Source organism: Ammospiza nelsoni, chromosome 3, assembly GCF_027579445.1.
Source record: "Ammospiza nelsoni isolate bAmmNel1 chromosome 3, bAmmNel1.pri, whole genome shotgun sequence".
Taxonomy (NCBI): domain Eukaryota; kingdom Metazoa; phylum Chordata; class Aves; order Passeriformes; family Passerellidae; genus Ammospiza; species Ammospiza nelsoni.
This window is the reverse complement of record NC_080635.1, coordinates 110295568-110356515: the sequence shown is the minus strand read 5'-3', so window position 1 is coordinate 110356515 and position 60948 is coordinate 110295568. Positions and strand designations below refer to the sequence as shown.

At 42.6% G+C, this 60948-nt stretch overlaps 2 protein-coding genes across 2 annotated transcripts; both read left to right on the top strand.

Moving 5' to 3' along the window:
- Window positions 1-815: 815 nt before the first annotated feature.
- On the top strand, window positions 816-7130 carry LOC132071449 (zinc finger protein 845-like). Its single transcript, XM_059469029.1, has 3 exons — window positions 816-947; window positions 1173-1775; window positions 2413-7130. Exons 1-3 carry the CDS (start codon window positions 881-883, stop codon window positions 5052-5054), a joined length of 3312 nt encoding a protein of 1103 aa, XP_059325012.1. The 5' UTR covers window positions 816-880; the 3' UTR covers window positions 5055-7130.
- A 1496-nt stretch (window positions 7131-8626) lies between these two features.
- Window positions 8627-40569, top strand: CDC5L (cell division cycle 5 like). The gene is made up of 16 exons (XM_059467965.1): window positions 8627-8900; window positions 11779-11882; window positions 12700-12861; window positions 13676-13803; window positions 14617-14716; window positions 14800-15018; window positions 16161-16305; window positions 16429-16617; window positions 17952-18100; window positions 19769-19931; window positions 20964-21128; window positions 22733-22813; window positions 23133-23378; window positions 26143-26340; window positions 37621-37833; window positions 39922-40569. Exons 1-16 carry the CDS (start codon window positions 8856-8858, stop codon window positions 40024-40026), a joined length of 2412 nt encoding a protein of 803 aa, XP_059323948.1. The 5' UTR covers window positions 8627-8855; the 3' UTR covers window positions 40027-40569.
- The last annotated feature ends 20379 nt before the right edge of the window (window positions 40570-60948 follow it).

Sequence of the window (60948 nt, the reverse complement as noted above, 5' to 3'; positions counted from 1 at the left end):
GAAGTGGCTGTAAAATTAAACACAAGTTCCACCTAGACGTGAGGAAGAGCTTCTTTACGTTAATGGTGACAGAGCACTGGAGTGGGCTGCCCTGGGATTTTGTGAATTGTCCTTCTCTGGAGATATTCCAAACCCACCTATGTTCAGCTGCTCCAGGTGACCCTGCCTTGCCAGGGGGTTTGGACTGGATGATCTCCAAAGGTCCCTTACAGCCGCAAGTCACAGAATTACAGAAAGTTTTTTGTTGGAAGGGACCTCACAGACCACCTCATTCCAGCCAGTCTGTCATGGGCTGGGACACCCTGCATGTACATAAATTTATAGATGTATATAAAGACCTACATCTCTATAATGTAAATATATCTGCACACAGGTTCATATATTCTCCACTTTCAGCCCGAACAGCCAAGGAGAACAGGATGAAAGTAAAGGTGCTCTTTTATGTTCCCATGAATTTTGTGATCCCTGTCTGCAATCATGTTGTGATTCTTTCTGTACCCAGCAAGGGAGTACCTTATTGTTGGCACAATTCCGATCTTAAGAGTATGATCGGTATTAGCTGAGATCTAATTTTACAGGAAAAGAAGTAACAACCCATCAAAACCGCTTAAACCGGGAATAGGTTTCGCGGAGCATTCGAATAATTCTGCCCAGGGCTGGGGGCTCCCTGGCCCAGGTGGGTGAATAAACGGAGTTTTTAAACCACTTATGAGCACGTTGAAAACTGAATTCTAACGCGTATTTCAAAGTCCCGGGTCCCAGCCCACACATTGCTGAGGCCGCGCCCCCGCCTCCCCCCGCAGCCGGGAAGCGCCGCCCCCGCCCCCTGCGCAGGCGCGCCCGGCCGCTGGTTCGAGGCCCGCGACGCTGCGGCCCGGAGATGCCGACGGAGCCGGGAGTGGCGGAGGCGGGCGCGGAGGGGATCCCGCCGCCGGCCGCGGACAGCGGTAGGTGCTGCTGGCTTGGGCACGGACCCAGCGCGGCTCCCGCGGCAGCAGCGGTGCCCGAGGGACCGCGGAAAGTGGGGACGGCGGGAACGGGGGCACCTGGCGGGCCCGCCGGGGCATGCGCATTGGGCATGCGTGCGGATTATGGTGGACGCGGTGCCGTTGGGTGTTTCGGGGTTTTGTTTTTTTGGGAATTGCGATATTTTTGTCTGTTTCTCCTCGCAGAGCCCGAGGTGTTTGAGATTGTGCTGCCAATCACTATCTTGGTGCTGAGCGATGAGGATTTTCTCGAGGATGATGATAAGGACCACGAAGCGTCCATTCCCGAGGTGGAGCAGGAGTTTAAATTAAACAACAACATTTGTCTAAAAAACGAAGTGGAGCCTTCAAATGACAGCAGCAGTGTAGGCAATTGGGATGCAAACAAGACTGTTTCAAATGAAGATAATTGTATTGAGTACTCTGAAGAGAAATGGCTTGCTGAGAGTGTGTGTAACACATCGAAATTATCTTTAAGTGATGTCCATGATGCAGACTCGGATAAATGTGGTCCAGATTGCATCTTACCTACATCTCCTTGCAAAACAGAGCTTCCAGAGATAGTGAAATACAGTGATGGAGAAGATTGTGCTGATAATGATGGCTTTCAGAAGATTCCTCCTCTCCTCTCCTCTGCTGACAATGACAGAGCTGACACTGTGGAGACATTGCAAGTGGTACCCAAAGATGAAGAAGAGCCTGTCAGTATTACAAATGCTCTTTTGGATGGCTGTCCAGAGACACAAGCAGAACTTCACAAGGAATTTGAGATAATTGTTAAAATGGAAGGTAATATATTAATAAGATTGTTGCAAGAATTTAAGAAATATGGTAAACCTCAAATTTTTGAAATAAAAAATTATATAGAAAAGCTAAGAAACCAATTTCTTTTAGAGTAAGCATTTTGAATTAGATTCATAAATGCAACAGAAGGAGAATGTTGCCTGGAGTATGCTCAGTTCTGTCACACACTCCTGTGAAAAGCAGTGAAACGACAAAATTTTGTCATTCTCCTCCAATGAGAACAAGGGTGTCCTTTCATCAGGGAAATGTTCCCAAAATAAAAATGCCAAAAAAGCCTGGTATTTGTGAGAATGGAGCATTAGAAAAGCTTGGTGTTAGTACTTTGATAGGAATTCTGCCATGAAGATGTTCTGGATGTGGTGTTGTCTTTTTAAATTCAGAGTCTTGAGTAAAAATATAAAGTAGGAGAGAAGGTGGCTTCTAACAAGGAGCAACATTTCAGTGTTGGGGGCAGAGGGGAGCTTGAAGAGAGGCATTAGGGAAAAAATGGAGAGAGGGAAACAATAAGGAAACAGAAGGTATGAAGAACAAGAAACTCATTAGGCAATTTGGGATTATTACTATGAATTAATAATGAATATTTGTGATTGTATGAAATGTGACTTTTTGTATCTCCTTGTAGATTCTGATTCCTCAAAGAATGGAGATGATGAAATTGATTACAGGGAAATAAGCAAATTTGAAGATGAAGCTGTGAGTTCTCGTTTGGAACATGGCTTGAAAGAAGAAGAGAAATTTACCTATAATTGTCCTGATCCATTTCTTAATGAATGTTCCACTTTTAAGGAAAATCTAGAAGATGTAGGGAAACCTGACATGAATGCTTCTGCTTCTGCTGAACCAAATACTACTGAAGAGCATATTTACAAGATGTTAACACCATTCCCTAAGAAAAGACACCAGCAACAAAAAGGTGTTTCTTCTCAGGCAAGCCCAGAAGAGTTGCAGAGCCAGCAAGAAGGATTAAAGTGGCTGAATGATGGTGTGACCATCACACCTCTTCCTAAAACATCTGGTGTTGCAAAGGAGAATGAAAGATCGAGTTTCAAGTGCAGGTTTTGTAGTTCTGTGTTTAAATGCAGTGCACGCCTGAAGAAACATATTTATTCAGCACATAAAGATAAAAAAATACATAAATGCTGCTTTTGTAAAAAAACTTTTTTCTTTTCTTTCAATCTTAAGAATCACCTTAAATTTCATAAGAAGATTGCTAGGTTGCAAAAGGCAAGAAAAAATAGAATAAGTGCAAGAAAAGGGAGGCAGAAAGTATCTGAAGGAAAATCTGTGACCAAGAAAAAAGAAAGTAAATACAAGAAATTTTTCATTAAAATTGAAAGGGACTTTACACCTCTGGATGTGCCAGTTAGCTTTTCCTGCAGAATTTGTTTCTTTGTTTCATCCAGTCCTAGGAGTTTCATTCATCACATGAAGGGACACAAGGAGAGACCCCCTTACCAGTGCCCTCAGTGTGATTACTCCTGCAGCAGCTTGTCCTACCTGTTAAATCACATGTACTGGCATGCTGGCTATAAGCTCTACCAGTGCAGGTTCTGCACCTTCTTCTCATTGTATTTTGCAAGCATGGTGAGGCACAGCCACGTCCACACAGGGGATAAAGCATATTGCTGTGAGCTCTGCCAGGTAGCATTCACCAGCACCTCAGGCTTGGAGAGACACAGGAGGACACATGCAGAGACAGAAACGTGCCAAGCACAGCAACCCAACTGCCTGAGTGGGAGAAAGAGAACTGAAAAGCTTCCAAAGAATTACACATGTGATGAATGTAACCTGGTGTTCTACACCAAAGGACATCTCAGCTTTCACAAGAAATTTCATGAACAGTTAAAGGCCAATGGTTACACAAGTCAGAGCAATAAATACTGTACAAGCACAGTAGGCAAAGCTGATGGTGATTCTCAGGGCCATGTTTCTCACTCTCTTTTTGGTAGAGAAAATGATTGTCTGGCTGGGGGAATCCTGGCTTCAGAAGTGGAGTTTGAGCAAGAAGGTGATGTGTGGGACAATAAGAAAATATGTCCTGGAAAGAAATTCCTTGGAAACAGCCAAGGAAGCAGCAGGTTGGCTGTTGCTGGAAACAGATCAGAAGTTCCTCAGACCTCTTACCAAATGGACACTGTCACTTACAAAGAGGAGTCTTTCTTCAAATCAGAGACCTCTCATTCACAAGTGCAAGATAATGCTTCATTTCATAACTTTGTGGAAAAGTTGGAGGATACATATCCTTCTAATTTCAATACATTCCAAACATACAGATGCCAGCACTGCAGTTATGCTACTGCTGTTCCTAAGAACTTCAGGCTGCACCTAAAGATACATACGGATGAGAGACCATTCACGTGTAAGGAGTGCAATGAGACATTTAAAACATCAAACCATTTGCAGAAACACAGCCTTCTTCATGTGAAAAATGGAGAGGAGTTGGGAAGTTGCCTCTTTGTAGAGAGGTGTTTAGAGAAACTTGAATTGCATCGTAAAATCCAGAGAGGCACATACCCAGAAAGGGATTTTGATTCCTGCAAAGGCTCAAACAGCTTCTTGCTTGGGTCAGAAGTTTGGGGAGTTCAGCAAGGTGTTCAGAGGGGCACAGCAAATGATGTGCAAGCACAAAGTCAGCCATTACTATATCAGTGTTCAGACTGCAGCTATGCTACTGCCACTTTAAGCAACCTGGAGCTCCACATCAGAACTCACACAGGTGAGAGGCCCTACAGCTGCCCCATCTGTCAGAAGAAGTTCCGCACTTCCAGTCACCTCAAGAGACACAGACTCACACATCTGAACGTGGGGCATTTCAAGTGCATGAGCTGTGACTACTCCACCAACAAATGGCTGTCCTTGAAGCAGCACCTGGCTTCTCACACCGGGGAGGGAACCTCCTCTCCTGGCTGCTTCTACGAGCAGGAGGAGCTGCCTGTCAAGACGTACAGGTGTGAGGAGTGTGGCTATTGCACAACCCACAGCGGGAACCTGAAGCTGCACCTGAGGATCCACACGGGGGAGAAGCCATTCCAGTGCGGGCAGTGCTCGCTGGCCTTCCGCACCTCCAGCCACCTCAAGCGCCACTGGCTGACCCACCTCAAGCTGCGCTGCAGGAGGTGCAGGTACTCCACCATGGATAAAGCAGCTTTCCAAAAGCACATAAAAACACACAAAAAGAAGCACAGGTGTGCAAAGTGTAATGTGGTGCTGCCCACCAAAAAACTGCTGGAGAAGCATAAGCAGCAGCACGACGCTGGAATGTGAGGTTGAGAATTGGAAGTTGGTGCTTGGTTTGGGGCAGGTTTGCATGTCCTGAGTTTTTTCATGGCTTTATGTTCCTTTGCTGTGCTCACAGCAATGGTTGGTAATGATGCATGCAGCATTTAGGTTGGGAGAGTGACACTTGGGGTACTGGTTTGCTGCAGGTGTTTCTGGGAACATCACTTCTAGCACAGGCTGTGCTGAAGATCTTGGTGACACTTTTTCATCCCTGAGTAACTGCTTCAGTAGAGGTCAGTTATTTTGGCCAGTGTTCATCTGTGTTTAAACAGTTATTCTGCACCACTTATTTTCTTGTAAAAATTTAATAAGAAAAAAAAAATCTCTTTTCTAATTGAAATAATGTGTAACAGGAGGGAAGGAAGGGCATGTTATATTCTGTAGTAATAACTTTTCATATAAAAATTACCAGTGAATCTGGAGGCTAAATGCTACCTCCCATCTGCTGAAAGTTGCCTCCTTTACTCCCAGGTGCTTTTTGCAATAATTGTAAGAGGAAAAAAAATGGTATCTCACCAAATTACAGAAACAAAATATACATGTCAGCACTGGGTACTTGTGACATTGAAATGTTTAACATGTGTCTGTATATATAAGATGTTCATTAATCTGTTACCTTGTCTGTAGTTTTGATAATTTTTTGAGTAGTCTGACAGAAATGGTAATGTCCAGAAACATCTATTTTATTATACTGGGAATCTTTAAATCTTCAATTTTATGTGAATGTCTAATGTTAATGTAGTACAAAATGCCTTACCTTTACTCAGGTTGGTAGTTACTGTGTTGTTTGTTAAAATAGATGAAACACTTTTCAAATAACTTCTGTTAATAATAATTGTGAATGCTGTTTAGTTACATTGAAGACCTCCACAGTGTCTGAAATTAAAATTAGTTTAAGAACTTTACTTTTAGTCTAAAATATTGTGTGTAAGAACCATTGTACTATGCAGCAGTTGGTGCAGGGTATGGTGAACCCAGATGGATGCTGCTTCCAATTTATATTCAAATCTAGACAAATCTTTGTTTGTTTTGGAGTTATGCAGAGCTAGGAATTCTTTGAGTGTGGTCAGTGGTTTTAATAACTGTGTTATCCCCTTGTGTGAGGAAAGGCAACAGCAAAGGCCTGGTGCAAACTGTCCCAATGCTGCAGCTCCGTCCATGGAGCAGCAGAACAAACCTGTGGTTTAATTTAGAGAATGTAAATGTGGAACTCTACTTTTTTCTTCTGCTTCTGGATGTGTGTCCTTCTGTAGAAATACAGATGATGTCTTGTAACATAAGAGACTTTCTGCTAACATTGGACACAGGTTGGGAAGGGCTGCCCAGAGAGGTAGTGAGTTCTCCTCTTTTCAGATATTTAAAAACCACCTGGATGTAATCCTGGACAACCAGCTCTGGGTGGCCCTGCCTGAGCAGGAGCTTGTCTGCCAGACCCCTCTGCAGCCATTCTGTGATTTGGGGGACAATTTTCCAAGAATGAGTTGAAACTCATGGACACATGAATGTATTTAAGGCCAGATCAGCAGAGATATTCAAGTGATCCAGTTCTTTGCAGCTTCAGTGAAGTCAGACCAGTGTCTGTGCCTGAACCATGGTGGTTACAGATGAGTGATTCAGACCTTGGAGCCACCTAATCCAGTTGTGAGGAAGAAGAATGTTATCCTGTATGAAGAAAGAAAAGCATTTCTGGTAAATATTGATGGTTACTCAAGCTTGGAGGCGTTTTTACCTGTGTTACATTACAATTCTGGTCATTGATTTGAAAAGAAATGGTACAAAGAGAAAACAAAAATACTGAAGGGTTTGTAAGCCTCTATATTAGGTGAGACTAGAAAGGCTAAATCTGATAGAGCACTTGTTTAAAAGCATGGTGTACAACAATGATGAAAACAGCCTGGTTTAGGGGGATAAATTATCTGCAATAAATTTTTGAAAGAGTTTGTAAATGTAAGTTTCTTCAAATTTTAAGTAAGAACAAGAAGGTACTTTCAGTTAGAGCTTGATTTTATAAAAATAATTATTCCTAGCGACTGCCTCTAATAAAAATAAGCAGTTCAATGACTCCTGATGTTGCTTTCTGTTCCTTATGCACTGCACTGGGTTTTTGGGGTTTCCAAGGTATTCTCAGTCTAAGTCAGTGAAATTTAAAGATTGAGGCATATTCAGTTTCAAATAAGACATGGGCTGTTGTTGGAATTTTTTTTTTTTGGTAGCTAGAACTGTAATATTTTTTATTCCTGCAGTTTAAACAAAAATCAAAGCCTTTCCTAAATCATAATATGAAGTTTCCTAATTAAACCTAAGAAGTTTCATAATTTTCTCCATGAACATATCCTGAATTTGGACAAAACATGGAAATGTAACAAGACAAATTGAGCAAAAAGCTGTCATCTCACCTGCTGTGCATCTGCTAAATAAATGATTACAAATTAAACTGGAGGTGATATAAATGAACAATGGGGAGTCAGACCTGTGTGATGTGGTGATGCCTTCTCCTGTTTGGGCCACACTGTGGTCTCAAAAATGCTTGTTAGGGCTTGGCCTTGACAAGCTGAGCTGAGCTCCTCTTGAGCTTATCTAAAACACTGTCTGCTCCCAGGAACTTGTGCTGGCTAAGGAGCCCCTTGGGTTTTAAGAACCTTTGTGAACTTGTTTTTCTTACCTGAATAACCACCCATGTGGAACAACTTTTTTGTTTTTGAACTTTCAGAGAAAGTTACCAACCTGACTTGCAGCCAGGGTGGAAAATTGCTATGGGCAAAGCCCAGTCTGTTGTGACTCTCTAAGCAGGGGTATTTTAGGCCCTCCGAGCTCTCCAGACTGCAGCAGGCTGAGACCAGCACTTCCCACTGAGTGGGGCCTCTCTGAGCTCCCAGGCTGGAGATGCCTGGGGCACCACAGCTGAGGGACAGTGACAGGTCCTGAGCTGAGATCCCCACACTCTGAGGCTCAACCCTTCACCTGTTCAGAGTGACATGAGTACCTGTCTATGAGAAGTTCCCAAATTCAATTATGTAGCTCCTTTGGTGTGTGTGTGTTAAAATGCAAATGCACTATCAATGTTGCTGTCTTGTAGAATCACAGAATAGTTTTGCATTGGCACCTTAAAGATTATCTCGTTCCACCCCTTGCCATGGGCAGGGACACCTTCCACCATCCCAGGCTGCTCCAAGCCCTGTCCAGCCTGGCTTTGAACACCACCAGGGACCCAGGGGCAGCCGCAGCTTCTCTGGGCACCCTGTGCCAGGGCCTCGCCACCTTCACAGCCAAGAATTTATTCCACACATAAACACATGAGGCTTCTTCCTGAAATTAAAAAAATACCTTGGGAACACTGGGGAGATGTGATTTCTTTCCGCTGTCCCTTTTGCGTCCCTTGAGGGAATTTGAGGAGTTTAATGAACGCCCAGTTCCTCCTTTCGTTACCGCCCGGGCCCCTCCGCCGTGCGCTCCTCCGGCCGGCAGGGGGCGCTAGCGCCGAGCGCCGCCTCAGGACACGCGGTGGGGCTGCGCATGCGCAAAGCGGCCGGACCCGCTTCCCCGCAGGAGCAGCGGCCTCACTTCCCTTGGAAAAGCCGCCGGACCCGCTTTCCTGGGAAAGCCGCCGGGCCCGCTTCCCGCTTTTCTAGCAGAGCAGCCGGCCCCGCTTCCCTCGCCCTCGGCACCCGCCGCCCCTGAGGGCGACCGTGCGCCGTCTCGGCCGGCCCCGCTGACACCCGTGGCGCTCCCGCCCCCTTTCCATTCTCTCGCTCCAGGGGCTCGTCCCCGCTTCCCTTCGCCGCCAAGATGCCGCGGATTATGATTAAAGGCGGCGTGTGGCGGAACACCGAGGTAAGACTCGGCGGGGTTCGAGGCCCCGTCCCCCCTCAGGGCCGGGCAGGTGTGGGGGAGCTGGGGGAACCCTCACTGGTGCGCAGGCGCGGGAGGAGGCGGGTGCCGTGTGCGCCTGCGCAGGGGCTCTGGGGTTGGGGTATCGCGGGGCAGGGTCGGGGCTGCCGGAGCCGCTGTGCCGGGACATCGGAGGGGTTGGGGACTGCAGGAGAGAGGGCAGGGAAGGGTCTGGAGCACAGGTGTGATGAGGAACAGCTGAGGGAGATGGAGGGGCTCAGCCTGGGGGGATTTTCTGGCTCTCCACAATTCCCTGACAGGAGGGTGCAGCCAGGTGTGGGTCTGGCTGTGCTCCCGGAACACGAGGACATGGCCTCAAGGTGCACCAGGAGAGGTTTAGGTTGGACGTTTGGAACAATTTTTTCTCAGGAAAGATGATTAAACATTGGAATGGGCTGCCCAGGGAGGTGATGGAGTCACTGTCCCTGAAGGTGTTTAAGGAAAGCCTGGATATGGCACTGAGTGCCATGGCCTCATTGGCATGGTGGTGATCAGATGTAGATTAAACTCAGTGATCTGAGAGGTTTTTTCCAACCTTACTGATTCTCTAATTCCTTGCCTCTGTGTTGGGTGCATTCCCCAGTAATCTGTGCCTTCCTCCTTCCAGTAGGCAAAGGTCACAAGGTCACATTGGTGTTTTTCGCTTGGGCTGCAGATTGGGAAGCGCAGCCGTGTGTGTGTTGTGTCCTTCTGCCCCAGTGGAAGCATGGGCTGTGCTGTGCTTGGAGATGTCCCTTTCACAGGCTAGAGTGTAACTTGTGCTGCACAGATTTATCATGCTCTAGGGGAATGAGGCAGCAGGAATCTCTTGCCCTTAAAGATATTTCCAAATGTGGAAATGACAAAGGCAGAGTCATACAATTTTTAGGATTGGAAAAGAGTTAAGATCACCAAGTGTCCAGCCATCAACCCAGCACCACCACCACCATGTTCGCCATTTAACCCATCCTTAAGTGCCACATCCATGTGGTTTTTTTATCACTTCCAGGAATGATGACTCTAGTACCACCCTAAGCAGCCTGTTCCAATGCTTTACCACCCTTTCCATGGAAAAAAAAAATCCTAATAACTAATCTAAACCCCTGCTGCAACTTCAGTCTGTTTCTTGTCAATGTGTGTGGACTCTTCATCTGCAGCCCCAAGAATCCTGTACACAGAAATTGCTGTTCCAAAAAAGAACAATCCTCCTCCAGTTTTGCTATCACAAGCTTTCAGAACCACAAGTGGTCATGAAAAAAATAAATAATGTGAGAAATCAAGGATATCAGTTTAATCAGATGTATGTTTAAAGCAAAAGGATGTGCACTGTGAAATACAGAACTCTGTCACTGCATACTGTGAAGACCAGGCATGTACATGGTTCCAGGAAACAGTGAGGAAAAGTAATAGAAGATAAAATGTGCCGTGTGTGTGCTTTTAAGTACTTGTGCTGTATCAGTGCCAGGAGGCAGCTAAATTTGGGGTCAGCAGAGGACAGGAAAACTCTCATTGTCTTCACCCCATTCTTAGGGTCTTCCATACTTGATAAATTTTGGTGGCAGTTGAAGAGAAAGAGCAGTGCATTAAATGGAATCACAGAATATCCTGGGTGGGAATGGACCCACGAGGTCCATCAAGTCCAGCCGCTGCTCAGAACCCCCAAAAATCCCACCCTGTGCCTTGTCCAAATTGTCCAAATGCTGCTTGAGCTCTGGCAGGCTTAGGGCTTGGCCACTGCCCTGGGGAGCCTGTTCCAGTGGCCAAAGAGATCCCTGGTTCACTGGGTTTTGTGTCCCAGAGATAAAAGAGGTGTTGGATTTTTATTTTGTTTTTAACATTTTGATTACACATACAGCATTAAAGACAGAGAAAGGGGAATCAGGTGATACCAGGTCATTCATAAAATGATCCATTACACACAGAAAAAGCCTGTTCATGTCACTGGTGCAGCTCCTGTATGCCATAGAGCACCAAGTAAGTTAGAAAAAACACAGGAGAGGATTTATTATTTATTTCAGAACAGTAATCACATGAATTGTTGCCTGTAGCAGCTCAAGCCAGATCAGTAAGCTCACAGTTAAAGCTGTTGTTCCTTGGGAGGTGTCACTGGAGACAGTGTCAGACTCACTGAACTCTCACTGGGTACAGGAGAGGGATGTGTGTGGTTGACAGGGCTGTAAGAATACCTTTAATGCATTTAAAATTCCACTTTTTCTGAATAAACCAGAAATATTGAACCCATCTGTCGAGAATGGGAGAGGGGGATTGATGGATGGATTGACAGACAATTGACAGCACTTCTGGCTTTTGATCAAACTCAGTGCACACTTCATTGTATGTGAACAACCTGGCTCCCAAGCTGAATCTATCACATTTTTATTCCAGTTGTATTAAAATGTGAAAAATAGATAACTTTATAGTATTATTTAAAGCAGGGCAGCCAAGGATATCTGCCAGTTCTACTTTTTTCCAGTTGTGATGTCATTACCAGATAAACACCTCCTTGCCTCTCTTGCTGTCCTTCAGGGAAGACATACAGAGCCTTTGAACACTAGTGCATTAGAGAGCATTGAAAATAATAGTTTTGGAAGTTCTGTTGGCTATCTGAAGTTTGGAACAATAATCATGTGTCTATTTCATTTAATCTTTATGGATTTCATTGACCTTTGAAATACAGATCCTCATTTTTCTTGAGAATAAAATGGAACAGAAGTAGCAGTGTTATGCTGTGTTATGCTGTTTCCTCTGGGACAGCCCATGAAATTTACCATGTTCTCCTTTGCTTGAGCTCAGACCTTCTGTTTTGCAGTCCATAAGGGTATTTATTTATGGTTTTTTCAAGGATGAAATTCTGAAAGCAGCTGTTATGAAATATGGCAAGAACCAGTGGTCTCGAATTGCCTCATTATTGCACAGGAAATCAGCAAAGCAGTGCAAAGCCAGATGGTAAGTGAGAGGTGCTGTGCCTGGGAATATGACCTTCATAATTAGTGGAAATGTAGGAAAAAATGTTACCACAGGCTAACTTATGTCCACAGACCAACAACAGTTTTAACACTGTTTGATTTTATCATGGAAACTTCAAATTCTTATTGCTTGAAAGTAGTTGAAAAAAAATAGCCAGATCTTCTGTTTGCCAGTGACTGCTGTGTTAGCAAATGCAGGATCAGTTTAAAATATCAACATTAGTTTTTCCCTTTATTTAAACAATTTTTAATCAGTGGATATTGCCAAGGAAGTAAAATTGTAGGATACTAATTTCTCTTACATATAATTTTGTAATTTCATGTAATGAGAGTTTGGCTTGAGAGTAAACATTAAGAAATTGCACTGTGAAATTTAGTGTTTTTTGAAAAATAGGAGCTTTAAACTGATGCAAATACTGATGCAACATAAATGTATTTGAGAATCAGACTTTTTCACATACTGAACTACACATATTTAATAAGAATACTTCTTGTAGAGATAACAGTACTGGCACAGTTGAGGATTAATAAGATAATTATTGAAGTCTCCAGACCAAACAATTCTACCATTTCTCTATCTTTGATAGTTGCAATTTTTACTTTTTTCAAGATTAATTCTGTGACTCTTTATTGTGCCAGAATAGAGATGGGAAAAGGAAGAAGAGGCAGTATCTGTGTGAAAAGGGCTGTATAAATAATACATTTTAAAGCTCAAATACATATGTCATGAAAACCCTCTTGAAGACAAATCAAGGGATAACTTGGATCTGTCATCTTTCATTTTTCCCTTACCACAGGTACGAATGGCTGGACCCCAGCATCAAAAAGACAGAGTGGTCTCGGGAGGAGGAGGAGAAGCTGCTGCACTTGGCCAAGCTGATGCCAACCCAGTGGAGAACCATTGCCCCCATCATTGGCAGAACTGCTGCACAGTGCTTGGAACACTATGAATTTCTGCTGTGAGTTTCTGCTTGCCTAGAGGAAAATCTAGCCAAGAATACCCAGAAAATCTGAGGAGCTGTAGCAGTGTGTCATTCCCTTCTTCCATGGTAAATTAGGGTGGTTTCAAGCTGACTGAGTCCTTTTGTAAGCAAATCTTTAAAGATTGTGTTCAGTCACTTGTGTCTAGCTTGAAAGAAGCTCCTGGAACCTGGAGAGCAGCTTGGATAGGGATAGGTGTATCTCTCCCTCTCCTGGTCATTCTGGCTAAGGGGTCATCAAGATTTATGCTTTTATTAGGGTCTTTGGGCATTTTTTGACTGGCTGATCAGCAGGAGTGGGTTTGTGAGAAAGAAAGAAACATAAAACATCTGTTGAAGTGGCTGAATGTGCAGATACCAAGGGATTTCTTTTGGCCACAAAAAGAGAAAGAACATGCTGTTTTCCCTTGCGAGCATTCTTAATTCTGGTGCAATTGGTTGAGTAGAAAAAACATAACATAAAACTTGATTTTTTAATTTTGTCACACTGCTGGAATTCTTGTTTTTATTATTAAAGATTACCTGAGGGGATTTCTTTACTAGCTGTATTAGTGTTGTATTTTATATAATATTTTATTGTTGTAATGTAATACTGTGTTGGTTTCTTTCTCTTGTCTTGCTTAAGATTATGGAACTGTACCACGTTTGTGAATTGTAGAACAGATTAACTGTATTGTACAGAGCACAAGGGTATTGCTTTATCATCAGTCTTTGGAGACATTTAAGTGGTGGTTGTTATGAGTCTGGGGGAAAAGAAAGAGCTGGAAAACAAACACCTACAATGTGATTTTAGGGACAAAGCTGCTCAGAGGGACAATGAGGAAGAAACTGCTGATGATCCTCGGAAACTGAAACCTGGAGAAATTGATCCAAATCCAGAAACCAAACCTGCCAGGCCAGATCCCATTGACATGGATGAAGGTGAGTTAGGACTGTGTTTACTATTTTTGACAGAAATCTGATCTGTTTGATTTTTCTGTTTACACAGCCACTTTACCTTAGTTTCTTCCTTTTTTTCCACCACTGCTTGGTCATTAATTTACTTGCACATTTTGTCTTATTTCTGTATCTGGCCAGTCAGTTATACTTTTAAAGTTTTTCTTGGTGCCTTTTTTGCCTCCTTATCTGTTACCACGACTGGCTGTTCTTTACTTGACAACTGCTCTGCTCATTTGCATTCTGTATCTTCATCATTTTCCATCAGCTCACGCCTCTCACATGAATCCATGCTGAAGCACAGGACTGCCTGACTTGCTTTTTTTTTTTCCCTTGCACAAAGCAATGTTACAAACTGAAAAATGCACATTGTTAAAATTCCCTTAATGGACTGTCGGTGTTTTTGAACCGTCACAGGTTCACAAAATCAACACTCTCAGCTCTGGAAGTAAATGCAATTAACAAGTTCTCAAGAAAATACTCTCAGATAAAGATGTAAATGAAGTTTTACTTTCATTAATGTGGTCAGTTGGCCTCTTTATGTAAATATTTTTATTTGGTGTTGATACTTACTGATACTATTTTCAACACGAGGCTTTTTTTCTAAACGTCTTCATTTCACCTGGCCAGTGATTCAGTAAATACATTGGTACAACTTGGAGATTAGTGATGACACAGAATGCATATGATTGATTGATTCAGCTTTTAAAGATGGTTTTCTGATTTTAATGTCACTTTTTTCCTGACTCTCATCTTTTAAGTGCAGATTCACTGCTGTATTTATCTGTGCTATTGTAGATGAGCTTGAAATGCTGTCTGAGGCTCGAGCACGTCTGGCAAATACACAGGGAAAGAAGGCCAAGAGGAAAGCCAGGGAGAAGCAGCTGGAAGAAGCTCGGTAAATTTACATTTGGTTTCATATCCTGGGACTGCTTTTCTTTAATTTACACTTTAAATCGTGTGCTGTTACTGTTTCTTCAGACGTCTTGCTGCTCTCCAGAAAAGACGAGAACTTCGTGCTGCTGGAATTGAGATCCAGAAGAAAAGAAAAAAGAAGAGAGGTGTGGATTACAATGCAGAAATTCCATTTGAAAAGAAGCCTGCCCCCGGTTTTTATGATACATCAGAAGAAAATTATCAGTCCCTGGATGCAGATTTCAGGAGACTGCGTCAGCAAGACCTGGATGGAGAATTAAGATCGTAAGTGTGTGTTGGAATAAGGAGGGAACAGTGGATCTGAAAAAAAAAGCAACCCATATGTCTGTGTGTTAAATCCTGGAAACATAATGTGGATGGGAAATGTATTTTCCATGGGACAGATAAAAGTGCAGGTGGCCTCTGCCTTTTCAGTTTTCTGTGGTTTATCTTTCCAGAAGGTCTAGTTCACCTATTGTCTATGGTCACCTCTTTTCTTTCCTCTAGTTCACCTTTTATCAGAATAATGTTTCTCACACATGTTCTTGTTCTTTAAGTTCAAATGTTATTTTTTTTGAGATTGTATTTTTTGGCAGTTTATTTGCTTGTGTATTTAGTGTCCTTTAAATAATAACCTTATAATGATTGCTTATAGGAGTAGATTTGTAGTATTACTTCTGGTGGAGTTGTTCTTAAGTTGATGTCTTTAATGCCTAATTTCTCCCCATCCCCCCCAGAAATCCCCAAAAGTGTAGTTGAGAAGTTAAATGCCACTCTTGGGTACATACTTAATTGTACAGTTGCATTTCCCATTACTGCCAAAACTGCTTTTTACTGAGAGAGTTCAGTGCCATGTACAATTTGGTTTATTAACTCATGTGGCATTACTAACAGGTCTTTCTGCACGGCTCTGTGTTCAGAGGGTCAGGCAGGAGCTTCAGACTAAAGGTTATGATTTCACTGAGTGCCTCCATTGCTGTTTGAAGGAAATGCCATTTTTATTAAAGACTGAACAGAAATTGGTTCCCACTTTCCACAAAAGAAAATACTCATTTTCCCTTTCTCCTTTTCTCTGCTGGAGAAAAAGGGACTCTTCACATTCCCTTATTTTTACTATCTAAATTCTTGGCCTGACATTTTTTTATTGATCCAGTGACCCTGTTTATTGTAGTTTTTCAGCCTAAAAGCTGAATCTGTTGGCTAATTCCATGATTTAAAAGCATTACACTGCCCTGTAGTAGGTTCTGCCCTGTAGTAGATGCAAGATCACATCTAATCACCCACAAGGTGCTCCACTCTTCCTGCAGTGTTTTATTTCAGCATATCCAGTGTTTGAGAAGGGCACAGCCTTTTTGCTCTTGGCTTCTTTGCTTTGCTTTGTAGCTGCTCTGTGTGTTCTGAAATGATTCTGTTTTCCATAATGACAGTGAGAGGGAGGGAAGAGAGCGCAAAAAGGACAAGCAGCACATGAAACGGAAAAAAGAGTCAGACTTGCCTTCAGCTATTCTGCAGACCAGTGGAGTGTCAGAATTTACCAAGAAAAGGAGTAAACTGGTGCTTCCAGCTCCTCAGGTGAGGTGTTTACTGATGATAAACAACTTGTAAGGCCAATACCAAACAGAGCTTTTTGTTTTATTGCATGGATCTCATAGTTACATTGCATCTTACTGTGCCTTGGGATTTTCTCTTTCAAAGATATCTGATACAGAACTTGAAGAAGTTGTAAAAGTTGGCCAAGCAAGTGAGATTGCACGGCAGACTGCTGAGGAATCTGGAATCACAAACTCAGCTTCCAGCACTCTTCTGTCTGAATATAATGTAACCAACAACAGCATAGCTCTGAGGACTCCCAAAACTCCAGCAGCCCAGGACAGGATCCTGCAGGTACAGTACAAGTGTACAGGATGGGTTTTAAGTTTTGGAGCAGGAGTCAACTGAGTAGAATGTGTAAGTGCCAGAGAAACATTCCTTACATTATGTGCAGTGTTGGGATTTGAAGCAGTCCCAATCTTCAGGACACACTGGAGGGCATAAAGCAGACCTGCTTATATTTAATCAATTGTCACTGTGCTTCAAAGCATTCTGATTATTTTTCTTTCAGTCATATATTGTGTGAAGCTTTTTACCATTCTCTTGGAGTTTTGCATAATTTTCCCTTCCTTGTGTGTCTCTCAGTGCTGAAGATGTTCATCTCCTTAAAACAGTGTATTTTATGTTGTCCAACTTTTGTTTCAAATAACAAGTAGTAATTAAGTGCAACAATGCAAGCATGTTTTCATAGCACTTTATTGGCTTAAAACTTAGGTTAGCCAAAACCTGCCTTTGCAACCTCTGATTGCCTGGATTTTTCAAAAACTGGTTATGTTGAGTAACATTTTGTTGAGTATTTGGAAATGGATAAATCAAATCAGTGCAGCTAGTGTGCAACAAGACCCCAAATATCCCACTCCAAAACAAAAAAACCCTCTGAGTTGACAATGAGCTATATTTCTGCAGTTCCATGGTAGGAGAAAAGAGAAAGTTCCTGGCTCTGCAGATCATAACCTAAGTCTGTACAGTGGTTGCAGGAATGCTCAGGCTCACCTTCAAATGGAGTTTATTATAAATGCCACACCATTATGCATATACACAGGTAGATTAGTGGTCTTCTGGGAATATATTTGCTATTTGCAGTAGTATATTTAGTTCATTTTTAGGAAGACTTAATTCTTCACTGTAATAAGGAAAAATGAAATAAAGAAGGGAGCTATTCATAACAGCCTCAGTTGAGTCATGGACCAAAAATCTGAATAGTGACCATCTCTTTTGGAACACTGCCTTTGAAGTGCAGTTTGGATAAAGTTGATTGAATTCAGGTTTCAGAGTTCAAGTGTGCTCTTCCTTTTTAAAATAAGGATTCTTAGAATTATTTGAGAGTTCAGTCAAGATCTTGGAGATTTGTGGAGTCTGGCAAACTGAAGGAAGCTGAAACAATAAAACACCCAGTTTTGCAACTCCAGTTTAAAACATATTTTACTGGAAATGAAGTTCAAATGTCTCTCAGTGGAACAGTAGGGTTTATAAATACCAGTGTATGGGTGTTAAAGCTAAGAAGTTTTAAACATTTTCCACAAACTGATATTCAAATAACTCTTCAGTTATTCTTGCTGCTACTGAATCTGTTTAAACATGACTGTGAATGTCTTGGTGAAGCCCTGCTTGTGTTGTCTGTTACACAGGAGGCCCAGAATCTGATGGCTCTCACAAATGTGGATACTCCTCTGAAAGGAGGTCTTAATACTCCCTTGCATGAAAGTGACTTTTCGGGGGTAACACCACAGAAACAGGTTGTTCAGACTCCAAATACTGTGCTTTCCACACCTTTCAGGTAAACAGACTCCTTTTGTGATGGGTGCCTGGGTGGGCATGGGTCTGTTTGGAGGTGGGTGAACAGAGCAGATTTTGATGTGTAAAATACTGTCATGATCAGAGCTTCAAAAGAAACTCACTTTTATTTCAAGCCCTTGTTGTACAAGTTTCTCCTTCTCTGTCTTTAGAAAGCCTCAGCCATGTCCTCTTCATCTGTATTCACACAGCTCACTGGAGTTTTGATCCAAAATGTGGCCTTCTGTGGTCTGGAGCAGTAGAAATTATTCTGGGGTAATGCAGGAGTATAAATAGTAAGCTGGAGTGTCATTCTGTATGTGGATCCTGGCCTTTCCAAAGTATTACCTTGGAATCAAAGATGGGGGAGGTCCCTCAGCCAAACCCACACTGAATTTTTGAAAAGCTGGAGTAAATATTTTGTAAGCCATATATATCCAAAATAAAATATTTCTTATATTGCCAATCTAAATAGTACAGAATTGCTGGTTTAACTCTTACAGTGAGCAAATACATATCCCACAAATGTCAAATACCATGCAGCTAAAACAGGTTACAATTGGTACATTTTGTGTGTCAGATTTTTCCACTTAGGTTCTAATTTTACTTGTATCATGTTTAGTAGGAAAAGTGGAGAATGAAATAAAAAGGACCTTTATGGCAGCTTTTCCAAAGCAGCTTTATTTTGTTTAGAAGCTGTGTGCAAAAACCCTGATCTTTTAATTAAAAAGAGCAGTTCCAGCAGTGAGTGCTTTTTTTGAAGATCTGTTAGTGTCAGTGTGGTGCAAAATGAATGTAGAATTTGACCTGGAGTGATCTGGCTGTTGATTTGCGTTATTTTATATTTCAGAAGGTAGAGATGCTCTAATTTTGTTGTTTGGAATTTTTTGTGGTGTTTTTTTAGCTTCTGAAGTTCAGATTTGCAGATGTAAATATGTTACCTGTGGATCAACTTGGCTTGCTTGTAGAAATGCTCTGTTAGTGGTAAAATTCCTTGAGCAGAAGGAAAAATTAATCAATTAATCAATTAATCAAAAAATTCATCAAATTAGTCAGTCCATGAAGTAGCCCCTCATTCATGTAGTAGGTCATTGGGATAGAGAACAATATTCCTTCCTAGTCTAGAGGAGAAGCAATTGGGGCCAACAAAATCTAAGACTTAATCTATGTTGTCTAACCACAGATGCTTAGTAGTGATTCTTATAATGTAATTACTTCTTCAATAGTCAGTGAAAGCAAAGAGGCATTTTAGGATGATCCATTCAGTTGCAGCGTGGGACGGCTGTTGGGCCAGATGATTTCAGAGCAATTGACTTGCCCAGGTGTTGGGGAAATCAGAGCTTGCAATTCAGCCCTGGTTACTGCATCCCAGAGTAATGCCTGGTGACTGGATAAGCTCTTCTCTCAAAAGCAGCAGGGGGAGTTTGTGTTGGTGGAGTTCCTGAAGCTTCTCTTGAAATGATGATGTGCCTAGATTTCAGTTTGACAGGACCTTGGTTGCACCTTGACTTAAATGATTTATTTTTAGTATTCTTGTAATTGCACTTTACAATTTTACTGCCTCCCAAGAAAAGCTCTAGATTGAATATATAGACTGTGTGTATGTGACTTTTCAGACTTCTGTAAGTTGAGTTCTTTAGTAAAAAACTAATGACTAATTGCACTTCACTAGAACACCCTCTCAGGGGTCAGAGAGTTTAACTCCTCGGGGAGGGCTGACTCCCAAACCTGCCCTTGGCACAACTCCTGGGAGAACTCCCCTGCGGGATAAACTGAACATCAACCCAGAGGAGGGAATGGCAGATTACAGTGACCCATCCTATGCAAAACAAATGGTGAGTAGTACTTAAGAAGTGGAAATCTGTGCTCTATCTATTTTCAGGTTTTTAGTTCTCATCTGCTGAAAATATTTTTATTTTCTAATAAAATGTATATTGCTTTCGCCTGTCTAGGGGTCCGTCCTCATCACATAATAAAATACAATCTTTATTTAAAAGAACAGAAGTCTTGCCTCTTAGAATGGCTTTCAGTGTGCTCAGTAAACACACTAAAACTGTTTTTTGGAGAAGTCATAGTTAAGTTTCCATCCTATTTCTATCTTTGAAGCTGAGCAGGAAATGCATCTTGAGCAACGATTCATTTTTCTTGCAATCCTACAGAATCCTCAAATTCCTCATCATCTTGACTTCCTGATTTACCTACAAGACCTTTGCATCAGTCTGCTCTGTTGACAACACTGAGCTAAAGGAGTTTAATTTTTGCTGTTTGGAGCACTGGGGTTTGAGATGTTGAGAAACCTGAGTCCCATCCAGGCTTTTTCATTACCTTTGGCAGCAGATGTTTCCATCCTTGGAGATTTAGCCAGATGGGCCCTGCCAATTAGACATGGCATAAAAGGGCATACACCTAATAGGTAGCACCTTGGGAACTCCTTTTTTGTGGCTGATTCTTCAGCCTCAGCTATAGCTTTGAATATCTCCCACCTGAGCTATTGGCAGTTTTCTTTTTGGCCTAGCTAAGATACCACTCCAAGTGTTTGCCATGTTGTCACAAAAATAACTCTTCAAATTCAAAATTCCAGAGCTCCTCTTAGCTTGAAGGAGGTTTATTTGATGTAGTTATACTTTAGTTCTCTCTTAGCCTTTTTATAGTAAAAGGACTTTTTACTGCTAGAAGGGAAACTGAGGCTTCAAATCCCTGGTGGACTCTCCAGATCCAGATCTGGTGCTGGCTGGCTTTGCAGCAGACTGAGGTGGAATAATCAGTGTGTTAATGCAGATGAGTGGAGTGTGATTGTGTTGCTCTCAGGGCATTGCACTGCACTCAGGGTATAAATCCAGAATCACATCTCCCTGCTCTTCCCACAGGAGAGGGAGTCTCGGGAGCACCTGCGCATGGGGCTCATGGCCCTCCCTGCTCCAAAGAATGACTTTGAGATTGTTCTGCCTGAAAATGCAGAGAAGGAACTTGAAGAACATGAAGTAGATGAAACCTTTGTAGAAGATGCTGCTGATATAGAAGCCCGCAAGCAGGTCAGTGTGTGAGATGTGGATGGTGCTTTTTGTATAAAATAAAATGTGTTCACTGTATGGTTCCCATCGTTTCACACCTGTTCAATGGAAGAGGTACAGCTTCTACAGGATAGCAAAGTAAAATTTACCTGTTTTCTTTGCTCCTAACAGAGTATGCACACACAGAGGCCAAATCGGTTTTCTCTCTAAATAATTTTGTTAATTTCTTAGTGTTATGTATCACATCATTTTCTAGGATGAAGTCCCTAAGAGTGCCTGTGTCCTACCTGCTATGTTTATCCCCCAGAATATAAAAATTTAATTAAAAGCCTTTTTCTACAGTGACACTTGCTTGATTTTAAGCACATAAGAGCTGTGCTTTTTTTTCAGTTTCAAGTTATTCTCTCAAAGTTAAAAGTTGCTGTTTGTGAAAGCTTAGACAGATGTATACAAGCTCAGGCAGGCAGGTAGCACACAGATAAAAATCTGCCATGCAGGGAATTGGCACCCTTGGCCACTACCAGAGTATTACCCAGACAGCCAATTTGTGAATGAGTCCTTGTTGTGTTTTGGTTTAGAATCAAGGAACACTGGATAAAGTACAAGCCTAAATTCTGCCAGTTAATTGGCTGTACTGGCCAGTAACCAGAGACACTTTAAATCTTTCTAAAAACAGTTCCTTTTCTATTTATTGCTAAGCCTAAATTCTGTTTTGCAAATCTCTTTCTATTATATACCTTATATAAATATACATTTTTCATAAAAATAAATGGGATTTTTGAGTCCAGAGAACTTTTTGAAAATGGCTGTGCCTTGACAAGTGAACAAAATATTTTAAAAAATCCTATGCTTTGGTCTTTAAATAGGATAAGCATTTCCCAGAATTTGATTCCTCATGTGTCCTGTTTGGGGAGGAACATGTTTTATACAGGTATTTGTATGTCTTGTGCATACATACCCTAATAAAAAGTCTGAATAAATACAAGTAATGTATGTGTGTAGAATAAAGAATCTGAGTTGTACCATCATACAAGAGAAGAACATCCTGCCTTCAAGTGAAGATGTGACATGCTGGGATTAGAACATGGAAGATGTTGGTCATTGTTCCTGAAGTTCCTGACAACCTTGGCTTTTCATGTTATTTATTGCTTGAGAGTATATTGTAAAGAGAATTCTCACTTGTTTTTCCACTTTACAAGTATTGTTTTAGTGAAATATGTACTTTAAGTCATTGAAGATGAGAAACAGAGTCATGGCTGCTAATTTAAGTCTTTCTTTTCCTGGTGGATTTAATATCTGAAGAATTTAGAACAGCTGTCACATACAGAGAAATGTGTAAAGAATGAAATCTTGCTGCAGTTGAGATTGAAGGAGGATTTGATGCCTGGAAATGACTTTTGAAGATCTCTTTTCTGTTGGTGTTAATCTGCTGTGCTCTTCCCACTCACTTTAGAGGCAGTGAATTATGTTGTCATCACATTATTTAGCTCTGGCTTAGTAACATGAAGTCTGTATACTAGTAGGAATCTTTGCTGCAATAATCAATTAGTTTTTGTATCACATACATTCCTCGCAGCATCTGATGAGTTACAGTGGCTGCAGTAACACTTGGCTTCTCTGTTTAGGCTCTTCGAGAAGCAGAGCGTGCCAAGGAGCTGAAGAGAATGCACAAAGCTGTGCAGAAGAATCTGCCACGGCCCTCAGAAGTAAGTGGAAACAAAATTCACTGTTAAGGAACAAAAATTAAAAATAAAGGCTTTAACCATTATAGGAGGAAATACAGTCAAAGGAAATAATGAGAGAGTGAAATCTTGACTATGCTGATTTTCATGAAGCTTCCCCAGCAGAGTTGTCATGTGGTATTTTGTCTGCACAGATGTTGAGATTGCTGCATGTGTCACAAGTGTTTTGGCACATCCTCTATGAGGTTTAGCTGGTAGATAAAATTCATACTTGAGTGGAGATACATGAATTTAATATCTTAGGTGTATATTATATTTACAAACTTTTTTTATTCCTGAACAGGTTAATGAAACGATACTGAGGCCCTTAAATGTGGAACCACCTCTAACAGACTTGCAGAAAAGTGAAGAACTCATAAAGAAAGAGATGATTACCATGCTTCATTTTGATCTTTTACATCATCCATTTGGAGAACAGTTTACTGGTAAGAAAGGCAAAGGCCCAGGATTTGGAAGCAACAATGCAGAGCACATGGCTTACCTGGAACAAAATCCCTATGAGAAGTTCTCCAAAGAGGATCTCAAGAAGGTGAGAATTGTGTGGCCTGAGGAGACCTAAAGTCTCTTTAGGGCATAGTTGTGTAATATTAGGGAAAAAAGCCTGGAAAGAATTGAGTTGGGAGGTCTCCAGAGAGTTGTCTGAAGGGCTGTAATCATTGAGTTGTTGGGCTTGTAAAGACCTCTCAGATAATCAGGTTTGATCGTTAACCCAGCACTGCCAAGCATTAAGTAAGGATAAGTTAATAAGTAAGCATGATTTAAGTGCACATTCTGCTTTCTGTGAGCTGATGTTAATCTGGGTTTTCAGCAGAATGATGAGGATGCTGTATTTGCCCATAGACATTGTCAATGAGATACAAATTTGAATTGTTGTGGTTGCTTATCATTTTAGATAAGGGTAGGAGGAATGATACCTCAACAGTTACCAAATTCTACTTTGCCATTTCTGTAAATTGCTGCTAAATCATTGAGGCGTTAACCAGGTGATACCCACCTTGTGCTGCCTCTGCATTTTATTAATCCAGAATCACAAAGCATTTTCTTCAAAACAGTGCAGACCGAATAGGACAATGGTAGTCAGCTTGTACCCTGGAGCAGCAAATCAAGTTGCTTAATTGTGCTTGTCCGGCTCAATCCAGGCAAGCTGTGCTGTTGCAGAGCCTGCTGGGCTGTGGCAGCTGACCTTGCAGCCATACCTGGCCCAGAAGTGCTGAGCAGGCAGATTGGGCCCTGGCCGGCTGCAGTGAGTGGGCGGCCTGGGCACTGTGTCCTGTTTTGCATTGTAATCCCAAGTTAAACAGCAGCTCTGGACCAGGGTTCCAGTTCAGGGTGTTCATTTATTTAAACAGCTACAGATGTTGGCTTTTGCTGCCAAGTGACAGATAGGCAATTCTGTGGTTTAGCTCTTTCAAAGAGCTTCACCTGTGAAGCTGTGCCAGTAACCTTTAACCAAATGCCTACAAGAATAAAAATGAATGAAAAGAGCAAAATCACGTGCCACCAAGTTGTCTGTCTCTCTTTAGACTTGTCCTCTGACAATACCTGTTGTATCTCTGCACCTAAATCCCTTATTCCTTTAAGGTGGCTCTAAAGATACACAAGCAGATTTTAAATCCATGTCCTTCACCATATCTGACCAATGAATGTAGATCCTGAAAGGAGAAACACTGAACAGTATGTACTTCCAATTTGCTGTGAAATGAAAAATTATACTTCAAGATCTCTTACCAGGAGACATTAAAGATGGAAAATACAGTTAGATCATGAAGAATTTCACTGCCCTGCCAGTGTCAGATTGTTCCCTTAGGAATGTTCTCCAAGTGCTTTCTCTGGTTGTTTTGAAGTGCAGCAAGAATCAGGTTTGCTATCACTTCCCTTAGAGATTATTACATGGTCCAGTAGTTTTTGTCTGGAATTTTTTCTTCAAAGTCCCTGGAAGTTTCATCTTCTAACTGATGGGCAGAAGATTTTTGCATTCCTGCTTGCTCTCTGACATTCATCACAATATTACCCCTTGTCTAAAATCCAGTTCAAACCAGAAAATTTTCCTATCTCTGTGATCTCATCTGGACCTTGTTTATTTTGCTTTACTTCATTTGTTTTTAGAACATCTTCATCCTAAAACCCTTTCATAAAATACTCCTGGCTTTTCCTGATGTGCAGTTCTGTTTTGGGAAGGATTGGCAGTGGTGCTGGGCAGGGTGTGCTGAGCTCCTGGAGCTGGGAAACACTTCTGGTGCTACAAGTAAATACCCTCAAGTAGTTCCTCACAGTGTACTGATCTTGGCTAATTGAAATTTATAACATTTAGCTTTGTCAGGTGTGGTTGTGTTACTCCTATTTTATCTGTCTTGATCATCAAGAACAAGTAATTAATTTTCTCTTCCCCAGTATCTGTGGAATCATCTAATCTGGTGATACCTGAATTTCTACCTGGTCAGTGTGCAGTTACAAAACATAACATCTGCTTGAAGTAAGATACCTACTGCTGATAGGGAAATTTGTGCTGCACCTGTAAATGCTGTTGAAAGACAGGACATGGACATGGACATGGACATGGACATATTCTTATAACAATGAGGTCTAGACTGGAAAAGATGCTTTAGTTTTTTAGTTATTAATAAAATTAGAAGGACCTGGGTGCCTGTGTAGTTTTGTAGGCCAGGCTCTTTGTCAGAAATATTAAGAGTTGTGAGACCAACAAGAATATTTTCAATTCATTGTTAAACTTTGAAAACTAAAGTGGAAGCAGCAGAGTGCTCATATCTCACAGTTCTTCAGCCACAGAACGTGTTAGTTGCAGTCAGAGTTGTGTTTCCTGCAGCAGAACTTACACAGCTCACCCGGGAATGTTCGGACTTGACTTTCCAGGTTGTGTGGAGAAGGGCAAGTAAAAGGAAATGAAAAGTGATTTTTGTTTCATAGGACAGCTGCTTCTGTCTGTACAGTTCTCCCTCCCCTCAAGGTCCCTGCTTTTATCTCTGTTCTTGTGCAGCAAGATGAAGTATCTCGCTGTGCCACAGCTTTCATTAGCCACGCCAGAGTGATGTCAGGTTTGGCCAAATTATATAAAATGAGGGATAGTTGTGCTGTGAGGAGCCTTCTAGCCTGGGTTTCATTTGTAATCCACAGCATCTGTGTTTGATTTCATAGTTAGCTTAACCTGATGGTGAGCTTTGAGTATGAAAGGAAAAGCTGCCCCCATGAATTGCACACTGAAGGTTTGAAAAGAAAAAAAAAATTCCTTGTATTCTGTGTATTGTAACTACAGCTTCTCTCATCCTTTCCAACAGGCACAGGATCTACTGGCACAAGAGATGGAGGTGGTAAAGCAAGGAATGGGGCATGGAGAGCTGTCAAGTGAAGCTTATAACCAGGTGTGGGAAGAATGTTACAGCCAAGTGTTGTACCTGCCTGGACAGAGCCGCTACACAAGGGCTAACCTGGCCAGCAAAAAGGACAGGATAGAGTCACTTGAAAAGAGACTTGAGGTCAGTGTCACTTTTTTCTACCTTTTGCACCTCATTTTTTTGAGTTTTCTTGTGGTTTTTTTTTGGTTTTTTTCCCTTGTAGGAGTTCAATCAGGTCTTTTAAAGGGATCCGTTTGAAAAGGTTGGTTGTTGAGGAATTTTCCTAGGGAGTTTATAGATGTTCTTGAGGTGCATAAATTACCTTCTCTCATCTTCCTCCTTACAATATCCCCACACAGAGTATTCCCACACAAAGTTTCTCTCTGCACTATTAGCTGTGACACAGCTCATCCACTCCATTCTCTACTGGAGAGAAGGTGAGATTCTGCTGTCTGTTAATTGCATGTGGATTTTTTTGATGTTTTCTTAATCTCTGCTGTGAGTCGATCAGATCTGCCTCAGTTTGCACTTGATTGTGGCCAGGATGAGGAGAAACCTCAGAGAAAGATGCTTAAAAAAAACCATCTCTGTGCCAAAGTTCCTCTCAAGTTCTCTTTCCCACTTAATTTTGGTTTCTGACTGATTACTACATACATGAAGATTAGATAGTCTTGAATTCTTTCCAGACTGGCATCTTTTTCCAGTTCCAGAGATTCCCTCCAAAAAAGAGAACAATAGATGTCTGTGATCCCATTTCACTTACCTCTGTCAGACCCTTTGACACTGATTTCCCTTGCCCATTCCTCTCTCTAGATTTTCACTCAAACACTTCATACAAAAAACCAAAAATAGACAACCTTCATGATAACAAGTAAACTGGTCTGAAACAGTTTCTTCCCACAGAACATGTTTGTTCTGACTTGTAGTAAGTCATAAATGTTTTCTTAAATACTGCTTTAGCCTAAAAGTCTCTCCAAATTATGCAAGAATCAGATTATTTTTTTCCTATGGTAAAAGGAAACTTTTCAAAAACAGTTTTTCTGTATTTAACATCAACATAGCAACTGTTGCTAGAAGTAAACCTCCCCAGACAGCTGCTTCCCCAGAAATAACTAGAGAGTCCAGAAAGGCTGAATTTTCACTTGATCCATGCATATAAAATGCAACTTGAGTGTGTGTTTTGTGAAGTCTGTCACTCAAGGGCGTTGTCCAACAATTGCTCCCGCAATTGTTAACTCAGCTCCGGGCCAGGAGCAGTTCACCTGCGTGTATCCCTGTAGTAGGGGTTTGGTATGGACTCCAGAGCCGCTGTCGTGCTGCTGCTCACCCAGCAGAGAGCGCCATTGCCCTGCCCAGCGCTGCCTGACACACTCACTTGCTCTGCTCTCCCAAAGCCGTGAGGGAGCTCAGCAGCAGCCTGGCCTGGCAGGCAGCGTGCCAGAAGTCAGAGGGCTGCACCTAATTTGTGTACAAATCCTTTTGAAATTTAAATATCTTAGGTCCAAAATGATGTTAGAAGGGTATTATTAAAGTTGCAAAGTCAAACAGTCCAAGTTAGGGAATGCATGAACAGCCTTAATTTGCCTGTGCCTATGCTTTTTGAGACAGTCTTTAATTTCATGATTGCAGCCTAGTTTTTCCACAGGCTCATTTACTGCACAGGGTGGATGGTACTTGCTTAATGAGTAGCTCTTGAATATTTTGTTTTCTCTTAATTGTTTGGTGTGTGGCCCTGTGCCTTTATCCTGTGCACTGCTTCTGCAGTCTAAATTGGTTACTTTTGTGTGGGCTTTCTTGTGCTGTTGATTTCTGTCCTTCTCTTCCCAATATTTGAATGGGTAGTTGGTGGTGGAATGTGTATTAAGGATACTGAAGCAAAGTAAGGTCAAGTTATCATTTATCAAGCTCATGTATGTGTGTGCTAAATGGTCTTTGCTCTGCAGTCACAGGACAGTCGTCAAAAAAAAAAAAGAAAAGGTTTTATTTTCTGTCAACATTGCATAGGACTCTGTGAAAGACACTTAACAAAATCCTGTTAGCTGTGTACCATCAAGCTTAGAAAAGTGATCCTGCCTCTCTGCCCTGCCTGCTGAGGAACATCTGGGATGCTGTGTCCAGTTCTGGGCTCCTCAGGACAAGAGAGACATGGAGCTCCTGGAGTGGGTCCAGTGCTGGGTGGCAAAGATGATGGAGGGGCTGGAGCATCTCCCTGATGAGGAAAGGCTGAGGGAGCTGGGGCTGTTCAGCCTGGAGAGGAGGCACAGCTGAGAGGGGCCCTCAGCCCTGGGTGTCCCTGTGTGCAGGGAGGGGCAGAGCAGGGCCCAGGCTCTGCTCCAGGGCCCAGCAATGGCACCAGAGCCACGGGCAGGGACTGAGCCCAGCAAGTTCCACCTGGACAGGAGGCAGAACTTCTTTCCTGTGCAGTGACCAAGCACTGAACAGAGACCAGAGAGGCTGTGGAGTCTCCCTCTCTGGGGATATTCCAGAACTGCCTGGACTCAATCCCATGCCCTGTGCTCTGGGATGACCCTGCTTGAGCAGGGAGGAGGGAGCAGAGGAGCCGCTGTGGTCCCTTCCAGCCTGACCCCTTCTGTGTCTGTTATCAGTCACTGTATTCATGAGACTCTGGCTAATGTTGCTACATCCCCTGGGAGCTCTGAGTGCTGCTGGATGAGACTCATAGTGCAGTTCCACACACAATCCTGCTCTCCATTTTCCTGTGTTCCCAAATTCCACCCCAGTGGGGCCAGCAGAGCCCTGTGCCTGCAGGTGCAGTGAGCCCTGTGCTGCCTCTCACAACTCACTGCTGTTGAGTGCAGGTGGACTCTGTGCAAAGTTAAATTTGACCTGAAAATCTCTCCCAAGTGTGTGCAAAATGCAGTTTAGTGCAGCTCTGTGGCTTGACCCTAAAAGGCCCTTCCTAAAAGGAAGATATACTGGTTTTTTAAGCATAGCTCACCTGCTGAATCATTTCTTAAACAATAAATAAAAACCATAGCAGTTTAATGAACAAATGAATATGCAATAAAAAAGCACAGATTTTTTTTCCCCTACTCCATTCTCAGCAATGACAAAACCCACCTTCATTTTAATGTTTTTCCAATTAAAATTGTCTGAAAGCAATATCAGTTGAAATAGATATTTTAATGGGAAGTATCAGACAAGCTTAATGAAAAGCAGGGATATTAGATCAGCTTTTGGTACCCCAAGACACTTGCTTGTACTCTTAGCTGTCTTTGTGACAAGAGTAGAAACTGTGAAACAGAGTTTAGCAGCAGCAGCAACTGATGTTGGTCAGTTTTGGGGGCTGCTTCTGCCCATTTATGTGCACTAAGATTTTTAGAGGGAAAAAACTACGAGGGTGCAGTGATATTTGGCACAGCTACACATGGGGAAGTCACTGTCTAATGCTTCCATATGGGGCTGCTGACACCCTGCAGATCCTGTGCAGAAAAACCAAGCTGTTTCTGGGTCTATCTTCATCACTCAGAGATTCCTGGCTGGATTGATGGTGTGGACACACACTCATCTTCCTCTAATTGTCCTGTTCTCGCTGCCTGAGTGGTTTAGTGGTGGCATTCTATGTTGACATTACATTTATCTTTCTCAAATGGATGCTGATATCACAAACACATTTGTGCTGTTATTGATGAACTTGAGGAGGCAAAGTGAGAGCTTCTGTTTGGCTGGGTGTCCTGTCCAGGCATCATCAGTGATGCACAGCTCATCAGTAGCTCTGATGTTGGAGTGTACTGCTGGGTATTAGTGATACTTTTCATTGCTTTGTTTTGAGGGTTTTGGACTTCTTGAATGTGTTATTAATGTGGGTTAAGAGTGTTGGAGGATTAGTCTGTGAGCTTTCTTGCATTACAGATGGGGAGTTTAGGTCTATGCAGGTGAATCCCTGTGACCTCAGTATGTGGCTCTGGTACACCTTAGATTTCTGGAATTTTCTGATTTTACCATTAACTTTATAAATCCAGAATATTTTTCCAAGGCTGGGCTACACTGCAGAGCAAGTGATTTCAGAAATTGGAGTTTTCTGATGCTTGCAGTTGTGTTGAGTAATGGCTTCAGTTCTCTGAAATGCGTTTTGCTCCCTTCTTTTCCAAACAATACCTTTGTAAAGAAAAGCATTCCTACTAACATATGTTAAACTGGGAACATTATAAGATGAAATGAGATAGTAAAGGCATCTCTTTAACAAGCTAGTTGCTTCCCTTTGTAGTTCATAACATAGAAACTTCCTGCCATCTTTGCTTTCCTTTGAAGACAGTAATAAAGTTGGCTTGCAGAATACAAATACTTTAATTAAAATTGTTGTAGTTAATATTATCATTTCAGTTGATTACTAAATTATAAATGCTGTTGGAACCCTATGAAAAGTTCAAGACACACTGTATGTGCAAAATCTAGTAAATTAACTATTCTTTGCAGTATCCAAGATACATCAAGGTGATGATTTATCAAAGTGTTGATGTTTGCTTTTAATTGCAGCCCAAGTCCTCTGAATTAATTCAGATTAAAAACAACTTGCTTAGGTGGAGTTTTATAGGATAGCTGGTACACTCTGCTGCAGGGTGTATCACTTTAGTTTATTGGAGATTCTCTCTTAATTTCTGTCTAGTTTATGTGCTAAAGTTTGCAGTTTCTTTTGCATTTTCAGGTGTGCTGGTACTCAGAAAGCACCTGTAGAAAATAAGAGATTTTATAGGACTAGGAACAGAGAAATTGCTCACAAAACTAAAATATGGTGAAAATCCTGAGTAGCATTGCTTTTATGGTCACATGTTTTATTTTGTGCTAATGTCTTGCACTCGTGGAATACACTTCAGAGGATCACAGCAGAGAGGTGTCAGGGGTCTTCACTGTCAGATTGTTCAGGATCTGGTGTGTGCTTAGAAATAAAGGTCAGCATTGACCAAGCTGTCATTGCAAAGGCCTTTGCACACCCTCACTGTCCAGAACTGTGTGCTGCAGGATCTCCCCGGAGCTCCTGCTGTATTGAGCTTCCACAACCTTGTCAGCCCCTGGAAGAGGCCAGCGCAGGCACTCTGGTAGTGCAGGAGTGGTGTTTGGAGGTGACTACACTGTGCTGACTGCCCTGTGACCTCACCAGACACTGCAGTGACCCATGTTTGCTTGTGGTTAATCAAAGCTCTTGGCCTCTGCTGGGTGTTGCTGTCTGTGATCTTAATGCAAGGTTTTTATTTCCCAATGAGTGGTAGAGTTTTCAAAAAAGTTTAGTAAAAATAAATTGTTTTTCATCATAAACTATGCTTTTCTAGACATGTTTCTGCTGTGACTGAGATAGGATCCTTGAGTCATTAAATTTGGAAGACCCCTAAGATCACCAAGTCCAGTCATCAGCCTTATACCAACATCTTGTTCACCTCTAAACCATGTCCTCAAGTGCCATATCCACACATTTTTGGAACAGTTACAGGGATGGTGACTTCCCCACTCCCCTATTCAGCCTGTTCTAATGCTTGGCAACCCTTTCCATAACAATTTTTTTTTCCTTAATATCCAGTGTAAACCACCCCTGATGCAATTAGAAGCCATTTCCTCTCATCCTGTCATTTGTTGCCTGGGAGAAGAGACTGACACCACCTCAGTACAACCTCCTTTCTTTGTAGGGAGCATACATGGGTATCACTCATAAAACTGCTGGTCTTAGAAGCAGTTCTCAAATAAAAATCTTCAAAGTAGGCTTTAATGTCATGGCTGTAGACCAGCAATGACTACTGACTTGCACAGTAACTTTCCTAGATTATTCTAGTTCTGGTTGGATGCTGTGAGCCCCTGTAGGAACACTTGCTTTTCATATACCCTGTATTGTTTTTACTCAGCAGTCACACTGACTCATGGTGTTTGAAGACAAGTCATTATAATTTCTGAGTCATTAGATTTGGCTGTGAGTAGAGAGAGCAGTGTTCTGCAGATATCAGTAAGTCATAGTGGTACATGATCTACGTGACAAAGTACAATACAGGAATTTATCTGGGGCTCCCCTGTTAAACTGGGAAAAGGCAGCTTTATATTGCTGTGCAAGCTTTGAACATCTGGTCTAGTTTCAGTTGGGAAGCTGTAGTTACTTACCAGCAGTGCCTTAAATTGAGGATTTTTTTAAGTGAATCTTTTCATAAAAAACTTAGTGCGATCCCAGTCAATTAGAATGAATTTCTTCTTTTTCATGTCTTACCAGCTACAAGCTCAGTTCCTCTTTGACTGCTCTGATCCTGATCAGCCCCTTTACTTCACGATCCACATTCTCCCTTGTACATTAAGTAGAGCACCTTACTGGAGGTGAGATGTTCAAGGCCAGCTTGGGCTTGGACTCGGGCTTGGAGCAGCCTGGTCTAGTGGAAGGTGTTCCTGCCCATGGCTGGAGGGTTGGAGTGATTTGATCCTTCAGGTCACTTCCAACCCATTCTCTGATTCTGTGATCTTTACTGCCACAGGAGAAATGTGAAATTGTGTCAAGCCCATGAAGTGGTTTTGGTCAATGAGCTGAGCTAATGTTGTTTAATAGATTGAGGCCTTATTGTTCTACACTGGACATGCAATTTTGGTTTGATACCAACTCCAAGCCTCAGTTTCCAGCAGAGTTGACTTATCTTTCACTAACCTGGGGGTAACTCAGGCAGGGCTCTACAGAGAGTTTTGCCTGGTCAAACTCTAGACAGAGATAACAATGTTTCAAGCCAAAAATGGAGAATTCTGCCCAAGAGCTTGGAACTGAAAAAACATTTTGAAGTAGGGAAATTAGTGACTTTTTTTTTAAAACATGCTCTTGTTGAGTGCACTATAAGCTTGTAAAGGCAGATGACCCCAGCATGGCCAGAGGATTCTGTGGTGTGGAGGTTCTTGTCCCTGGAGTGGTTGGAGGTGCCTGGCCTGGAGCACAGGCTGCTGTCGAGCTGAGCACTCTCACTGCAGACACTGCAGCTGAGCCAGCACGAGCCAAGCTCACAAACCTGTCATTCCAATTAAGTCAATGCATCTCCTGCCAGCAGAACTGAATTTGGGAGGGCCGTGTGTGGGTCTGAGGTGAGGAAGGAAGTTGCAGTAAGGTTTAGAGTAGTCCTATGTGTGTTCCAGGAGTGCTTTGCTCAGCCGGCGTGGCTGAAGCTGGCACAGGATTTCTGTGCTCAGGCGAGGCAGCTTTGTGATGATGTTGATTCTCCAAGGTCACGGAACAGGTTGGTTTACTTTGACTGTGCCTCTGCTCTGACATGCAGCAGTTTTTCTTCCATGTTTGTTTAATCCATCCAGCGTGATTAGGAAGATCAATTAAAAGACAAGAGAGCTTAATGCTGTTCAGGGATTACCAGAAGCTCCACATTAAAGGGAAGGAAAACAAACCAAGTCAGTACAGCAAAAAACCCTTGGAACTGAGGAGGGGTGTCCTCAGTAGACCTGGTGAGATGAGAATTCTGAAAATGAAGTTTTTAAGGCAATTGAGCTCTTCCTTCCTCAGGGTCAATTTTTCTTAAATCTTTCCCAGTGGATGTTTGTTCTCATAAGGAGTCCTTCTCTGTCCTTCGTTGTCCTTAGTTAAACCTTACAACTAACATCTAAAATTTCCTTCCCAAATTTAAGTCCCTCTTCCTTTCTCAGTAGCAGTAGGAACAGATGAATTTTTCACAATTAACTTCGGGTTATTTAAAGCAGAGTGTTGTGTCTTCTTTTTCTCTTTTTTTTTGTTCAGCAGAGGAAAAACAAATCAAACAAACCCTGGTTTTCCAGTCAGTCTCCCTTTTCTAGATCATGTTTTATAAACCTCTAGTTATGTCTGTTGCTCTTTTGGCTCTTTTGTCTGCTGCTTGTTTTGGTTTCTCTTCCTTGGTTCTCTGGTGCAGTACTGAAAACTGAACACCACTTTACGAGTCCTGAGGGAAGCTTTTACATTGGAGATTTGGGATGGGATGAGGCTCTCACACTTGCCTTAACATCATATATCATCTTACCCCATGTCTGTACATGCTGTTCTCATTTTGTTGTTGCTGGTATAAAAGTCAGCAGAACCAAAGCTGGCCAAGGAACAGTACAAAATAAATAAGTGGAGAAATCTTTCAAATGTCTTTACTCTTTCTGTTAGGTTCAGGGGGAAATGGTTGTCAGATTTTACTCAAATCTATTTCTTTGCTTTAATGTAGACTACTGTTTAAACACACCTCTTCATAACTGCTTGGAATTTTTAGCTTGGTATCTGACCCTTAAAATTTTATGAAGCTTGAACTGAAATTATATGCAGTTGTTGGCACTAATGCAGCAGTCAGCAATTTTTAATAAATAGTATTTGTTACAAAAGCTGAGACCTCCTTTTGACCTTCTCATAGTAGGTCCTAAAATTTTCTAGTTGGGAGGGAAGGGAAAAGGTAGTGAGTGTTCACATTTCTCCCTAAGCAGAGAAGGAAGAAAGGACTGTTATTTCTGGTTTTAGAAACTTGGGAGGCTTTTTTCTTTTCTTTTCTTGTTTTTGTCTTTTCACAACAGTGAGGCCTGTGATAATCCAAGATGGGATAAGGAACTGAGTGGGAAAGCAGTATAGGAACATACAACCTAAGGAGCTCTAGTAGTTTAGAGTCCAATAGCCAGACCAACTCAGAAATATTAAGTCAAATTATCTGAAAATTTCAAGAGTGCTTAAATAATCAGCGTCTGATACTGTAATAAGTATTAGACTTGCACTGGCTTTGTTAGAAGCTTTAAATTTAAAAATGCTTTATTATACACATTAAGATAGTATACACTTGGGGTGGGATTGATCTACCTGGTCTTGGATAACAGTGTCTCAACAAACAGTTTGTGCTCCCATCACCATCAGTGAAGAGCCCTCCACAGAGGTGTTTAATCCTGTCCCAAAGCCCTGCATTAGATGAGCCATGCCCTGGAGTTGCCAGTTTCTCTCCTGATGACAGAAAGAACTCCTGTGACAAACTCAGATGCTAACGTCTAAAGCCAAGCAAAGTGAATCCCAACTGAAGACTGTAAAAATGTGAGACCAAGCCAATACTGCCACTGCTGCTGGTGGTACTTGGAGCATGGGGATAATTCAGGGCTTATTACCACAGTGCCCTGATCCAGTCTCTTTTCTGTATGGTGGGGATAGTGCTGCTAACTGTATTTATGCCCTTAGGTACTCAGTGTTTAACATTTTGTTAGGAAATTAGGTTGTTGAGAGATCATGGAATCACAGAATAGTTTGGCTTGAAGAGATCTTCAAGCTCAGCTCATTCCAACCCCCTGCCATGGGCAGGGACACCTTCCACCAGCCCAGGTTGCCCAGAGCTCCATCCAGCCTGGCCTTGGACACTTCAGGGATGGGACAGCCACAGCTCTGGGCAACCTGTGCCAGGGCCTCACCACCCCCACAGTAAAGAATGAGATCTTCACTCAGGATGACAGAAGAGTGGAACTTCTCTAAATGGTCTTTTTTAGTCTTCTCTGAAGAGTGACATAGTGATGGGAGTTTCATTTCATACCAGCCATACTCTGCATTGTCTGTAATGCTGGGAGCAACATGCACAGTTGATCTTTGTTACATTAGGCCTCTTTTACAAACAGAATTCTGTTTGCCTGTGCATCCATCTATTCCATGATCTCTAAATGTCAGTGGTGCTCAGCATACATTTTTCATCCAAGAAACAGTAATTGGAAAATAGTTCATTGACCGCAGAGCTGTATTTGTTGCAGTAATAGCATATTATTTACCAATGAAGACATTTAAAGCTTTCATACTTTTCCATCAGAGAGTATCCTCACAAATCCCTAATCTATTTATTTAATTTTCTCTAGATTTATATAAATATTGAAAAAGAGGCGCCTTTCTGTATGCTTAAAGCACCTTGGGCATAGCTTAAGCCTACATTGCCAGCAGAGTTTGAAAAGCGTAGCAGTCTGCAGGGCTCTCCCCAGGAGCAAACTAGACAGCTCAGAAAGTCAAATTTCTCTTTCACTCACTCATTAACCGTTTGCTCCCTTGACCATTCACTTTGTTTATCTCTGCACCACCAACTAAAACTGTTCTAAATGAGTGAATAAATTGTTAAGGAGTAGGAGGGCACGTTACAGAAACCTGCAGCTGTGTAACAGAGGGTACTTCAGTACAGTTGGAAGGCTGATGAAATGCACTTTGCAGTAGCTTGGTGTGTGAGACTGTGATGGCTGACTGTAGTTATCACTGTGAAGGGCAGATCCCTCTTCAGTAGTTCCTCCTCAAAGGAGTTCTGTTTCATTGGAAATAAATTATGTATTGAGTAATTGTAGCAATGAAAAGGTGCTGCATTTTGGTTGATGATTGGTAATTTCTTTGTATGTAAGAACATTCACCAGCAAAGCTTTGATTTTTAAAGAAATGAGGCAAGGATTGGTGACTCAGACACTGGTTCTGAATTAGTCTTTTATATTTTAATACTTGAGAAACTTTCATATCATATTTCATGTTCTGCACTAATATATCATTAAATGTGGCAAAAATTAAAATATGAGAAGTTCAGTTTTTTCTTGAGCTTGACATTCTTCACACAGTCCTTTCTAAAAAAAAATTTGTTTTGTTGGGTTATTTTCTTTTAAGGAAAAAGCCTTTAAAAGCCATTAAAAAAGCTTCAACAGGGAACCTTATGTCCGTGTTTAGAGATGTGAGCTGTTGTACCTCTTCACAGTTGTGCTCAGTGGTGGAGGCCTTTGTTCTTTCTTGGTTTCATAGGATCATAGAATGGCCTGGGCTGGAAGAGACTGTAAAAATCATCTCATTCCACTGCCTGCCATGGCAGGGACACCTTCCTTATCCCAGGTTGCTCCAAGCCTGTCCAACATGAACTTGAACACTTTCAGGGATGGGGCAGCCACAGCTTCTCTGGGCAACCTGTGCCAGGGTCTCCCCATCCTCACAGGGAACAATTTCTTCCAAATATTCAATATAATTTAATCTTCATCTTTAGGCCATTTGTGATTGGGATTCAGTGTTAAAGATTTCATTGATGCCTTTAAAATTCTGATGGCTATTTCATTCTTTCAGTTGCTCATTTAATTTTACCCCAGATGGAAAAATACACAAAGACTTCTATTACCTTTTCTATTTATAAACGCTTTATACAACATTTATAGCATATAAACACAAATATGTTCAGTTATTGGTGTTGTGTCCCAGGTGACAGAATTTTGTAATTTGTGTCACTTGTCTGTTTATGGATTTTGGCTGGATTACAATTTTAGAGATGTATTATGTATATTATAAAGATTTTAATCCAAAATGCCTAGATTGTTGTAAAACGTGAAGTATGATTATTTTAATAGAAATTAAAGAACTTGATCAACTCAACACCATTCCACAGATATATTTTTATTCTTTTTTTTCTCTTTTGACTTTTGAATTCTGTGTAACTAAAACAACTCTTGTGTTCCTTCTGGCAGATCAACAGAGGCCACATGACCACTGAAGCCAAGAGGGCTGCCAAGATGGAGAAGAAGCTGAAGATCCTCCTTGGGGGTTACCAGTCTCGAGCAATGGGGCTCATCAAGCAGCTGAACGATCTGTGGGACCAGATCGAGCAGGCCCACCTGGAGCTGCGCACCTTCGAGGAGCTGAAGAAGCACGAGGATGCTGCCATCCCTCGGAGACTGGAGGTGAGATTCCACAGTCCAGTACCTGAGGTCACACACAGGCACCTCGTGGAAAAGATGTTTTTACAAGGCAGGAGCTCTGACCTGTAGGAGCATCGGGGGGTAGGATGGTCAGGATGGATGGAGATGAAGCCAGGTTGTGGAATTTGGGGTTTATTGCAAAGGGCCTGGGTGCAGGGCCCTGCTGGGAGCTGCCAGCCACAGCTCAGAGCAGGACTGAGAGAAGTAAAGACAGTGGTAAAGAGGATGAGAGAGAGAGAGGATAAGAGGGTAAGAGAGTGAGGTTCCCATTACAATACAATAAATCTTCTGTGCTGAATATTGTAATTCTCACTAGCCAATCTAGTACAAGATACAAATCCTGTAGCATTTACATACAGCCTATAAGAACCATTACATTACCATACAGTGTTACATTTTAAACCCTCAAAACTACTCTTTGGGTCCCTTCTGCCAAGCTGGTAGGGTTTGCTCTGACCCTTGGTCCTGTCTGCAAGCAGAGGGTGTTGTTTCATCAAAAGGGGATTGTCACAGACATCTTTTATGAAAAATCCTTTCCTTAGGATTTTTCCTCCTGAGAAGCTAAGAGGCCTCAGGAACAAAATGTAAACAGTGATTATCTGCTGCTGTGGAATGCAACAGGTGCATCTGTGATTGGTCTCATGTGGCTGTTTCTAATTAATGGCCAATTGCAGTGAACTGGCTCAGACTCTCTGTCCAAGCCACAAGCCTTTGTTATCATTCCTTCTTTTTCTATTCTTAGCTAGCCTTCTGATGAAGTCCTTTCTTCTATTCTTTTAGTATAATTTTAATATAATATATATAATAAAATAATAAATCAGCCTTCTGAAACATGGAGTTAGATCCTCATCTCTTCCCTCATCCTCTGACCCCTGTGAACATGGTCACAAAAGAGGATTACCTTCAGCCAGCCACACCATTGTTTTCCCATTGTTCAGTAACTGAGGGATCTCAAAGCTTGCTTTCATTTCAATCTCGCTTATAGTTTCCATATTCTCAAAATCTTTTGCCAGACAATCATATTTATAAGGCATTCCTGTTTCATCTTCCCCAACACTGACCTTTACAGCCTGAGTTGGTATCAAGTTTTTAGTGCTCTCTTAAAATTACACTTTTGGCTGTTACCAGATTCATCTGTCTTTTACTTCAGTATCAAAGATTCTGTGATACACATATTAGAGGCTGGGACTAATCTGGCAGTGTGTTCTTTAACTTTGGGGTTTTTTATTTCCTTGTGTGGTTTATTTTATAAGTCTTCTGCAATGCATATCAGCACAAGTTCTATCTCTCTTGATTTGGTTTGTTTTGGTTTTAATTACTCTTAGAGCTTTGGGTAAATGTAAAACTTGTCTAAAACCTCCTTCTTCCTTAAAAGCCAGCACACTAAATGCTGGTATATACCTGAAATCACTACCTTGGAGCCACTTTTCTTAGTTTAAGGATCTCTAGGATATTCTCCTTTTATTCAGCTAATGAGACAGCCCTTAATCAAGACTCAGTCGTAGGTTTGAACCAGCACCAAGGAATAACTGTTCACCTGAGCACAATTCTTATTGTAATGTGGTTTTTCCTCCAGAACAGAGGCTTCCATTGAGGTATAGATATTCTCAACCACTTGCTAAAAAAAGTTAAAATGCATCAGTTCTTAAAACTGATTTTGTGAAGATAATTTAGATAATGCTGATAGATGTGTCTACAAACTCAAAGTGATTAATTGATTTACTGAAAGATAACAGTTAAAACATATTAAATCACTTGATAGCTGCTAATAGCACCTGTTTTTAGTAAGTGGCAAGGTTCCAATTTGAAATCTCTCCTTTTGAAGCATTTGATCTTAGCTGCTGTCAAAAACAGAGTGAGCTACCTGACATTTGAAATAACTGTGATTCTTGATACTTTACATCCACTGCTCTGTTATACATTTATATTTGAAGTAAGTAATTTCAGCAATGTTCCATCTTAATTCTGAGCTCTTCCTCTAGAAGAACTAAAATACAGCCTTTGGTAATGATCCTCATGGGTGTGACTGGTGGAAAACTGACTGGTTGTTTAATGATGTTTTCCTTACAGTGTCTGAAGGAAGATGTGCAGCGACAGCAGGAGAGAGAAAAGGAACTCCAGCAGAGATTTGCTGACTTCATGTTGGATAAAGAGACTTTTCAAGCAAAGTATTAAAGCACAAAATTCCATCTGTCACTGATATAACATTTCTAAAGTATGCAGATACTTCTCCAGCAGCTTTTGCCAGCAGTTGCAGAAATCAAGTGTAGTCTGCTGTTTCCATCTTGTCAAGTTTTGTTCCTTCAATGGACTATTCCAAATGCTCTAGGTATGAATAGCTCTGGCCAGTGTTAAAAATGGAATTGAAATGTCCAAAATTTTATTGAAAGAAAAGAAAAATCACTCTGGTATGATTTCAGCCATGTCTTCATTTGCTAGGGTTATCACGTTATTCCTAGTGTTTTACCAGTCTTAAGACCTGTAAGATACCTACAGAATAATGTCTGTTGAATAAATCTGGAATGTTAAAAAAACAATGAAGTAATAATGTCTGTCTTTTAACTAAAATTGAATCTTCACCTATCCCAGCCCTCCTTTGTTTTTCTGGTCTTCCCTTCCCCCTGCTGCTGCCTTTATTTTCCATGAATAATTTGTAATAGGAATTACCTGTGCAGGATAGTTGATGTACAGATAATAAATACCATGTTCCAACTCTTCTCTGTGCCTGTGAATAAACACTCCCAGCTTTATCTAGGTGCTCTAATGGTCACACTGGCATAATCTCCCCATCCTGGACGCATGCAGGGATAAATTTTGTAAAGACACCCAGCATGGCCTAATGCCTAATGGAACCATAGATTTCAGTAGAAGATGTACTGTTAAATTTTCAAAGTATTAATTTTTGTAAATCATCTGCTGCTTTGTGGCCCATGGTATGGGGTAGGAAGGAAGCTGTGGGTTTTCTTCTCCTTTCACCACATCCCAACAGGATTTAAGTGTCTCATTGCTTTGTTTTGAAGGGTAAGGATAGAATTAGGGAAAGGTGGGAATGTGCCTACACTTTGGGTTTTTAAGCTATAGCTTGTGGAAGGGCACAGGAAAAAAGGCAAAACTGTTGTTAACAGCACAAAATTCAGCAATTAAATACATCCAGTAACCTCCATCATGCAATTTTGCTTGGATATATTTGAAATTTAGATGGGGATTTTGCTGTCTGGAATTTTACCAGATTGCAGTGTCACTTTGCTTAGGCCTTGGAAATGTTACTGTGGAGCAGTGTCAGGGCTGTGCCTGTGTAGCTCTGTGAATGCCATCCATGGAGATCAATGATTATCAGATTTTTTAAAATGTAACCTGGGTGAGTCCTGCTGTCACTGACAGGAGTAGGGACACAGCCAGCCTTGGAATAGCTTTCCCTTTACTCACCAGGACATCATTCTTCTGAAGTATTAATGAAATTATAGACTACATTCTTCTAGAAATGTGTTAAATATTTAACTAAGCCAGAACACATCTGGAATGAAGTATTAAGCATCAATCTTGTAGCATATGGGGTATTTTAGCTCAGATGGTTATACCCAAAAGGAAAAATCATGGCATATCATGTCAGTTATTGTGGTTGTGTGGTAGCTGGAGATATTAACAGAGAAACCCTTGTAGGTTTACCAATACCACAACTACAATTGTTTCTTTTCTTTTTAGGGCTGCAGCAGAGCCTCTTTGATGTGCCCTGTATTTTTGACAGCTTTGGAGCTAGACAGGTATTCAAACTCTGCCTTAAATTGTTTAAATGAAAAATTCAGAAGGACTGATCAATCACAAAAGACTTTTCTTTCTTGGAATGTATGCAGTAAACCAGTCATTAATTGCAGCAGGCACAAGGTGATTCTATTTGAGAAGTACCTGCAGGAGGTTTGCTCAGTGTTTCTGCAGTACAGTTTGTTCACACAACACATGAGCAAGTTCAGTTTTCCCTGTCTTTAGTCAGAGTTTTTGTTCTGCAGTTTCTATCTCAGTAATGAAAAAAAAAACAAATAAAGTCTCTTTCCTTATTTAGAGCTTGGCTATGCCCTGCTTTAGCTTTTTACCTGCCCTCAGCTGCCTGCTCTAGGACAGCTATAGATCTGCTGAAATTACCCCAGAAACTTCATACAGGATGCTCTGAGCATTTGTTGGTTCCAGAATGGTGTGAATGGAGCAGCAGAGCCTGGATAAAGCATCCTGAGATAATTCAGGGTGGGATCTTAAACTAGACCGCTCAGGAAATCTGTCCAAGCAAATTTGGATGCTGGTAGATGCCAGTGCTTCCAGCTGCAGGTGATGATGGAGCTCAGGCTTGCCAGATCTATTTCTTGGGCTTTGGCCCAGTTTATGTCCTGAACAGCACTCCCTGAATTTCTTTCTAAATGGCTCTGTAGCTAAATGCAGATGTTTGCTGGACACAAGAGTGACCAGCACACCTTGACAACAATTTTTTTTTTTTTAATTCTGAAGCCAGCCACTGATTTGATCTTTCTTTCCAGGAACAATAATAAGTATAACCATAAAAAATGCAAACTTGTGAACATTTCACTACAGTGGGGAAGCTCTAACCTGTGTGACAGAGGTGGGATGGGGGGCTGTGCTGTGTGTGTTAACAATTATTTTGAGAAGTATTTAACATTCTCCCCGAGAAATTCCTCCATTTCCATTCAGCATGCCAAAATATATCTGCAAGCCTTTAAATAATTTCAGCTGATGATTTTTCTCCCTTCCTGGAATCAGACTTGGCATTTATGTATTGGATCAATCCCATAGCTGGAGCCTGCTTCAAAGTCTGTGGAGTTGATAAGGCTGTCATTTACTTCAATTGATTTGGATTCTGGTACCTGAGAAAGCCAAGGGGGCTAAATTATAACAGCTGGGTGTCTCATCCATACCCAACAGATAACAGAGATCCTGAGCTCAGGGTAAGGGGGTGACTCCTCAGAGGCAAGGGATCTTCCCTGTGAGAAATCCAACAGAGCTGAAGCCAGCTCTTCCAAGCCTGGCAAATCTCCAGAGAAAAAAGTTCTGTGTAACACTGTAATTAGTCACGGCAGCCAGCGGTGGCCAAGACACACCAGAGCTCTCTGGCTGCCTTAAAAAGACACTTCCAGTGCCAACAGGAGCATCTTGTCTTTGCCTGTTGCTGCTTGTTTGCCTTTTGCACCCTTGTTTGCTGAGCAAGCATTGGGGCAGCACATTTGGGTTAAAATATGTTCATCCAGCTTGATTGTCCAATCCCCTGTACAGGGCAGATGTGAGTTGGGCCACATTTCCGGGTAGGAAGTGCAAGTGAAGGTGGAAGTGGGGCAGAATAGTGTCCAAAGAGGGACAATGGAGCTGGGGAAGGGTCTGGAGCACAGGGGAGCAGCTGAGAGAGCTGTGGGGGCTCAGCCTGGAGAAAGGGAGGCTCAAAGAGGACTTTCTGGCTCTGCACAACTCCCTGACAAGAGGAGGCAGCCAGGTGGTGGTCAGGCTCTTCTCCCTGGTAACCAGTGATAGGGCAAGAGGAAATAGCCTCAAATTACCCCAAGAAGGGCTAACTTGGATATTGGAATAAATTTCTTCATTGAAAGGGTGATCAGGCATTGGAATGGGCTGCACAGGGAAGCAGAGCAGTCACTCCTGGAAGTGATCAAAAACCATGTTCATGTGGTGCTTAGAGACCTGGTTTAGCTTTGGGCTTGGCAGTGCTGGGTTAATGTTTGTACCTGATGATCTTAGAGGTCTTTTCCGACCTTAATGATTCTGTGATTGCTTCTGTCAGAGGATGTCCCACTTCATTGTCTGCCTAAAGTGAGTGTGAAACATGGGCTGGGTGCTCCAGGGCCAGTAGCTGACATGAGGTAACTACCCACAATTAGGTCCCTGACAGACTCAGCTGGATCTGTGCCCCTGATGAAAACTCTGGAAATTCATTGTTTTTTGTCATCATGGCCTGAACATAGATTTCTAAATAAAATGCATAAAAACCCATGTTTGAACTTTTGTTTTGGCTGCAGACTTGCTAACAGTATCATAAACCAGTGTGTGAACTTTGGCTTGCCTTCAGTATCCTCGGTCAGTGATGTTACTGGAGAAGAGAGATTATTGTGGTCTGGACTTAATCTGCCTCACATTCATCTCTGGAATCCAGCTTGCAGTTATCTTCCATAATGTGGGTTCAAAGCAACACCTGTCTCTCAAGCAGGATTTAAAAGTGGAGTATCAAATAGCATTTCCCCCATTTTCCTAGCTGAGTGAAAAGCACATTGAAAAATAGCCAGATGCTCATCTCAAGGCAGAGTGTCCCTGTAACTGATTCCAGACCTGTGTGCTCTGCCTTTCCAGGGCTCCAGTTTCTACCTTTCCTTACCAACAAAAAATACCTGGTTCTGCTGATCTTGAAGACTTGCACTGACATTGGGAGTGAGATCAGACCCTGAAAAAGACTTCAAAAGACAATTTGACACATATCTAAGCCAATGCAGCCCTGTATCTCCCCTAAACACATGCAATTGTCTCACCCTCTGAAAGTTCCACACTAAGCACTTTTGAGACTTTAATAATGTTGAAGCAAAGGGGAGTAGCTGTGGATAAAAAAAAAAGAGGAGCTTAACTTTTTTGGTTGCATGCAGGCCTTTAGGTGAGTCATCTCCCCTTCAGCAAGCCTCATTAGCTTTTTATGTATTTAAATGAAGTGGCTTTAACCAATTCCTGCTGCCTCAGGGGTGACTGTGATGCACACAGTAGGTGAAAAGGTAAAGAAGTGGGTATGGCAGAGTTTTACATCATTGCTGCTAGTGTGATTACTCATCGTGGGTTTGATTGTTTGCCAGTTGTTGGGGGTGTTATCTGGGTTTACTGTGATTCATTGAGAGATGCATAGTGTCAGGGTTAGAAAAGTCTTGCTTTCAAGTCAAAAGTTTTTCACAGATCAGATTAGACAGGGTCTGCCTCATTCAATGACTTTCAGGTTTCCAAGTCCCAGCCCTGGTGCTGATGTGTTTGGATTCCTCAAGGATTCCTCAAAGGAAGTGCAAGTTCATCTTTTAGGATCATTTATGTGCATCAAAAGCATTTAGGAGTTGCAACACAAGGAAACACAGACTGGTTTGTTATTTATTCACTTCATACATCACATCTTTTGCCAAGTACATGCTACTGGTAAATGCCTCACAGGATCAGACAGATGTGTGTTAGGTTCCCCTCTTCTCCTCCCTCTCCCTCTCCCCTCCCAGGACAGAAATGTGGGGTCTATTTTGTATAATTATCAGGCCAGTAGCATTTTTAAGTGTGTTACACAGCTTAGGTGAGACTGTGGCCCCAGTGAATTCAATGGGAGATTTGGCTTCAGCTTCAATGGAGCTGAGATTTCCTTTCCTTTGCTCTCCTCTCCTCTCCTGTCTGTATTTGATGAGCCTTTCTGTGAGGAGAAGAAAGAGATCCTCTTTTGAAAAATAGTCATGAATGCTTAGTAAAGCTGAATGAGCCAGACAGGATTACGTTTTTAGCTCCATAGCCAGCAAAATCTATTCCAGAACTAATTCTGATTAAAAGAATCCACTGGTTGAACCTCAGACACAAAGGCACCCCTGGAGTAATTCAACTGTATGATATATTTATTTTTTTAAAAACCTAATTATTGCATTGATCTTTGTAATATCTGGCTCTTGTGTAAAACATTGATTTCAAAGCTGTCTCTCTCTTATCTATAATTGTTCATGAATTATCTTAGGCCTTGGGCAGGGCCATCACTGTAGCTGGGTCTTAAAAAAAGAGTGAGTTTACTGACCACATTAATTAGGCTCCATGGCAGACCATAAAACAACTATAAATAAAAGTTAAATTATTCCTTAGATTGTGTTCCCCCACTTTTTTTCTTAATTCTGACTCAACCAAATCAATCTCTAGCACAGAACAGGCTTCTCCCTCCTTGATCTATGCTCCTGCCAAGTGCTTCCAAGAGTCTGGGCAGAGGTAGGGTCTTTCATTAGAAAGGTGGAGAACACAGATATTTACAAGACCCTGAACTCTGAAATTCACCTCCCTGTTCCAGCTGGTTTATTCAAAGATATTCTCCCGTCAGACTGCTGCTTCTACATCCTTAGGCCCAACAGTGACCTCCAGGGTTTTTGTTCCCCATTTTCCTGGTGCTTTAGTTGCAAAGAGACAGTTCTGGCCATCTTGCTTCAAGTTTAGAGGAAAACAAGACAAAACCAGGAACAGCAGTTTGGTGGGAGCACCCATGAGGTGTTTTCACCCCACATAATAAGTAGCTGGTCATTGCTTTAGAGGGCCCTGAGTAGTTTCTGTCCCTGTTGCAGCAGATTTAAGTCACACAACTGTGTCATTTTGCTATGACAAAATGCATCCCCCCTTTCTGGGAGAGATGCCAAACTTTCAGCCTGTCATGGATTGGAAGGTCTGGACCTTTGGTCACACTTTTGCCAGTCCCAACCCCCCCAGCATCACTGTGTTGCCTGGAAGACATCCAAATTCTGGTGAAGGCAAAATTTTTTGTCTCTGGCTTCCTGCATGGTCTCTAGAGAGGAAGATGGGAGTATCTGGCCACTTTCTACCTCATGGAAGGATTATACAGCAGGAAAAAAAATTTATGTATTTAATGTTTGCTATAGCACATCCTGTGGATTTTATAGAGTCATAGAATCATTAAGGTTGGAAAAAACCTCTAAGATCATCAAGTCCAACCTGCACCACAATCATGTTCACCGCTAAACCATGTCCCACAGTGCTACATCCACACAATTTCTGAACACTTCTAGGGATTGTGACTCCACCACTGCCCTGGCAGCCTGTTCCAGTGTCTGACCACCCTTGCTATGAAGAAAGTTGTCCAAATATCTACTCTAAACCTCCCCTGGGGTGCAACTTGTGGTCATTTTACATGCCATTAATAATGGCAATGTTACCAAAGTCCCGGGAAAAAACAAGGGGTCCTTGAACCTACAATCAATATAAAATATCCCACCTAATCCTAAATCACATTAAGCTGGGGGTGAACTTAATCATGTGGGCGAGGATAGAACAGTGAATTTGATTTCCTAGCAGGTCCTGTAATGTGTTGTTAGCAGCAGAACAACCCCTCCAGCTCTGCATTTAACTTCCTTTCATTGCAGATGCCTTTTGGTTAACAGCAAGGATCTGATTTAATTTTACAGCTACCCGGTGACCACAGGACGGGGATTGTGCATCACCAGAGAATGCACGAACGTCTGCCTGCCTCCCCTTCTTCCAGCAGGAACAAGGCATGGCAGGAGCACAGCCAAGCCCATGTGGCTGTGACTATAATTGGAAAAACTGCTGAATCAGCCAGAAGGACAAGGGTTCACAGAGGAGCTTGGGCCAGGCAGACACATGGCCTTGGAAGCACCGAGCAAAAAGTGACCACAAACAGTGGCATGGCCAAGAGAGGTTGAGGGACGTCAGCTGGGTGGGAGGCACCTTCCTACCCATGAGGACAGTGGTTTACATATTCCTCAGGAGAGGAAGAGGAGGGGAAGGCACTGATCTCCTCACTGGTGACCAGTGACAGGACCCAAGGGAATGGCCTGATGTTGTGTCAGGGGAGGTTTAGGTTGGACATTAGGAGAAGGTTCCTCACCCAGAGGATGGCTGAGCACTGAACAGGATCCCCAGGGAAATGGTCACAGCACCCAACCTGACAGAACTCAAGGAACATTTGGACAGTGCTCTCAGGCACAGGGTGGGCTCCAAACCCAGAGTCAGGCAGCAGCACGGATCAGCCTTTCCCCACCCACCCCTTGGTTTGGGGAGCAGGAGCCCGGGAACAGCTGCACAGCGGCTGGGAGCCTGTCACAGCACACAGCTGGAAACAGTTTTCCTGCTCAGCAGAGGCTGAGCACAGCTTCCAAGCCCCAGGGTGGAAGGAGGATACTGCAGGGGAGTGGGGCAAGGCGGAGGAAGGGAGGGAGACAAGAAGCTGTAATGAAGTGCACACATGTGCATGTGTGAAGGAACGACCTGACACGCAAGATGTGTGCCAGCAAAATTTAAAAAAAATACTAAAAAGTGAGTCCTGATACTTCTCTGCTCATGTAACACGTGCAGGGCTGACCTCAGATGCCTTCTGTCTGGCATCACCACACTCCCAGGGATGATGGGACTCAGGTGACATATTTGGTCTTTGGCCATCTCTGGCTCAAGCTCCTCAACAGAGAACTTGGCCCAGTAAAAAACAAGGGAAGGGACAAGCATAGCTGGAAGAGAATCATCATCATTATCATCATCATCATAACTCTCTGCTGCTGAACAGTGCCTGGACCAGGAGCTGCCCAATTTTGCACTGTAGCAACCAAGCACTCAATTTCTCTTCACCTCTTCCCAGGCCAGACAGACAAGAGCACTTCAAGGAAGAGCTTGGGAGACTTCAGTGAGATTTCCCTTTGTTTATTAGATCCAGTCACTGTTAAATGAAAAATATCTGAGCAGTCCTCAGGCCTGGGTGTGGAGTCCAGAGCTGCTCCCTGCTTGCTGGCTGTCCCTCTGAGGTCACAGGGAGCTCTGTGCAGGACATGGCCACATCTGGAGCTGCTGAGGTCACTTGGTCTGTTCAGCCCTGGGAAGAGGAGACTGAGGAGAGACCTCATTGCAGTTACACCTTCCTCATGAGGGGAAGAGGAGGGGCAGGCACTGATCTCTGCTCTGTGGTCATCATTGACAGGACCTGAGGGAATGGCCTAAAGTTGAGTTAGGGGAGGTTGAGGTTGGACATTGGGACAGAGTTCTTCAGCCAGGGGATGGCTGGGCACTGAACAGGCTCCCTAGGGTGTGGTCACAGCACCAAACCTGAGAGAGCTCAAAGAGCATTTGGACAATTCTCTCAGGCACAGCATGGGATGGTTGGATGTGCAGGGACAAAAGCTGGACTCAGTAATCCTTGTGGGCCCATTTGAACTCAGAATGTTCTATAATTCTATAATTTTCTGATTCAACAATTCTATGATCTGTGCCAGGAAACTAAGCCCCACCTATCCCTGTCTCTTGTATGGATTATGCCCATGACTTTATTAAACTGATTCTCCCAGGATGAAAACTATGTCGGAAATTTGCCCTGGCCCCTGCTAACATCTGAGGAAAGCCTGGAATCCATGCTGCAAAGGGAGCACACAACACAGACCCTGGCTCCAGCACACTGGTGACACATGTGTGTCATGTTTATGTATTTCATCCTTATTATAGCACATCCTGTGGATTTTTATAGAATCACAGAATCATGAAGGTTGGAAAAGACCTCTAAGATCATCAAGTCCAACCATCAACCCAGCACCACAATCATGTTCACCACAAAACCATGTCCCACAGTGCCACTTCCACACAATTTCTGAACACTTCTAGGGATGGTGGCTACACCACTGCCCTGGGCGGGCTGATCCAGTGTCTGACCACCCTTTCCATGAAGAAATTTTTCCAAATGTCTAACCTAAACCTCCTGAGGTGCAACTTGGGGCCATTTCCTCTTGGCCTGTCCTTGTTCCCTGTGAGCAGAGTCTGACCGACACCTGGCTGCACCCTCCTGTCAGGGAGTTATAGAGATAGAGAAGGTCCCTGCTGAGCGTCCTTTTCTCCAGCTCCCTCAGCTGCTCCTCCTCAGACCTGTGCTCCAGAGCCTTCCCCAGCTCTGTTCCCTTGCCTGGACACGCTCCAGCCCCTCAATGTCTGTCTTGTCATGTGGGGCCCAAAACTAGACCCAGGATTTGAGGTGTGGGCTCACTCCACAGCCCACAGCAGGACAGACTCCCCTGAGCCATGTCTGTGTGTCCCTAAAGGCAGTGCCAGGCACTGGCTTCCCTGGCTGGGCAAACACCACAGAGGGACTGAAGATACCGTCAGGTCATTTCTCAAAATCAAATCTACACTGAGGCTAGAAAATGGCAAATAAGATGCAGGGTTTGGCTCCACAGTGTTCACTGTTGTCGTGACTCATGAGTTATTTTTATCTTTTCTGTAACAGAACAAATGGCTGCAGTAATTAATCTCTGTCTGTTCTGACAATGGCCTGGCCAAAACACATGATGTTTTTGCAGACAGTGTAAGAAGAGAAGCACAAAACATCATGTGTGTGAGTCAGTATTTTAAATAATTTCCTTAGTTTGCTTTTTTATATGCTTTAAAATATGCTTATGTACTGCATTCAGTGTATTAAATAAAGTTAAAAGGAGCTACAAGTGCTATTGCACACGTTACCTGCACAGATATAAATCTCTCTTTTGAAGCTCAACCACATGTGAAACAAGATCTAATCAAATCATGGCAACAGCAAAATTAATTTGAGTCTTTTCAAGGGGATCCAGTCCCAGTGGAGGAATTTACTTTGCCAAGCTCCTTCCAGCTTTATTGGATGATAATTATTTCTGTAGAAAGAAATGTTGCAATCAAACATTCTCCCAACAGTACTTTTGTTTTCTGCTGGTTGAGCAATGAAAAGATTTATTAGTGGAGAATGTATTAACGAGGAATTTGTGGAGAAACAACCAAAAACCAGTGAGTGGAATTTCCACGAAATATCTCCAGGGTGTGAGTTTGCCAAGCACAGTTTGCAGATACCCAGCACTCCCTGTGGAGTAAAAATCATACCCCAAACTCTGTAAACAAGTATTTTTACCACCCAGTATGCCTAAGGGGGAATACCAGTTCACAGTAGTATCACAGAATCACAGAATAGTTTCAGCTGGAAGGGGCCTTAGAGATGTCTTATTCCAACCCCTGCCATGGGCAGGGACACCTTCCATTATCCCAAGTTGCTCCAAGCCCTGTCCAACCTGCCCTTGAATAATCCAGATGTACAGACCCCAATTAATCTGTGAGCCCAAAGGAGCAAGAACTTCATCTGCTGAGTTCAGGCTGCCCCTAATTGTTGGCTGAACTAAAAAACTGCTCATGCCATAAGGATAAATTATGGTTTCTTGTCCCTTCCTATGAAGCTCCACGTTCTCATGGTCAAGAGGATATGAGGCACACAATCCTTACACAGACTTACACAAACACATACTAAAATAAGAAATGCCCATTTTCCATGCCCATTTTTCACTATCTGGACAGTGCTGCCATCCTCCTATTTAATAGATTTTTCACTGCCGTGATCCATTAAACAAGACAATAATTAGGCTTGTCCTTAATCACTCAAAGCCTGTTGCCCAACAGGACATTTGTATTATTACCATCATTTTTGCGATCTTGGGGAAAACATCCTCCAAGTCTCTTGTAGCAGCAAATAAAGATACTTCAGACTTCCTTCAGACTTTGTAAAAGTGAGAGGAAAGCTTGTTTATGGCATTAATTAAGCCTTTCGTATTTGTTTTTCAAATCAAATAATCTGTTCTAAAGTTGTCTTTTTTCCTCACCTACCGGAAAAAAATACAGGCTACATAGCCAGGTTCTTCCAGTGCTGGAGTACCTGTATTTGTGTTGAAGATAAACAGTGACAAATTTCTCTTCTTTCTAATTTACAGGGAGTTTGGACTGATGTATTTTCTGGAGTTTCATGGTACTGATGTGTTTGATAGAATTCAGGGGATATTTTCGACCCGTTAAAGGAAAATACGCAAGTATTTCCTGAATTTGTTTCTTCTTATCCCATAGTTTACATGAACTGTTCAGCAAAGGGAAGCAAAACCTGAGCTTCAACCAAATCCAGACCAAAGCAGAGCTTCTGGTGGAAACCATGTTGGGATTAAATGATTTCCTTTGGTTTCCATCCAAATCCAAGCTGAATGTGGATTTCTGGGTTGAGTTTCACTTTGAATTTTTGGTTTTATTCAGTTATGAAGAATTAAGTGAAACTTGGGAGGTTCCAACCCTCATTGAATGATCCTGAAAAATGATCTGCAAAACCCCTTGCTATGGAGTCCAATTTCATACCTTTGATCTCTGTGGATGCTGGGAGCAGCACCAGTGTCTCTTCCAACCTATAAAAGACAGACAAGTGAAGCCACTACATTTGTTTTAATGTAGAGCTGTTCAAGAGACAATATCCAATCTCAGTCATCACCCTGGGCCAGCTGGAAAGCAGGAAATCCCAGAAATTGCCCTTCTCCCAGACAAGGTCCATCAAAGCCAGTAGGTACCACCCTGAGCTTCCCGAGAAATACAGACAGGAACACAACTAAGAGTCTTACTGATTTTTTCCCTGGAAACAGGAAAGAATTTACCTTCCTCAGCTCCCAGCCTGTGCTGGAATCACAGGCAGTGCTCTTTGGGCTCCCCATCATGGTCAGGATGATCCATGAGATCCCATTTTAGTGGTGTAGCTGTCACTGGGCAGCACATCCCACATGACAGGAGCAAAAGGGCAACCACTGAGCTGGTGGCCATCCAATAATGACCATTTCACTTCTGCTTATCCACCCAGCTACACTCAGGGGAGTAATCCCATGTGTGCCAGCTTTGGCAGGACAGATGGTGCAAGAACTTCCTGCCCCCACCATTTTGGACCTTCTTTTTTAATGGGAGTCATTTCCATGATCTGACTTCAATCCTGACCCACATGAGGTGGTATGATGAAACTGGGGATGGGGGTAATTGCATCTCAGGCTGACAATCTTTTGGGGAAGAAGAAGCCTTTGAAGCTACCGTCTCTCCCAAAATATCCTCAGGTACTCCAGTTGGACCCTCCTTATGGATGTGTGACACATGTCTCCTGCTTAAGTCATCTTTATGGAGCACGTATTTCCTGCTCCCTTGTGTTTTTATTTTCTTCTCCCCCTTCAAATACTTCCTGCCTTTGGCTGTCTGTGACTGAACTCCCTGGAGCCTTAACAGTCTTGGAATCTCTCCACTTCTATAACTTGATTTTACTATTTAGGAGAAAGTTTGATTCATCCCCCTTAAACCAGAAAGAGAATAAAGGAGGGAAAAAAATCCTGTTCATCCACCAGCAAAGGGGCAAGATACAAAAAGACAAGATTATTCTCATTCATCTATTCCTGGCTTTGGAGTGCATTTCATTTCACTGTCTGCACAGGCCTTTGTAGCCACCATCTGATTGAACATTACTTATACTGCATATTATAGGCACTAATGAGAAAATGATTCTAAATTGCCCCTAGGGATGGTTATGATTAAACTATTTGCCTTTGCTTCCTCTAGTAAATTAAAGCAACCAAAAGAAGGAGAGGAAAAAAAAAAAAAAAAAAAAAAAAGAGGCTTAATCTGGAAAGCAGTCAGAATAACGGTTTGGTAAAGTTTCTGAATTCCTAGGAACATTTTCACCCCTAACCTGGTGATGGGCTGTGTATTTCATGCTGCAGTTTGAAGCTAAAGCTGTGACAAATATGTGACGTGGGGAGGCATTTTGGAGGGCTGAACTGGGCATGATTTTCTGTGTTGTCAACCAGCTCGAAGCCCTGATCAGCTTTAATTGCAGCCAAGTGAAGCCGCTAAACCCTCTCTGCCACCGAGGAGCTGCTCCAAGGCGTCAGGCGTCTGTCTCTTAAAAAGAGCAGTTCAGAGCCTCACATACTCAGAGCCTCATTCAGTTTTATTTAAACTCTTAAATCTTTTGAGCTTCGGATGAATAAACAAGTCCCTGAAATGCAATCCATTCTTGCCGATCAGGGTTTTGCAAGTGTTTTTCATGGGGAAGAAACCAAATGTCATTTGTGTTTCCTTTGGCCATTTTAAGCACGGCGGGGTTTGGGGAGCTGGGAGCTGTGTTCCATTGGATGTGCCTGGGCCTGTGTGTGCTCACACACTGGGATTTCAGTGGGACTTCTATGTGGGATCATCCAGGGCTGTTGAATTACCTGATGAATTAATTAAATGTGTGAAAACTCTGTGGGGCGAATTGCCAGGTCACACAACTTCAGCTTAAGCCCTGGTTAAAATATTGGCACTGGTGGGCCCCAAGCAGGAGCCCACACCTCTCTGGTGGTCCCCAAGTCTTTGCAAGGTGGTCCCCATCACCTTCACACTCTTTAACCCGGACAGTCTCACTTCTAGCACCCAACCCAACATGTTGGAGTCAATTACTTCTTGTGGTTTGTGGCTTTGTGGCTTTGTGGCTTTGGTACCAGTGACTGGGAAAAACCCTGAGCTGACCTGCCTGCCAACACCTCAAAGCACCTCAGATTCTGTGCTACAACCTGAGATGTGCAGAGCCTCTGCAGATGCCTTGGGGGTTCCTCAAAAGATAACAAGGTGCAGAGCTTAGTGACCCAAGAGAACAATCAAAGCTGCGTTGTTGAGTTTTACCGTAGAGCTGCCAATGATTCTTCAGCCCAGCTTTCAAGAGTGTGTCCTGGGTTTATTGTCTATATATCACAGGGACATGAATGAAAATTATTGTGAGATTATCTGTATGATACCTGAGGTCACTTGGAGCTTCAGTAGCTTGAGATGAGAGGAATCTGTTCTTCCTTTCCTCTGGACACAGAGAAGGGATCACTGAGAAATTCAGATGCAGTTGTCTGCACCAGCAGCCTCTGAAGCTGGAGAAGTTTTATGAATAAGCTGCATTTTGCTGGGGTAATGGAGACAACTCCAGGCTCAAATGGTCTCTGAGGTACCAGGTGAGATTTTGGCTCAATGCTTATGCCAGCACAAGCATGAGATGGTCACTGGTGTTCGTTCATACAGCTTAATTTGGGGTCCACATCACTATGCCTCAATTTGTGCCATAGGTGTCTAATTAATTGGTTCCCTTGAAGCAAGACCTTTCTGTCCACACACAATCAGTGGTGAGAGTGAAAAACCAAACACAGCTTTGAAGGTTTTTGGGGGAACTCAGGTACCCAGCCTACCTGCTCACAGTAGCCAGGCTTTTCCCTTTAGAGGCTCTCTAAGGTGCTTACCATTAACTCCCAAAGAAATGTGGATCATGGTGGCAGAAGCATCTCAAATTTTGTCATTAGTTAGATGCCCAAATAAGACAGGATTTGGGCTGCCTGTCTTACTCCAGTGCTTCACTTGCCCTCAAAGAATGGTGTGGCTCTGGCACAGGTTGCTCAGAGAGGCTATGGCTTCCACATCCCTGGAAATGTTCAAGGCCAGGTTGGATGGGGCTTGGAGCAACCTGGGATAGTGGAAGGGGTCTCTGCCCATGGAAGAGGGTTGGAATGAGTTGATATTTCAAGTCCCTTCCAACCTAAACCATTTATGAATTTATGCCTCTTGGTTAACATGGATAAAGTATAATTTTATGTATTTGGCTGATTCAGGTATCTGCACCACCTGTGGAGTCTGGCCATGTGTGTTTCTGTGCTTGAGTGCAGTGGAGTGGAATGACAAAGAGGAAGAGACAAGACTCTTCTGGACATTGTCATAACAGCCCAGAGCTGTCACCTCAATGTCCTGTCCCCTTGTGCAGAAGGATTGTGGCTTTGGTGGCAGAAATGCATTTCCAAGTGACCCCAGGCTCAAACCTGAAGGCAGAGTGTTCTTTGTTTCCTCCACACACTGCTCCCTCCCTATAACTGGAAGGTTATGTGTTTCTTAGCTACTGGTCAGACTGGTGGTGCCTGCCAAGAAGCTTTCACGGAATTTCCTCACTATGTAACAAATTTATGAGTCATATGAAAATCTGGGAAATGATTCAACCAGCTGTCTTTCGTTGACTCAAAGATTTTTACAACACCTCGGTGCCTCATCTTTGATTTGAGCCAGCAGAATGGTTTATTGTAACATCAAATGGTCTTATTTTCACTGGAAGGATGCTTCCTACTACCAAAAAAAAAAAAAAAAAGAAAGAAAATAAAGGCAATAAAAAGCTGTAAAACTTTTGAAGGCAGCCTGTCATTAGTTGAGGGATGCACAGAGCAACTGTGGTCATTCCCTATGAACTGATGAATGTGGCGGGATTGCTGCTTCCCTGCAGGGTGGCTGCAAAGGTGGCTGTCACTGAGCAGGGTGCCTCAGCTGCCACAGGTACAGCCTTTCTGCAAGGCAGAAATCAGACTTGCAGAAACTTCTGTTCATATTTGGGCTTCAATGGCTATTTCAGTGAATTTTAGCAAATCCTTAGTGAACAGCAACACAGCTAAAGCCAGGGAATGTTATTCTTGTTACGTAGCCTTTCCAGGTGGGAAAGGCAGGAAGTGGACCAGGACCTTTCATCACCATGGAAGATGCTCACTGTAGGAGGCACAAAGAACATTCTTTCCATCTTCTTTTTTGGACAAAACCACTCAGAGATGCTCTTTGCTGTGCTGGAATCACTGGCAGCCCTGAGCAGAGATGCAATGGGCAGCCCCATCTTACAGGTGATCCTGTGCTTTTTAAAAACCATGGAGGGGGATAAATCCCTGGCACTAGAGCTAATCTGTGAGTGGGAAGCAGAAGTAGAACAGAAGTGATTCTTCCAGTAAGAGTTAAATTGCTGCAAACAGAAGAAGAACTGGAATTTATTATTACAAAGCTAAACTGACACTCTACATAAAATATCCAAATGAATGTAATTATTAAAACCATGTTTCCAGCATGATTTTCCATGTCCATGAAAGCAATCTGCCACACAAAGAACTGCTCCCAGTAGCCTCAAATCCTTTGTTTTAGACACTCAATTTCCCAGCCAAAATCATAGAATGATTTGGGTTGGAAGGGACTTCAAAATTGCCCATTTCCAATCGCCTGTGCTGGGCAGGAACACCTTTCACTAGACCAGGTTGCTTAAAGCCTCATCCAGCCAGGCCTTGGACACTTCCAGAGATGGGACAGCCACAGCTTCTCTGGACAACCTGTGCCAGGGCCTTGACAACCTCACAGTAATTTCTTCCCAAAGTCTAAGTCTAAATCTGTATAACTACAGCTAAACGGTATTCCATAAAAAAGGCTGTAGCCAGCAGCTCTGAGCAGAGCTGGAACAAATGCACCTCTCACAGCTGTCACCAGGCACTTTGCAGGTGTAACATGGCTTGCAAATCTTGAAATGCCTTGTGTCAGCACATGGAGAATCCACTGTACCAATGGGGGAAGGAAAATAAAATATACTTGAAACAGACAGGACAAGAAAGGGTTCAGAGCAGAGCAGTGTAACTTTGATTTATTGAGGGTCACAGCCTGTATTCAGTGAACTGAACCACCCTTCTCAGTCCAGGCACTTAATACAGCTCTGCTCTTTGGTATGCAGGTAAGCAGTATAAATGCTGGTCAAAGTTTCTATCCATGTTACAGACTTGCTTGCATGAAATTCATGTTTCTCTCCATTTCCAAAGGATACAAACCTGGGAATGGTGGAGGATGAGGGAAATAAAAATTCAGGGCAAAGAAAAAGAAATCCTAAATGGTGATACTGTCTCATGACTATTTTCTGGTTGAGAATTCCCCTTTCATCTTTCCATCCCCTTCCCATTGAACGGCTTTGTAGCTCCCATTTGTAACAGGCAGAGAGTGGAAAAATATCTGACTTCGGGGGATTTGGCAAAGGTTCTGGCCTTGAACCCAGCAGCAGATACAGAACACTTGTAACATTCAAAACAGGCCCTCTCTTTCTTGACCTCTGTGATTTTTATTGCTTATCTGGGTATACATAATCATTTTAAGATGTCTCCTCTTACCACAAAATAACCATGAATTATTTTTATAAAGGTAGATAATAAACTTCAGAATAACTCTTAAATGTACCCAAGCAGACAAGGGGAATGTGAGGTTGCTGTCATGAAGGATAGCTTCTGGCAACTGATCTGAGGGAGCCACTAATGATTTTAATTAGCTTTTGGAAGCACAATCCACCCATTCTGAAGCCAGTGCCCTGCTGGCAGCAACGACGCTTTGGAAGATCGACAGCATAAAACATTTTCTGTAATGAGCCTTCGTACAACTCCATGTGTCAAGCGAGGAGTGATCTGTCTCCAGCAGAACTGCAAGAGAAAAGCTGTGGCTGGAAGGTTTTCCAGCTGAGGACTTCCAGCAGGTAACACTCGTGCTTCCCTGGGGAACGGGGGATTAATGACCAGGCACCGAGACCTGGCGCCGTCAGGTGCAAATCCAAAAATCAGCTTTTCCTCCTGGCAAATCACTTCACCTTCTAATTTATTTCATCTATTTGGGTTATAGGCTTCTCAGAGGGATGATTGATTAATCACTGTTAATCAACAGTGATTAATCCCTTGCTACATCCTAAGCTCTGTACAAACATGTAGTCAGAGACTAACATCCTACAGGAACAGGAATGGTGAAGTAGCAATAAATTGGGCAAAGCAGCAGATGCTGATGCCTTGGAAGTGGTTGGAATAAGAACCAAAGCTGGATCAAAGTTCAGCCAGGAACAGGGAATCTATTCTAGCGAGGAAACTGCAATAGGAAAAAATATTTAAGCTATTAAAAAATAAATTTAAGCCTACATGAAAGACCTTTACCTACATGGCTTTAAGATGTAGAAGGGTAATTTAGATTAGCTGTTAGGAAGAAATTCTTTACTCAGAGGCTGGTCAGGCCCTGGCACAGGTTTCGAGAGAATCTGTGGATACCCTATCCTTGGAATTGTTCAAAGCCAGGCCGGACAAAGCTTGGAGCAACCTGGTCTAGTGGAAGCTGTCCCTGCCCATGGCAGGGGGTTGGAATAGATGAACCTTCCAGCCTATCTCAACCCAAATAATTCATGATTCTGTATCCTAGTGCTCAACAGGTAACAGCTGCTGCCCTCCCAGCCTCTGGAGTATTTGAAGTATTTCAGAAGAGAGAAGGAAGAATCAGTAGATACTGAGATGGAGTCATCAAGTATTTTGAGCTCAGCATGAATTTATGCTGAGTGATGAAATAATAGATAGGTAGATATTTGACATATTATTTAAAACAAATCAGATCAAAGAAAATAGGGATTGACCAGAATTTCCACTAAAAGGCAAATGAAATCTGGGCTCAGTTTTTTTACAACTTAGAAGAAATCTGGGTTCCTTTTATACTTTCTATTATAAATCATCAGTCCCAGAGCACATGTTCAACTACTTTGTTGAATCAGAGTCATTATGAATAAGAGCCTGGCAATGCTCCTCTGTTAATGAGCTTCCAGGAAATGTACAATTGTTTTTAGAAGAAGCCTAATGAAGACAGATTTGCAGATCTCATTTGATGCCGCCAGAAAACCCAAACTCATCAACCAAACAAAAGCATGGGGGTAATTTTTTTAAATTTTCTTTTATGGTATGTGTGTGTCTGATTATCCTTCCAGGAGTGCTGGTGTGTAACGCTTTCAAACTTTCATTGAACTTTACTCTCTCGCTTCAGGCAATTATTTTTCCTTGATGTCTGATGTTGAATGATATATGTGCACCTGTGTGATAATGGCTGGTTGGATATATCTTTACTGAGTTGGGAAAACCCAGGACCTCACCTCCACACTTAACCATTTGATTTCTTTTATGGCTCTGCTACAGATCCCTGTACTAAAAGCTACCGGTGGAGCTTACATTTGTCAGGGGAAATGTGGGTGTTTTATCATACCAGCTGTTTAAAGTCTCCTACAAGTTTGCAAACTGCTTTAAGAGCCCTTGCTTTTATCACTGCTCAAACTTCCAAGCAGTCACCAGAACAAAGGAAGGAACAGCTGGGAAGTTTTAAAAGCAGCAGTGTTTGCCGTTGCACTCAGGTTTAAGTACGATAATTAATAAAACTTCCCCTCCTCTTCCACATCATCTCAGTGCACAATCGTTTTGGAACAGGACTTCTCACTGGCCCCTTCTGCTGAGTTTCAGTTATATTTCCCTTTTTCAAACCAGCAATCTTTGTTATTATTATTATTATGGCACATCCATATTGGCCTAGTGTCCTGCATGAACCTGCTAAGAGGCAGCATGCTTGGGGCAATTTTGTATTAAGCAAAAGCAAATCTTCTGGAATTTCATTCATCTGAAGAACTTCTGCAGAGGGTCAGGAATACAGCACTCATGGCCAGGAGAGAGGAGGAACACCTATGTCCACCACAACCATCAAGAAATTTGGGATCTCATAGGGGTCAATCATATAGGCTCCACTGGGCCTCTGAAGGGTGCTTTCTCCTGGCTTCCTCAGACACCTCTCCTAGCATGGGATGAATCATCCCCCGACCCTCTCCCACTCTCTCCACCAAGTAGAAAAAGATATCTGGCATCAGCCAAGCTTAGAGGCAGCCACAGTTAGGTCAGGTGAATCCTGCCTGGTCTGTCCAGCCTGGTTTTCTGTCAGCCCTTCCGTCACTGGATGGTGATGGATGCTCCTCAAGGATGCAAAATAAGGAGCAGCACTGAGATCTGTTAAGTATGGAGCTGCACAGTAATAAAGTGTGAAGAAAATTGCTTCCTTCCCCTCTGTGGTGATTAGCGTCGGCTCTGGAGCACGAGCACTGCTGTAATTTTATCCAAACTGAAGCTGATGGAGTAGATTTGAGGGGTGGAAATAGTGCTGCTGATCCCTGCAAGAAGGGGCTGGGCCCTCTGGAAGGACCCAGAGGCTTGAAACAGTGGTTGCAGAGAAACCAAACTGTGGGATTTTAGCAGGAACAGCAGGCATCATGTTTTCACACGATCCATGCTTGCAGAGGTAGCAGCAGAAAGCACAATTCTGAGTATTTCTCAAGGTCATTTAGAGTCCTACTTCCCACTGAATACAAATAAAGAGATTGAAATGACTGATTTTTTTCCTTTCTCTAACAGTTAATGCCAGGATTTGTGCTAGTTCAGGGCATCCTCATGGCAGCTGTTCACCATCCCAGCAGGACCCTCCCTGTGCCATGAATTGAATCTCACCCCTGGCAGGTGGGATGTGTCCTTTATTCACACCATAGCACATCAAGCTGAGGCTGCAGCAGGGATCTGCCAGGGCCTGTCCTTGCTCAGAAACAATCTAGTGAGTTCCCCAAGGTGTTCAGCTCCCCAAATCTCAGGGCAATGCCATCTGCTCCCCATGGTGACATCCCACGGGCCACCAAAGAAATGGGTGTGTGGATGCAGCACATCCATGGCCATTGAGCTGGGCATTGTTCCACTGTGGCCACACAGGGTTGGGCACTGACAGGTGTTTTTGGAAAGGAAAACACTCAAACACCTCAGCAAACACAAGGAAAACACCTCAGCAAACACAGGGTACCTGTGTTCCCCAGAAGAGGCTTCTCCAAGACAGTGGCAGCAGCACTTCCACTTCCAG

What these genes read in the sequence shown, in the direction of transcription:
- CDC5L (XM_059467965.1), top strand. Translation starts at nt 8,856, where the DNA reads ATGCCGCGGATTATGATTAAAGGCGGCGTGTGGCGGAACACCGAG. An exon ending in AAGCAGCTGGAAGAAGCTCG is followed by an intron (nt 14,717 to 14,799) that starts GTAAATTTACAT and finishes CTGTTTCTTCAG; the next exon opens with ACGTCTTGCTGCTCTCCAGA. An exon ending in ATATAGAAGCCCGCAAGCAG is followed by an intron (nt 21,129 to 22,732) that starts GTCAGTGTGTGA and finishes TTCTCTGTTTAG; the next exon opens with GCTCTTCGAGAAGCAGAGCG.
- LOC132071449 (XM_059469029.1), top strand. Translation starts at nt 881, where the DNA reads ATGCCGACGGAGCCGGGAGTGGCGGAGGCGGGCGCGGAGGGGATCCCG. An exon ending in GCCGCCGGCCGCGGACAGCG is followed by an intron (nt 948 to 1,172) that starts GTAGGTGCTGCT and finishes TTCTCCTCGCAG; the next exon opens with AGCCCGAGGTGTTTGAGATT. An exon ending in GATAATTGTTAAAATGGAAG is followed by an intron (nt 1,776 to 2,412) that starts GTAATATATTAA and finishes ATCTCCTTGTAG; the next exon opens with ATTCTGATTCCTCAAAGAAT.